General features: G+C 37.2%; 1 protein-coding gene across 1 annotated transcript; it reads right to left on the bottom strand.

Annotated features, from left to right (window-relative positions):
• Positions 1-39,217: 39,217 nt before the first annotated feature.
• TRPA1 (transient receptor potential cation channel subfamily A member 1) lies at positions 39,218-70,718 on the bottom strand. The gene is made up of 27 exons (XM_068186872.1): positions 70,528-70,718; positions 67,925-68,087; positions 66,671-66,846; positions 64,836-64,943; positions 64,309-64,417; positions 63,826-63,971; positions 62,500-62,636; positions 60,202-60,250; positions 57,089-57,188; positions 56,051-56,151; positions 54,610-54,779; positions 54,357-54,521; positions 53,595-53,709; positions 52,045-52,211; positions 51,112-51,205; positions 50,440-50,499; positions 49,409-49,507; positions 48,551-48,621; positions 47,958-48,105; positions 47,285-47,374; positions 46,887-47,056; positions 44,666-44,795; positions 44,350-44,532; positions 43,375-43,443; positions 42,647-42,757; positions 42,089-42,186; positions 39,218-40,331 (listed from the first exon to the last, which is right to left on the bottom strand). The coding sequence occupies exons 1-27, from the start codon at positions 70,645-70,647 to the stop codon at positions 40,100-40,102; spliced, it is 3,381 nt and encodes a 1,126-aa protein (XP_068042973.1). The 5' UTR covers positions 70,648-70,718; the 3' UTR covers positions 39,218-40,099.
• Positions 70,719-72,089: the final 1,371 nt, after the last annotated feature.

Raw genomic sequence — 72,089 nt, 5'->3', positions numbered from 1 at the left:
TATATACACTCAAACACATTTTAATGCATATATATATATATATATATATATATGTATATGTGTGTGTGTGTGTGTGTATATATATATATATTTAAGTTACAATTCCATCAATTTATTTGAAGTTAAAATAAGTTTTAGCATTGCTGAAACTGGAATTGACTTTCTTTCACTCTGACGAAAAACCCCAAAAAAATACATTTACTCCAGATACAGCAATATTTGCATAACCATTCATATGATTTTATCTTACAGCTCTTTCATTAATTTCTAGTCAAATATTCTATCTACAGAAGCACAAAATATATAAGGAGACAAATGAAAATGAAGTAAAAGCAGTTTTTATTAAAAAAAATTATCCTGAATTTAATTTCAAAATTCTGAACCTTGAAATTTTGAAATGATCTTACAAATGCTCAGAATACTTTCATCCGTCCTAAAGTTAAAGCTAAAGGTTAAAAAAACTCCAAACCCACCTCTGATGTAAATCAGTGCCTGAACTTACTTACCCAGCTGCTAGCCACTTTGTCATCCTTCAGTGAAACATTTTCAATATTCTTCTTGCAATAGGTAATCTAATTAAGATGTATAACATAGCAGCCAGTACCATATCATTACTCTGTGTAAATATATATCCTCATTTCCAGGGGTGCTGAGATCTCATCATCCTTCTAATAGGATCATTTTTTATATTAAATTATATTAGTTTTGTATTATCTCCCATCTCATTGCTCAAGTGCCACATTCCCTGACACAGCAGCGTGCGTGCAGTTTGCTGCTGTTCTCCCTGGAGTATCATTGTGAACTAAACCTGACATTATTCTTTGAACAGGATACACTTATCGGTATGAATTTTTAATTGGTAGTATAAGAAGAACTGATTTAATTTAACTAAGGTTTTGGTTATCTGTTTGAGGATTCTTCAATGCCAAAATAAAATCCCTGTTTCCAGAAATCCTTAACTTTGTACTTTGCCTCTATTTAACAAGTCAAATTTCATCAACCAGCTCTGTACAGCAGACAGTAAATTAGCAAGGGTAAATCTGGTTCAGATGACTCATTGTTGGGATTTTCATCCAAAGTTGTTATGAGAAAGACAAAATCATCAGCTGCAATGTAGTCAAAGCTGAAGATTTAAACAATAAATTTTGGGAACGAGCCTGGAAGTAAAGACAAGCATTCTTGGGAAAAGCAAATTTTTCCAGAAATGCCCAGATGAATGTAGAGAGCCTACAAAATGCAGGCTTATATCTTAGTGCCTGCAGTGGAAAGCAAACTGCTGATCTGCACGTGTAGGGAGGGGAAGAACACTATGTGGATACAAGCAGATTCTTGTTCCGGGTGGAAGACAACTACAAACTCACTGGGATGAACTACCTCATAAAAACAAAAAACCTTTAAAAAGTAGTTTTTTTATGTGAGTTTTCCAGTCCAGAGACCAAGATGAGAATTTATTGTGAACCCATCCATCTGGTGCAGAAATGGAGCAAGTGTGTGACAGTTCTGCTAGTGAGCAGATTATATTTTGGCTGACTGACATCATGGTAATGAGAAATTTCTGAAGATCCAATGTGTACTTATATCAACTGGCAAAAAAAAAAAAAAAACCAAACCAAAACCTTGGCAATGGAATGGATCTGTTAGGCCTTTGGATTCACCCTTCAAATTCAATGTCAAGAAAAAAAATGAGCTTGATCCTTTGCAGCTGTCTGGCAGCTGAGCTTTTGGTTGAAGCAGAACATAGTCTAGATAAGCTAGTAAAGCTTGGTATGGTCACTATTATTCCTTCTCTGGGGAAGACCAGAAAGTTATTTTGCATTATAGAGATGGTTCATAATTCTGATTTTCCCCATTTAATCTCTCTGACATATTTAAATTGAAGAACCTTATCAGCATGTGCATTTTCTACTATTTCTGTCTAAAAAATGGTATATTCTGTTTTCAAACCACCCATAATGAATACAGTCTATTATAAGAATCATGAAGGATTATCCTCACTGAATGCAAAGTGAATTTCCCTGACCTTATTCCCATTAATTTGATCTGGTGTTAGCAAAAGACCTAAATCTCACACTGGAAATGTTTCACTGTGGACATTCTCTGATATTTAATTCTCATCTGCCCAGTCCCACGCAGGTTTCATTTCTGATTTTAAGGCGTTTCCTCATTTTCAACAGCAATGATAAGCTCCAGTGATTTATTTTATCACTGGGACACCTTGTGCTAACAGACACTGAGGTGTCACTTTCCAGGTGTGAATTCTGCCATGATTATTTCACTGCCACTCACAACTGCTTTGAAAAAACATTGGCCAAGAATGAATCATAGAAACAGAGTCATAGAACTGTGACACCTACCAGCTTTGAGGCAGCCCTTATAAATCTCCCTACCCCAATGGCACTAAGCAACTGTGCAATGACAAGATGAGCCCCATATTGAATAAGTTCTAGTTCATTGCACCATGAAAATAAGCTCTGTCTCTGTGCCAAAGTATAGACAGTGAAATTATTATGTGAATTAGAAGAAATAAATGCAATCTTTTTTTTGTGTTTAATCTTTTCACTGTATGTCAAGGAGATTTTTCTCAACATAATTTAACATGGTGCGAGTGGTTTGCCTTAAGTCAGCAAGAGTAGACCATGGGAAATATTCTGTATTTTGGTATCAGGGAAATATTTCAATGATTCAGAGCTAGGCTACAAGAGCAGGAAGTAAGTTCCCATTTTTAGCCCCGGCTTGATCATTTCACTCAGGGGAAATTGGATAACAAACGCATGGCCAGATCCTGATCTCAGTTCCAGAAATGTACCTGGATAGCTCCAGTCCTGTGGAGGTGACCTGTTGGGACTCTGCTGAGGCATTTATACAGATTTACACAATTCTCCACCACAGTGATTAAAATTGAAATCTGTCCCATAATTAAGCAAATATGGATCCTCTCAGCAGCCAAAAGCTACATGACACTGAAACATAAGGATACAAAAATATGACATTTTTCTTATTACATGAATGAAAATTCATTCTCATAATCTCCTCTGCTGGAATATTTATTTTCCACCTTTCTTTATTGCCAGCAAATCTAAAATAATTGTACATAAAATTAACCGAAAAGAATAAAATAGTGTCAAAGAATAGCAACCACTGGTTTTAGCGAGAAAATCACACCATACATAAACATATGGAATAGACTGATAATTTGACAGAGTAAAGCTGTCTACACTGATGCATAAGTAATTTAATACATATATTTGTGGCTATCAAAAGCAATTTTAATGATACACTAAAAAATAACTTGGTTGAAAGAAACAGAGGAATCCAAACTCTCAGAAGAAGCAATTATATGAAAATTTGTATTTTAAGTGCTTAATAAGCCATTTTTAACTCTCAAGGAATCCCATTGCACTCCTCTGACTCATAAACACTCAGCAAACACAGGATATGATACAGAGCTTTATCTCACCAAGTGGCTTCCAGTATGTGTCTGGAATTTTTTTTTCATTTTCAATCATTATGTGGGTTTTTAATAGTGAGCAACCTAAGTTCTAAATGAACACAAAAGCTATGTTTTACTGCAATGAACAATTAGGAATTCCAAACAATTTGGCTCATCAATCAAAACTTTCTCATTAAAAAAAAAAAAAAAAGGCCCACATCTAGCTGAGCAGTCTTTTCACCTGGGGCTCATTAGTGCTGCAATTATTTCTCTCTCCTGTTTCTAACTAATGCACTGCTGGGAGTCCAGACCAGGTGCTCCTTTCAGTTCTGTCTGCTCCCAGCAACTCTATCTGAGAACTCCATGTCTACCCACACCAGGCTAATGTAACCTTTGGCTCTGCCCTGTTAAATTAGAGCACCCTCCAACTCCAAGCTAGCAAATGGAATCATTAACAAGTAGCAAGTTAGCAATACTTGGGTGACTCAGATACATTTTGAGAGGGCATATGCTTTGTTTTGTTTTGTTGAAACTGGTCACATCCACAGGTTTGTGGATTTTTAAAGGGCATGTTAGAAAAGTTAATAATTATTTATTTTTTTTCTTTCAGTGGTAGACTGGTTTTATTTAAACAAACAAACAAAATGCCATTTATGTGATTTAGAAATGAAAGTTGACCAATTCCCATCCTTTATTCCATGAACATGAATCTGGAGTAGTGCTATTTGACTGAAATTACAAATAACCCTATGGGTTTTAAAATAATTAACTAAACATGTCAGGTAATAGAGGACTGTTGTTGTAACCATCAGGGAATCTGATGCCCTGAATCTGAGAACTTTGCTTGATTTATTCTTTTACATATATAATTTCAAATAGCATGGGATCATTAAAAAATGCAATTCTAGTTTTTTAGTCCATTACCTTTTGACTTTTGATCTCTGAATGACAATCAAATAAGAAATGATGTTTATTGAGGCTTCCTGGTTCTGCCTTCACTCACAGTAGAAATAATCTGAGGGACCATTAAAAGCAGGGAATGGTTATTTTAGAAGAGACTCCCAGACCATTTACAGACTGTAAGCTCCAGTAGGCAGTATTTCTTAAAGTTTCCACTAATGTATTCTGTCATAAAGTGACATTGTTGTTAAAACTGTGCTGTACATCATCACAAGTGCAAGGTTCTCACCAGTGCATGAAGATGCTCCAAACTGATTAGAACTTAGAGAAAGAAAGTTCATGGGTAATTTTTCCTTGGGACCTGCACAAATAGTTGGGCAGTCTACTAGTGTGTGAGCCATAGCATCTACTTTAAGATCTTAAATGGGCAGGAGATTAGATAAGGAGAGAAAAACCTGTCAAAGACTAACATAGGCTGATCCCATTTCTTACCTTCTCATTGGTTCTGCTGCTTTCCATGTTCATGTTTAAAATATCTGCATATAAATTGCATGGAATAACAGGATGCTTTGAACAGAATTTACTGGGGAATATGTTATTAGGACAAGATTCTCTTCTACCTATTATTTTCTGAACTACAATGTGGGCAATAATTTACATCTCTATTCTTGTTGTCATTTGGGATTGCATGAAAAAATTCACAGCAGAACCTCCTTATTTAGCAATTAAGAATCAGGATCATAGTAAAAATACAGCAATCTTTCAGTTTGCAACCAATTAGGAATAAACGAACTTTGTTTCACTGCTGTTTTTTTTCCTCTAATATTATTTTTAAATAAATTAAATAAAAGTCCAGTGACCTCTGATAAAATATTTTATTAAAAAATGTTAAATTTTTACCTAGAAAAACATAAATAGTGTTTAATTTGAGATTATCAATTAGTTTATAGAAAGAAAGAGATGTGCTTTCATCATCATAGACAGTCAAACTTCTACTATTTTCAGTAGAAAGTTCAGATTTTTGGCTTGGTAACCATGCTTGGCAGCCCTCTATACTTCCACGTCTTCTGTGTTGGATCTACCTGATAAGAGATATTGCTCTTATCATAACTGCTGAAATATGAAATCCAGAAGATTATCATGGATCCCTAAGAAGCAAAGAAAGAATGCTTAAGGAATCTCTAGTTTTATGTTGGATTTTGGGTGCCTATAGAAGAAAGTATAAAAAACGTATGCAGATATATTTCTATGATCCAATCCCAGCACAGAATCTGGTAGAGGTAATGTAAGACATGCAGACAGTAATCTATAAATGAAAAGTGATCACAGCATATTAGGCTTAATAGTAAAAATGGCCATGAGTTGCCTGAGTGTAGATTTGAATCTCCAGCTGTGTATTTAAATTGGGCAGAAAATCTCCCTTCAGGATATGTATCAAATCAAAATCACCTGAGCACCAAAATGCTTTCAATTTAGGGCAGTTCAAATTCAGATCTGAATTCCAGCTTTATGGACAGAGCTCCTCATTTGAAGTTTTGTTTCCCTTAGCTTTTGTGGATTTCAGTTGAATCACATGCTTCCTGTTCTTTCACAAAAACAAACATATTTAATGGATTTCTTTACCCTGCTAATCTGACTAGGACTAAGTGCACAAGAAACACTTCTAAAAGGATTGCTCTAGAATTAATTGTTAATTTCATCATGGTGCTGCTCAGTTTGTCTTCGTGTATCAGGCCTCAGTCATAACATCTACCACTTGTTATGCAAAGATCCTGCAAGATTTATGGAACCCAGCATGTGTTTTATTTAGGGGCAAAATCTCAGCAGGGACAGATTCCATGCCTGTGTGTGACCCTCTGTTAAATTGCCTGCTTGCTGCCTCACAATAAATGACGCATGTGCAACTCCAAACATTTCTATGCTTTTACAAATTATTTGCAGCATTCATATGCAGGCAAATGAGACCCCTGGGTACACTTTAAGAATTGATGTTTGTAAATTTTCAAAATTTCATCTTAGGTAACTATCATAAAAGACACACCAAAATTTATATTGAAGATTTTCTTAATGAAATGTGGATGAATGAACAAACTAAAAAGCTGCTGAGAAAAGCTGATGGTGTTTGGTGCATTAGAAATTACAACTGTAAATCCTTAGCATTTTTCACCAGACATTTTCCTGTGCAGCAGGACTGAAAATGGACATTAATATTCAGAAAGATACTAAAAGCTAGTAGACTTGAACTCCTGCCACACCAAGGTTATTAAAGTTTAATATGTAAGGAAAGTACTGAGAAGGACCTAAATTACCTGGCTGTGCATGGCTAGAGACTTAATTCTGTGCTGAGCAGAGTTAGCTTTCCCTTTCAATCAGTAGGACTAATTGACCAAGTAAAGTGATCCCCAAGATGGATCTGGTACCTGCAGACAACAAAAAGTCAAACACAGGGAGATTAGAGGCCCCTGGAATCTGTGAAAGAAGCTGAGTAGCTGTTACATTTTTCGCTTGGTCAGAGCTTGGTGCTGATAACACCGAGGTCGCTGGTCCCCATACAGGACATTCACTTAAGAGGGTGATGACTCAATGATCCTTGTGGATCCCATCCAGCCTAGAATGTTCTGTGATTCTGTGTAATCCTGTGATCTTTGCAGAGAAATTCAGAACAATACAAAGCAGGTGAATTTGATTGCCTTTTGATATGGAATGTCAACACACAAGAGCCCTCCACTGAAAGTACTGCTGACAGTGGGTATAATTGGTCCTGAATGAAGAATGTAAGTGGTGAGGTAGGAAAGGCCCCTTTGCTGTGTATTCGGTGCTGCACAGGAACAGGAGGCTGGGCTGAATCTCTTGAGTCTGCCCAACTTGGAGACTATCCCAGCTGCTCCTGCTCTGGCATGATGAAGACAGCATCAAGCAGAGAGTGCGTCTGCCATCCCTCCTGCAAAGGCCCACTGGACAGACAGGTAAGATTTGCAGTGGTAGCCAGTTGCAAGCATGTTCATGCAACCCACAGTGATGGCTGTGGATGACCCAGCATGGCCCAAAAGATTCCATAACATCAGAAGGTGCAAGACTAAATTGAGATGGTGAATTAATCAAGCCAGGCATGAGAAATGTCAATCTTTATTCAGTTACACTACTAGAAAATAGAAATAACTCAATTTACAGCAATCCAAGTGAAAGAGGAAGCAGTCCCCAGATAACAGAAGAAGATAATGTGAAAAGTGAAGTAATCCTGATATGTGTCAAGCAGCCCCATGCTTACACATAGTTACTGAAGCAATAGCTCCCAGTTATCATAAAACATCAACCCAGGGCAGAGGAAACAATGCTGCTGCATTCTTGCCAGCAGTTCTGGGGAAGCTGTGCAAAACCTCTGCTGGTTTTATTCACTCCCCACACAGGCGTGGCTTGGAGAAGTGAAAGAATGCTGTAAGAAAGGGAATACTAACCAGAAACTAAGCTGGGCTTGGCAGATGTGAGGGAAGCGCGGCACTGGCAAGATAAATAAGGTGCTTTCGGGAAGAAGACATTCAAAGTTTTTGTCCAGGAAATCATGACACCCAAAGGAGGGAACAAATAATTTGAAAGAAAGTAAAAGAGTAATAATCTTGCCTCCTTAGTGCTCCCAATATGTTGTGTGCTCTCTCTGATCTTTGATAGTAGAAAATGGGGGCAGCCCACTTTAAGAGTACTATAGGGACTTTTTATATAAAGAGAAATGCCTCACATGCTATAGATGCAACCAAAAGTATGTGCAATAGCCTATGAATTGATGCATAAATAATTCTGTTCATTTGGGCTGAGCTCATCCTGTCACTATAAACTGAATTAAACCCTGTAAGGCACTAAAGCAGCAGAGTAGGGGAATGACTTTCTTCTGGAGTAAATTTCTGCAGCAATTTCTGTGAAATGGGGCAAAGGTTTTAGGATTATGATTTCTGTCCTTAAAAGCACATGTGCAAGCAGGTAAAATCTGATTGAAATGAAATATTGGATGTAAGCTTTGGTTAGACTAAACTGGCTTTCAGGAATCTTATTTGCATTCATAGAATTGTAGAATCATTTAGATTAGGAAATACCTTTAGATCATGGAGTCTATCCACATGTAAGGAATATTTTGAGATATTGATAAAGTTGCTGTTTTCTCATGAAGGGCTTATCTTGGACATCTCTGTTGTCCTCCTGATTCCCAAAACAAAGTCTGTAAATAAGCCATAGGACAGGGAGTGTTGGTTGATTGATGCTATAGGGGACTAAATTTTAAAAGGATGTATACAGGGTTCCTAAAACCAATGTTCATGGAGGTAAATAGGACCCCACTTGAATTAAATTGCTGCTTGGCATGGGTGAGTTGGCCCAGTTTGGTCTGGGTCAGTAAGAACATGGTAATTGTGACAAAAGGTAGGGTTGGGGAGGCTGCTCACCCTCTCCAAGGGGCAGGAAGTGAGAGCCTGAGACACACAGTTGCTGTAGCTGTCAGGTAGGATCTCACAAGATCAGTTTCCTGCTGCTGCAAGGGATACTTCTGGAAGCTTATTCCTCCCAATCATCATCTCCCTGGCTGGCATGGGACTGCCAGGGTCATCCTGTCAGTATGGCAATATATCCAGGAGTGCTGTTGACTACACTGTCTCATTGGACCCAGCCGTGCACAGATACTTTGTTTTCAAGCTGTCTCCACATTGCAATGTTGAGAAGTGGTCGGTGGATTTTGTATAAATTCCAATTTATCTCTATCAATAATCATGTATATTCATTTTTGACTCAGAGTTCCTGCTATTGATGTATTAGGCAGAGGAAGAAATGGGAAAGCAGGCTTCCCTAAGATGGTAAAAGTCAACATTTTAAACGAGATCTTTATTTGTCTTTACATACCAAATCCATCAAGTTTACAAAACTGCTGCTATGTTTTATAGAGTCTCAGAATATAAATCTCTTAAAAATACAGTATTTTTAAAGATCTGAAGAAAGACAGGACTGGAGGTCTTAGCTCAGTTAATTTCTATGATTTGTTTTACCTTCTAAATTGTTTAAATATTTGACATTCACAAACATTAAAATCTGTTAAAATTTGACTAAGCAAAAAAAAAAATTGATCTTGATAAGTTATAGCTGCATCAGTTTAAGGATTTACACTGGTGTAACAAATCAATAGACCTGGGAAATCAAACCAAAATTCCTCTATGATACAGGAAGTTTAGAAGTTTACCTGCTTTTTATCAGAATCAGTTCAAAATTTAATTTTTGCTATAATCATGGTTACTGTAATACTTTAAAGAGTCTAAAACACCAAAATAACAAAAATATGAGATAAAACCAAGTTGTTGAAGAGATTTTTAAAAATTATTTGTAAATTCTTCGATATTTAGATTTGTAAGTTAATATAAATAAGCACTGTTCTTCCCTTTACTTTTTAAAGCATATAGTTTATCTTTCAGTGAAGTAAGGTAAACATTTCTCTGTTTTTAGCTGAGTAGTGATTTTTCATTTGAAAAGACTTAATTCATCCTTACCAGTTATTAGCAGCATCTTTAAATGGAGTTCTGCTAATTAATCAAATACTTCTTGTGAGCTCAGACAAGCCAGCCCCAACTGACCTTGAAAGTATATGAAAGCACACAAGTAGAAACAAGAATTTCTTGGCCAAAGAAAACATCTTTATTCCTTTAATAGGCATGGAGGAAAAGACTGCTTAGTGCAAAGAACTCCATACGGCTGAGCTCTTTAGCAGTTTTAGGTGGAGCAAATGAGTCCACAAAAAAGAAGCATTTTAAATAGCATTCAGGCTCTCACTGAAGTTAGTGGTAAAGATTTGTTCTATTTCTGAAAACAAGAGTACTGCAGAAGTCCTCACTGTCTGAAGAGAAGAGTGAGGGTGCCCCAGCCAGGCTGTTGGCAAGAGTCACCATTCCCTTTCTGACACATCAGACCAGACACTGCCTACCTGTGGAAAAATGGGCAAGATCAGGATAAAAACTATCTCTGCCTGGCCCAGGTTTCACACACCCTGGGTAACTTTTCTTATGAGACCATCTATCCCTTTTCAATTTTCTGTCAGTGTTTCCTTAAGGAGACAGCACACACATTCTTTACTCAAAACTACCTATAGCCAAGACTGAACTTTTAATTTTCAAACCACTGCAAGTCATTCCAGTACAAAAACAATTTATGAAGAAAGGCATTCAGTTTAAAAAAACATTTTTTTTCCTTAAGGAAAGGTATGAGCCACTTCCTTTAAAACCCGAGAAAACTTGCATTTTCCAAATATATGATAAATATCTGATTTGTCTAGGTATTTTTTATTATTCACTGTCTTTTTGAAAGAAGTTGATAGTGACTCCAGACATATTGAAGGAACTGTTCTGTAGGTCCATGCTCCTCATATTTTCTCCACTCTCACTGTATCAACATCTAAAAACAATAAACAAGACTCTAATGGATGAGAAGAATAGATTTCTGAACATTATGTTTTCCTTTCTTTTTTTAAGCCTCCTTTTTATACAGTAATTGGCTGACTAGCCTTGAAAGCGCTGCCTGCTTAAAAATTATTTACTGTTATGCAAACAGCCATGTGGCTTCCTTAGACTTAATTTAGAAAATTTATCCCCAAAGAATCCAAGACCCTAAATTTAAGGATAAAATGAGGCTGTTTGTGTCTCTGAGGAATCTGCTCAGCAGATATGGCAGCAACTGTGCACTAAAATGCCTGCAGTGTCACAAGTTCATTTTCATGTCAGACTTCATCTGGAACTGCAACACAGCAGCAAGCTGTTGTCCAGCAGTAGTCCAGTGTATTGTTATACTCAGGTTAAGGCAGTAGTATGCTCCCTGTGAAAATGTAGGTAAAAATACTTCTAGTTTAGTTGTGACACAAATCCTCATTAAATAATTTATTTGAATACCTCTGAGTGTTTTAAACCAAGCTCTTCAGTGGCAGTGTTTCTTCTCACAAAGCCCTTCTCAGATGCTGCACTGTCAGTAGCATTAATCTCCCATTGCCAACTCACCAACAAATAAAATTATTTTGCTGTGATTTTTAGCTCTCTTTTCTTTTCCACTCCTGATGTGGTTTAAAGCCTGCAGTCACAACTCTGATAGCTTGAAGGCATTTGATCCTACAGTATTTATCTGTTTTTTTCTTTGTTACCCAAAGGAAAAATAAGTGCTGTGCCTCAGAACAGTGAGGTCTGTAACATACTGATGCCTTTGGAGATCTCTGACAGACATTAGTCTTTGGTGAAAAACTGGAAAGCTGCATCACTAACTTGGGAAGACAGTTTTGAAAGGTGCCTGTTTTTGCAGGTGCACATCTAATAGTTTGTCACAAAAACTGTACTAAGACATGATTGCTTCTGATGAAATGATGATTCAATGTTATTTTAGTTAACAAAGTATCTTTTACAATATTGAAAAACTCATCTTCTGAAACACAGGAAGTTGCACCTGAACATAGGGAAGAAATTTGCTGTAAGGGTAACTGTGTACTGGAACAGGTAGCCCAGAGAGGTTGAGGAGCTTCCTTCTCTGGAGATATTCATAATCTGCCTGGACACAAACCTGAGTAACCCACTCTAGGGAACACTGCTTGAGCAGGGAGGTTGGACTAGATGACCTCCAGTGGTCCTTTCCAATCTTACGCATCCTGTAGTCCTGTGATTTTGTCTTTCATTCTCCTCATTCTCATCAGCCTGAAGTACCCTAGTAGGGCAAATCTAGGAATATGGACTTTGCTCACTTTAAAAAATACAGTTTTTTTAAAAGAACAACAGAGAATTTCTTGTTTCTCAGAAAATGCAGATTTCTTTAGGTAGGAGTAGGACATAAGTCTGCTGACACAAAGCTTCTCTACAGCACTGTGTATGCTTGTCTTAAAGATTGCTGGGAAATAAGTATGCCCTATTTTATTAGGGTTAGGTCTTAAAAATATACTCAATAAATTCCTGATACACCTTTAATCCTTTTTGACATGCAAGAGTGTATCTAATATGTGCATTGTAACTTAATGTTGTAAGCAAGTAATATTCCCTTCTAGCAATAATTTGTAGGCAGTAGGGAAGGAGTTTACACCATTACTCTTTGATCTGAATATAAAGCTGCAAAGATGCTAGACAGAAACTTGAAGTCTCTCAGAACTACATCTAATACGTTGCTCTGTCACAGGAATAGACTAAAAGCCTCATTTTGGCTTAACTTCTGGCAGCCAGTGGGTTCCTGTTGCATGTTTAAGTTCCTCAACACTATACAGGTTAAATCCCAGGAGAATCAAACTCCAAGTCACCCTATGGGAGATTGGCAGATGCTGTGGCAACCTCTTTTAAGCTGATTCATGGAATAATAAAAAACATCAACCCCACAAAGCTGTTATAAGCATAAAGGATGCATTAAAATGTAAACCCTTGACCTACTCAATGTAGGAGAGCAATTCTCTGATATTAAGTTATGTGATCAATATCCTATTAAAAGAACTGAGGTGATTTACACAGAATTGAGCAAAAGATCCCTAGAAGTGTTATTTGTTTCCAAAAAAAGCAGGGAATGGTAGAGAACCAAAACTCTCACCCTTACTTACACTAAATATGACAAGTGCTACAATTCCTGTCATTTTGAGACAGAACTTGAGCAAAGAATTTCAGTTAATAGAGGAAGACATCTTCTTGAAGGTCTTTTTTAAAATTGTGCAGCTACTTATAGGAAAGCCTATGAATAAATCTTCAGGCTTAGAAATGCCATGAGAAAATGAGATCAGAGCTTGAAAAGCAGCCTTCATCAAAAACATATCAATAGGAAGCTCATCTTTTAAGAATGAAATAAGACTTGAGTCAAGAATAGAAAAAAATTCTCATTTTTAAAGGGAAAGTATAATCTGAGTATTAGACTTCAGATTTGTAGCTGAAATAGATTGATATTATCTTTCCTGGAATCATTAGAACTATGTCACCTGAAAGCTCAAAACTTGGTATAGCAAAAAATGGTGTAGCAAGAAAACCAGCATGGCAAAAAGCCTGTTTGTTTGCATGCATACTTAAAATTCTCAATATTAGCCCATTAGTAGGAATCAACAGCTATTCTAAGAAAATATAGTTTTGCTGTCAGATACACAACTCAATGTTAATTAGCCAAACAGACACTAGGAGGCTTTTCTTTTATAAAAAGTATTGTAATTGCTTTCACATATGGCAAATACAATTATGTATATCACCAGTAGGGTGGATTATATATGCAATCCATGAACAATGACTTATATTTCAATAGATAGCAGCTGTGTTTCTGTAAGGAATGTTACAGGAACTTGTGGCTAAAGCTAAAAAAAAAAAAAAGGCAGTCAGGTAAAGGGGAAATGAAAGTTCCTGATCCTGAGAAAAGAAAGAGCTAGACTTAAATTAGCTGCTCAGCTTGCTGTACCCAGCCCTATTCAAATATGCAAGAATGATTGATTTAGAGGGTATGCAAAACTTGTCTCTCTCAGAAGGGGTACAGTTACTATTGAAACATGTGTGCCTTGTTTTAAACAATCTCCATGACAGAAAGGCACAAAATGCTCATTTGGACTAAAATTATTTCACAGATTATGGAATTTACTGTGTCTTATTTATAAAAGTGGCTACCATCACAGATGTGAACTGTACAAATGGACAGAACAGATTGATTACTCCATAGATAAACTCATTTCACACATAATTAAGAAAAATTAACATTTGAAATATGGGAATAAGTACATAATCAATTCAGTTTCAATAATAATAATGAAGTTGTTCTAGATGCATGAGAAGTGCAATTAAAAATGTGTCCCAAGTAAAAAAAAAGTTTGTTATGAACACTTTATTTTCTCTTCTACTTTTTGTTTTCCTTTTACTATTAACAGATCACCTTACATTAGCCATATACTATTGCTGCCCTAAAGAATATCAGCAACTGAAGTTCAAGACAGTCTGTGAACACAGTAAGAGAATACTATGGTAGTCTCTGTCTTCACAAATGCATGAAAAGCATAATAAAGTGGTTTGAGACATAAATGCCAGCAACAAGAGACAGTCAGTCTTGCATACATTATGTATCTCTTTTGGAGCATGATTTAAGATTTAAACCAAATTAGAAATAAAGTCAGATTCTGTTAAAATATTTTACCTAATTGAAAATTAAATTTTAAATTTAAAATACCAACTCCATTGAAGTCAAGGATGTTTAGTTATCATCTTTCAACTTCTGTGCCTTAAGATTTTCTATAACAGCCGCTCTATAAAATTTTACTGAAATATAATGAGCATTTACATGGCAGTAGTGCCAGCAGAAGTCAGAACCTTTCTGTACTTTACCTGCTATGAAAGACCATCCAGCCTTGGAAATCCATAATTTCCATCTATTATCATCTGCCTAGGCAGAGGAGACAGAGGTCATTGTAGGAACAGAAGCAGCAGAGGGATTTGCCAAAGCAAATGATACAATACAGCCAAATATCCTCTATCACTTTTTGCTGCTACGGCTGTTGTGCTGTTTTGTCTGTCCTGTATTTGACTTTGTACACAAAACATAGTCTTCAAGCACCTCCCGGAAGAAGAGCTAATATGCTTCGGAATTTTTCTTGCACACTTTATTTTCTCTGGGATGTTCTAGGGAACTAGTTTTATCTGTAGTTGATGGCTTGAAAGAGAAGACAAAACAAAAAAAAACCAAAATCCCCCAAATTTAATATCTTCCAAAGGCTCCCACAGGCTGTACTTATAGTTGAATTCACATTACTTGGTTTGTCTGCCAGACAACATTTGTATTTTTTGTTGTTTGAAAATTCTATGAGCAGTGAAAGTAATTTCCTTTCCTTACAAGTGATATTTATAAAAAGATTGTTTGCTTAGGCTCCAAGATACTAGAACCCTCTTAAACCCCCACCCACAAACCAGAGTGAGGAGGTCTGATCATACATCTGAAGGGTGGAACTTCTGCCACCAAATGGAGGGGAGCAGTGGGGGCCTCCAGCGTGCTGCTTTCTAAGTTCTATCCAGCCTCTTCAAACACTGCATCAGACCCTCGACCAGAAAAAAAAAATTAACTGCTCTTTTGCATACGATTTATTCCACTAAAACAAAAAAAAATATTATTGCTGAACCATTGTCAGAAGTCCTTTTTGCTCCAGCTTGTTCCTGTTACTGTCTTTCCCCCTCACCTTGCTCTGAGAGGTACATTATCTTCAAATATATTATGGGATAAGTGTCACTCAACAACCAGTCTTAGGCACTTAGCAATCCGCTCTTCTGAATTGCAATCAATCATGTCACCATTTCAGCTCAGACTGAGAAGAAGGTCTCAGGGAGGTGAGCTGCTGCCCTCACATCTTGTTCTGCCTGCAGCCCATCAGCTCCATTGGCTCGGGCCCTCAGCCAGCTCCACAAAATCATGTTTGCCCAAGATTGTGTTCCCCTCTCCCACCAGCCATTACCTGCACGGGCATCACCTTTCAGACCCAGAATCTGGTTTGGGTGAGCCTCATAATAGCTTTGGATATGTAACCTTACCTTGTCCCACAGAGGGAAATAATTGTCCAGGATAAGAGAAAAAATCTCACAAGTATGATACACTTCTGTTAGTCTGCCCAACACAAGGAGAGAAACCCAGTAAGTCCTGGACAGTGAAGCGATCATGTTAATACTTTCCCCCGCAGCCCTCTGGAGTTACAAGGCTAGCCCAGATTTGAGAGAGCTTTGGGGGAAAATATTACAGGGTTAAGGCAAAAGATTCCAAAAGAGGCTTTTACCCCTGATGTGGTCCAAGACGTTTATTCCATAGGAGGGAGAGGGAAAGAGGGGGAAAGAGAGAAAGAGAGCGGGCAAGAACACGGGAAAGAGCGCGAACAATGGAGGAGCAGAGCATTATCTAGACTCCTGTCCAGGAAAAGATAATTGACTCCCAGCCAAATGGGCCCAGAAAGGAAGGAAGGGTTAAACTAACATGGTTACAGCTACAGGGGTTCTCTGGGGGGGGGGAACCATTCCCCAGAGCAATGCAACACCATCAGTGTGGAATTGTACTGGTGGTGTAGGGTACTGGGATTGCTTTGAAGCATAGCCTTGCCCTGTGGCTGCTGAGAAGTCCCCTAAGCTCTACCCATCTCTCATGTGGAAGAGATCTTTAATTCTCCTAGCAAGATCACTGTTTTTAACACACTGGTAGTGACTGCTAAAAAATACAGTCATGATTAAAAATTTAATGTGAGAAGTCACCCAGTATAAATGTTCCTGAAGGATAAATATCTTGTGAGAGTAAGTATAAATACCATAAAACCTTGACTCATGCACAAGGAGGAGACTCACAGGGAAGGAGGAGGCTTCTCAATATTCACGTGCATAGGACAAGGCTAGGGAAAAAATATTGACAAGATCACAGCTAACTCTCAGTTGTGTAACCCCATGGGCCAACCCCATGTTTCTCTACTTTTTAATGTGTAGTACAAGGTCTTTGTCTCAAAGCATTTTGGAACATCACCTGAAAGCTGTAAATTTTAAGCAGTTTATCTGATGCTAAAACCAGACCAAAATTCCATCTCGCTCATTGTCTTTGTGGTTGTGAAAGTTAAAACCTTCTTCAGGACAATGGAAGGAAGAATATGTAAATTATCTGTGTATAATTAGTTCTGTAAGCATAGATCCGACCAGTTCCTCATCACAAGCAAAGTGATTTTCTTTGAAGAAAGTGATGGCAGAAATTTTCATATGGGAAATTGTACTACACTATCCTCAAAAATTTTTGTTACAGTGTTTGCCTACGATTTGCTGGACTGTTGTGAATCCTAAACTGCATTTTATGTTTGTCTTATGGGAAAAAAAAAGCGCCTTGACTAAATCATTTGCTGTGTGTGGTCTGAAGCTGGTTATCACGAGTCAATCAGTCACACTTTCATACACCTCCTCTGTAAGTCTCTGGGGCATGCAGAGAGTTATTTTTATACAAAACAACTATATTTCCCTTTACCTCCAATAAACACAAACTGTGTCTCATATTTTCATCACAGGCATAGGCAAACCACGATTCCCTGCAGCCCTGTGCAAATCATACATTGTGTGTGATGGAAACTCTGTAATTTACTGGCATTTGTGAAACCAAGATGTATATCCCCGTACCTTATTTTCTCCCTTTTTCAGTTAAGACATTTGCTCAAACATTAAAATTGTTGTCAACTGTATGGTGAGTAATGCCTATGAAGTTTAGCTCTTCTGCAGGGGGAAGTATTTTTGGGGTGATAACTATCTGAAGGAAACAACATGTAAAGGATTCACAAAATCCCAGAAAGTATCTTCATGCAAACCTGCAGATATTCTCCAGACTCTCTTAAAAATGACTAAGGAGGTGCTGCCTTCACTGAGTTTGTAGAGCACTTTCAACTTTAGTCTCTGTCTCTAGCACAAGGTGAAAAGTCCTGTGATGTTTGCTACTACCCACGTCTAATTTGAACCATTTAGCAAGGCTCCAGTTCATTGTTTCAAAATCATACATCTTAAAACTGCGCAGCTGTTCACCTCTTATTGCCAGCTAGATAACAGCTATAAAATGCAAGCCATAAGACAAATATTTCTGCAGATTTGCTAGGTTATAGCTATCCAAAAATATTCCCTCTGCTGCCCAATATGCAAACACCCTTTCTACTGTTAGGTTTTATGGCTGCCAAGGATGGAAGCTGCAAAGAATGTGATACTATTGTGCTATACCATAAACTGCTATTTCACTAGATTCCGCAATTTCTTTGGGGAAATCTAGCACCAAGAAAATGAAAATATGTGGAAACCCCCCTTAGATACAGTCAAATACATTATCATAAATATGTTTTACAAATAGTGCTCCAAGTACTGAGACCACCCTAACTAATGACCATGTATAGAAACCTGGGGTTTGCCTGCACAATACTGCTTCTCCAGTTCTAACAGTTATGCATTAATATGGTGTGAAAAACCTATATATAGAATGCCTTTGTTAAAATCAGATTATACTGATTCTATATGAAGTGCTTTAATGAAAAATGCTTAATGGCTGAAATACTATAAGACTGCAGTTAGAGTGCAGGTGCAAAAATGATATTCTACACTCCCTGGAGAGCAAACTTGTACATACTGTGAAATATCAATTAAAGTTTATAGTTGCCTGTACTGGTTAAATGTCTTTTTCATGGGAAATTTTCATCTTCTCTTATGAAGCACTCACTCGGGTCAAAATGTGTACTGAATTATGTGGGCATTTTGAGTTATTAAGGAATAGATTTGCTTTACAAGCAAGCTGTAAGCATTCTTTGCAGTTTTTATGAGGTCATCTACATGACTTTTAAATGGTGCTCTTGGCCAACCTCGATTCTCAGATCAGTTCATTAATTCACACAGCTGTCTTTAAAAACTACAAGAATAATATATACTGGAGCCTGGAAGAAAGAGGTGGATTTCAAGGCTGTATTTCAATCAAGGGGCCTGTTGACATCATAAACTATGAGGGGACAGCCTAAGCTGTTTTGTGAACAGCAGCAAGCTCACGATTGAAATACAGCCTGTTTAATTAATTAATTTAGAATATGTGGAGAAAGGATGCAAAATTCACTTTCATGTGAGCACACCTCCCAGAAAGTGTCAGCTGGGACTTGTGCAATGTTCAGCACTGGCAGAGGTTGTCCCGGATAAAATCTTCTATTCTGTGGTATATGCTATGGTAGTCAGCCTGCTCACACGTTTCTGGATCTGAATGGGAAAGACCTGGATTTAATTCTGATTCTGCCTCACTTCTTGGGTGGTTTTGGACAGGTGTCTGACTTCTCTGTGTTTCTGTTTCACACTTTTAAATGCTGGGATAGTACATATTTTTTCATTTCTTACCTATCCTTTTTCTATGTTGTTAAAAGTTTGTGCCATAGTCAGTCTGCCAAACAATGTTTGTATCATAGCTAATGCAAACTCTTGAGATCTCAAGATGCTATTGAAGAGCAAATAAAATCTTAAGTACATTAATACAGGAAGAACTTGTTAGGGAGAATGTTTAAAAGCATGCAACACAGGCTGTAAAATTTGTATCAAAACTTTCTAAAAACAGTATGTGCTCCCTGATTTTAATATGCCTCTCCATACTCTGGTAGAGAGCAAAGGTCAAAATCTAAGAAATACTTGAAACTAAGCAGGTATATAGTAGAAAATGGATTCATTCAGAATGTGATGACTAAGGCAGTGAGGATCCACACCAATATTTTATCTCTTCCTCATCACTGCAAATAAAAACTGGCATTAAGAGTAAGTACAGAACTAGAAATTGAGATACATTTATACTTAGCTTTATTTATTTTTTCCAGATATTTGAATTAAGCCAAATAAAGTAGTTTAGAGGCATATTTGAGCTGATTCTCCTGCAGCCAATTAATGGATAATATTTTCTGAATTCACTAAGTACTGAATGTATTTATAATGAAAGCAGTCATCATGCAGTGTGCATTCCAGTTTTAAGCCCTTTCCTTTCTTTGACTTTAGGATGAAGCTATACTGAGAGTATTTGCAACTCACATTTTACAGCCTGTGTGGGCAAGGTTGATGATCTGAGACACCCTTCAGCTTAGAAAACCTGCTGTAACCTCTGCTCCATCTGCCAGCCTCAGCAGGATGCTCAAGGCCAGAACGTGCCCACTGTCACTGCTGCAGAATCAGAGATCTCCAAAGGTCTACTCAGGAAAAAGAGTAACATCAGCACCAACAGGACCTTGCAATGATGCTGGCATATCCATTTGCTAAGTCAATACTTGGATTTCAGTCCTTAGAGTTCTCTTTGGAGTTTCAGATCAGGTTACCAGGGTTCCATGGAAGGAAGTAGAAAAGCACTGGCAGTGACACACTTATCACCACTTTACCTGTAAATGTGGGACACACAGATTATTTGCCTTCCATTTGCTCTCTGCCTGGCAGCAGAGACTGAAGCAGGAAGAGATGACAGAACAGTTTTCTTGAGGAGTTGTGCCATGGCTGACACTGTTCCCTGTCTGATTGACAATTCCCTGTCATTGTACTCAGCCTGGCCCAGGATAAAACATGGGGGCAGGAGACCAAGTTACCCATCCTGCAGTGGGAATGAAATTTTCCATGCCGCATGGTGAGAATCATAATGAGGGATGCCCTCAGCAGCCTGCTGGTGCATCACAAAGGTGCAATAAGAGTCCCTATCAGAGGCACTGCCATCCAAGCAGCAGGTGTGGGACACCAGAAAATAAATACTGGCTACTAATCAAATGTACAGACTTTGAGGAAAGAAATGGAATAGGGCCCTTCATTTAAAACATGGTGCAGTTAAATACCAGTGGAGGAGGAACATGAGGGATGGTGGACAAAGAGAAGCAGAGTTCCTATCCTAAGCCTCCAGGGCATGACTTTATTAACTAGCCTGAGGAGAAACACTGTAAGAAGATAGCTGAGTCTCTATTACCACATCCTGTAAGGAAGTCACTGTGCACATTAAATGTATAGAGAGCCCATAAATGACATTGTAACAGTGGAAATCACTTAAGATCAGATATAAGCTGCTTTTTAACTTAGAGCAAGGAGGAATAGCATAAACCATCAGCATTGGCTAAAGAAAGGTCTGAAAAAAAATCAGGATGTGTGCTCTGAGGAGTCTGGATACTATTCTAACCCCATTTTTGTCAGAGGTCAAGGACTGAAAAGAACAGAGCTTTGGGGTCCCACTAGCCACACCAGTGCAGGACCTTGGGAAGGGTGATGGTTTCCTGCAGTGGGCATTTTTCTCTCCTGCTGCCTGTGTGAAATCCAGAACAGTGTACTTTGAGTACCAGCTACCTATTGATAATATATTATTTGAAGAATGCCCCCTCCCCTGAAGAAGCACGCTAACGGCTGTCATTGGGTTTTGGCCTGGTTTTGCATTTTAACCTCTTTATTAGTTAATTTTGTGTTTTCTGACCCCCTTCTGTGAGACAATGCTACTCAGCACCACTAGTAATATGCAATATATGGGCAGCCAGTCCTACACTTTGTTTCCAGCATAACCTCTCAAATATCTCATTCACAGTATCTGTAGTTCACCAGTGAAAAACATTATGGTTTCTCAAAATCCTGTTTGCCAGTTAGGAGAAAAGAGGCAAGTCTTCTATACACCTCATGCAGGAAACAAGTTGTGGATCTTCCATTCCTGGAAGTGGCCAAGGCCAGGCTGTGTGGGGCTTTGAGCAACCTGGTTTAATGAAATGTGACCATGCCCATGGAAGGAAGGTTGGAATTGATGATCATCAAGGTCTCTTCCAACCCAACCCATTCAATGATTCACAAATAAAAATTTGCAAAAGCCTCTCAAGTACTTATTTAGAGTTTACACATCTACTTTTGAATACTGATGTTTTAAATTGCGTCTCTCATCCTCACGTCTACACAGGAACTTGTGACAAGTATATTTGTGTCTAGAATGCCCTTAAAATATCTTCAGAAGTGTCTGGAAAGAGCTGTAGGCTTTAGCTATGTCTCTGGAAATCTCATTATAGTCCCTGACTCATTCAGGGCAAGCAGGCAGGACTTCCACCATCATGGAGAGTGTGATGAAAGCTGGATGGTACATAGATGATGAAATTCCACACATTGCAAAACCTATGCCTGTCAGGACAAATGGTTTCCTCTTCCAGGACAAATCCCTTTTTCATTTTAAGCTAGAATCTCTGCCATTGAATGTACTGAAAATAAAAATAAAAAGCTAAACCCTGGATATAGGGCTTCCTTAGTCCTTGACAGTGCTGGCATTTTGTGGAAAAGTAATCAAACAGGTCATAAAATACTTTGTGCAGAAGTAAGCCATTTGTAATTGTGAAACAGGAAAGGCTGTGACACCACATGGACATCCCCAGGCACCATTGGAAAAACTAACCCTTGCTTCTTGTGTTTCTCTAAATTTTCTGTTAGGAAAGCACCCACTGCAGGAAAAAAGCCACATGGATGCAATATCGTTCACTCTTCAAGTCTCTACAACCACTGCTTCTTCTTGTTGCAGGAACCAGGTAACACTGGCTACTGTTGGTGGTACAGTTAGGCTCTCTTTGAGGTCTTTGCTATGTTTGGCAGGTAGATGCCATCAAAAGGAAAGAATAAAAGGGCTGCCCAGTATTGCTCAGCTTGTCTGTTAGTTCAGCTTTACTGTTCCCATTTCACTATACCTTTATTGTATAACTCTGACATACAACGTTCAGTCATTTGGCCTCATAGCTGACTTCCTGGACAGAAAACACACCTTTCCAAAGTCACATTCTTCTGTGGATTATTTTAGTTATCTCAAAATCTTTCCTTGTAAGACCCCTGCACCTTCAAGCTTGCTACATATAACAGTTGAGAAGACAGCACTATTTCCAGTATTACTTTTTTTTTAGCACTGCTGGCTTGCAGGAACATTTGAAAGTATTAAAATCACCTGCTTCAGATTTCTGCCAGTTCTCTTCCAAACTCAGACTGCTTCAGTTATTCCATTTTTCTCACTTATGTACTTTTTTTCTAACACTGTGTAAAAAAGACATGACATGGGAGTTTTGGCAAGGATGCTCAGGGCTTTTCCTCCTTGGGTCATTTCCAGGACGTAGTCACGTGATTTTAAAAGATTTGCCCCTGCTTCAGGCATGAATTGGCCACAGCAACAGCTGTGCTCCACAGATGCTTTTGCACCTCTCTCCTCCATAACGGGATTTTAGGTGATGGAGCAAAGCAGACGGTTCCTAATTGTCCTAACTGCTCCTACATGGTTTCCTCTTCTACTACTGCCTAGAAGTGAGCAGGAAAAGCAAATGGAAAACACTTCTTTTTTGTTTGCAACAGTTGTTCTAGTCTGCAGCTGTGTTTAATTAATTACTTGGGTAAGTGAGATGGATAGAAGAGCTTTTCAAAGCTGTTGAGAAGAGAGCTGTCTGCAGCTAATTATACTGTTATAATAATCCCATGGCATTCCTCAGACTTTTCATCCACTGATTGAATAACAGTTTAGCAAAATATCCAAGGATCACTTATAGTTTTTAATAAACAGCTGGGAAGAGTGGTAAAGCAAAATAGAATTCAGCCAGGAACAACTAAAAGATTTTCAGCTTGCTCACAGACAAATCATAAAAGATCAGATACCAGGAAAATACAAGCAGGATTTTCAAAATGTTTCCCCTCCTTTGCCCAAAATATTTATTTAAGTTTGCTTTTTTCATTCTTTAGCTAGTTGACATGATTCATTTTAACAAAAACACTTAATACTTATCAGAACCACTTGTGAAAGTTCCTTGTAACTGCCAAAAGGGAAAACCAACCAGAATATCATGTAACATTTTTGCTCATTTTGGGAAGAAAAATATACATGTGAAAACTGAAGTAGTAATGCCACAGAGCCAAAAGAATGATTTTTCAATGACTTTATAGCATGGGTCTTTTTTTTCCAGAACATACTTTTTGTCAAGCATCCTAGCTTACACCTGAGAAATTATATTGGGGGAGGCAAAAGAGAAACATTAAGTAGCTGGTGAATTGGGAGACCCATAATAACAAAATGACAAGTTGTTTTGTTCTTCCATAAAATGCTATAAGACAGGTTTCTTCTTCTTTGCATGTGTAACTCCACATTGCAAATTGCTCATGCAAGAGACACAACGCATGAATCATACTTTGAAAAGTAAAGAATAAAAATGGAAAAGATCTTCCAATCTGTGGCCACAGAAGTAGTTTTATTTCAATATGGTTATTTCTGCATAAGCCATGGTGAACTGTCAGTGCATAGAGCATTTCTCAATGCTGCTACCTGTTATAAACACACAATATCCCAAGAGGCATAGCTCTCCAAAAAACACATGTGAAAACAAAGTGCACATATGCAACGTTAGTAAAATCAGTGCCAGCCAATGTCTAATGATACCCATCAGAGCCACTTCTATGAAGGTTTTCTGTTTGCTAAGCTTCCATTCAGGCAAAAAACCATGATGGGAGATGACACTTAACATACCTATATCTCAGTTTAAACAACATGATTTTTGATTTTGTTGCATACAAAAACATGTTAACTCAGAATGTTCTCTTGAGCATGGCAGGTTTAAACATTAATGGAAGTGTTAATTCAGCTTTCATGTCGACAGTCCAGGTAATATTGCAATTGCAGCAGCCTTTCTCAAAAGAGACACATATGTGCAGAGCTCAGTATGCAGCAGCTACTACTTTGACAATGTGCCAGTAGCAGACTCTGTAGGTAGACAGTGGAAAAATATTTCACTTTTGTGGAATATGCCAGAGTATGGGCAGGCAGAAAGGAGACATCAGTGTCATGCACAGACAGCCAGTGCAGACACAGCCTGGAGATTTCATTCCACTGCCAACTATAGAAAATTTTCTGCAATGGTTCAGAGCTCTATGTACTGAGCAAAGACAACATTTTTCCAAGCTAAATTTATGCCTGACACTTTCATTTAGAACATGTCATTAATAATCTCACCAAAAGGAAGTATCCAAACCCCGAGCATCCACAAAAATATCCTTAAAGCAGTTGTTGCAATGCAACAGCTTTTAAATCCTGCTGGTGATTTTCTGATGTATTGATAAACCCCATTAAGGGGGGACTGAGCTTGACAGTACTGTTTCTCCTGTCTGCTCCTCACCTTTCCCTCAAAGGAATAGGGCAGTGTTTTGTTATGGTTTTTCTTTGTGGGGAGCAGGGGTGTTCTCAGTGAGGACAATCAACACTTGAAGCCTTAGAGATGTAGCTCCACCTCACCAGAATCATGTGTGCTTATCATGTGGGCCTCTGGTGTCCTCTGAAGGTGACTTACTGTCTCCTGAAGGGTCCTAATGGAGGTAACCTCTGCCTGGACAGACATGGCCTTTCAGAGCTGCTGGCATCTCTTGATCTCTTAGAGATGATGCAAAAGGGAATGGAGTATGGGGGGAAATACTAAATGTGCATCAGGTGATGTCCTGTTTTTTTCTCTGATATTTTTTCTGTAATTATATTTTGTTGTTTCATAACATGACCACATAGACCTCTCAAATGAGAAGACACCTGCAAGGTCAGCACCTAGAATTAAGTACTTGTCATGGAAACAGAAGCCTGGATCCTAGATGGGACTGGATCTCAGTCCTCTGTGGAGATGTGACCAATTCTGTTTAGCTTGGTCAGGAAGAGAGCTTGTCTCCAGCCGAGCAAAATGGCATTAATAACTCAATTGTAACAATAAAGCTTAGGCTTTGTGCCATCTCTTTGACTTCGTCCCTACAGAGTTTTCAGTGGCCTCTATGCAGTTCTCAGCTAGAGTAGCTATGTTTAGCAAACACAGGCATGCACATAACAAAAACTTTATTTATTAATTCTTGTTGGCAATATTTGGTTTTTTGAGTGTGTTTTTCATTTAGGGGTTCAATTAGTCCTACTGAACACTTGAAATATCAGTTTCCAATTTAAAGGGGATTAAATAGTGGTCTTTTAAGTTCTACTGGCTTCCATGGTCTTCTGAATAGGAAATAGAAAATGTCACCACAATCAAGTGCAGAGGGTATGATCACATCATGACTGTGAGAAGCATGGCACTCAGCCCCATCTGAGGCAAAAAATGTGTAATTTCCATTTGATATTTCCAATGCTAGTTACAGCTGAAGTCAACCGACCACATTTTCTACTGCATGTTACATGACCTGGACTTGCCAGTGCCAGTGGGAATAAAGTAAATGAATTCAAAGGATCCCTAGATGATATCAGATAGGCTATCTCACATGGGATTTGCACACTGAGAACCTTTCACAGTGCTCTGGACAGCAACAAACTCTTGCACTAGTGCTGCAATAGATCAGCTACAAGAATAACCCATCCCCCCCTGCACCCAAAAATCTCAAAAGTGATGGAACAATAAGAGATGACAAAAATAAAAAAAAAAGGAGAACGGAAAGAGGAAGGAGAGTATGGCAGACTAGCATGTTTCTATAGTCACAGATGTATAGAGTCTGGTGACCTCATAAAGATGTAGAATATGAGTGTACGGCATTTTCTGCCACTTCTCTAGGGAATTTCCTATTTCAGTGGCATATCTCAATCCTGGAGATACTTCTCCCTGGAAAACTTTGTGCCAATCGTTCCTTGCCTCAGATTCACAGTGGTAAATGAACAAGATATGGGGGAATCAGAAGGTAATACATGGTCTCCCTCCCACCTGGTTTTGAGATAGCTACTTCAAAAGATAAAACCGCAAAGTGACCACTGAAATGGACAAGGCAGCAAATATAAAGGCAGAAAATGTATTTCCCTAACAGCTCCACCGCTGCTAATTGTATGTGACATTTATAAATGAGCTGTATATAATACAGAAAGGCTTTGTTGATTTGATATGTAGCAGGGGGATTTTGTTTTTTTTTTCTATCTCTCCAACATAGTTTATAGATCACTTGGCTTTTCATTACTGATTGCACAGCACTCCTGGTGCACCAATGAGTGCTTACACAGTAGGTTGGTATTCAGGCAACGTTTGTAGCATAATTTAGCTTTCTTTTGGCAAAAATATTGGATGAAAGCCATTATAGGATTCAGCAGCATGTGACCAGTGAGCCAGCCACAGCTCAGGGGCTGCCAGCTTATGGTCCCTGTCCTGTGTCATATATCCACCACATGGAGGCTCTGCTATGTCACGGTGCTAATACCCTCTACAATAGGACTATGTTATTTTGATATGTGTGGTGTTATTTAAACCCCACTCTGCTTGTTTCAGAGAAGATCATTTGTAGAGGAATCAAAACTTGTGACAACTATAGGGTAGAATTTGTATTAATCCCAGGTTATTGAAGTTACTTTCAAAGGCAGTCACCCTGTGCATCATATCTTATGAAGATCAAGAGAGCACACTTTATTCTAATAAAATTTTCTTTGGAAATGAAGCTTAGCTTCCAATGGGACTTCATACATTTTACACTTTTCAGAACCTGAATCTTAGATTTTTTGAGCTGGAACTGAAAAACATATAAAAACACTACATTGCTATTAGGTAATTTTCTCTTTAGTTTTGGCCAAAAGTACACTGCTTTTTGAAATGCATTCCCAAAATCTTTGTCCCATATATTTTTAAATCACTCTTGTGTTGGAAATTCTGACATTCTTCTTTAGACAATATTCCCAAATCTAATCAACCAATTAACATTTTTTTCCTCCTATTTGAATGAAATTGCTGCCCTTAAATATTTTCATTGAAATTCCACTTCGGTTAAAGATTTATATATATTATAATAATAATGTTAAAAAACCCCCCTAATAATGATTGTTATATGCATGTTTGTTGCAGTAGTAGTGTCGTCTGTTCAAAAAGATCTGATCCATATGCCAGATATATCCTGATGGACAGTGGAACCCTTGCAGCATGGATGCTGTAAAAGAGATTGGCATCTTGTCAAAGCCAGAGTGCTTGAGGGTGAAATAAGGCACAAGCAAGAGGTCCACTAACCCAGTGAAATGTGTTTGATTGGCTGTGCAAGATCTCTTTATCTTCTAACTCCTTCTAGATTCTCCTCCCCTGCAAGGTCAGGCTCTCGGAGGAGCAATTTATAAACTCACAGCTAATATTCTGGTTGCAGTTCCAGAACTGACACAAAATTAAATCAGTCTTGAGTGCAGTAGGATACAAAAATTGCCTTCCCAGTCTACTGAGCCCTTCAAGACTTCCAATAAATCTCCCAGCGGCAGCATTCCAGCGCTGGTTGCCTATCTTCCTTGCCTTACAAAAAGACCTTGAAATGGAAAGAGAAGGGTTTTCTTTGAAGTCATATTTCATAGCACAAAAAGACATGCACAGAAGCAGCTGACTTAAATGGTTTCCCCCTCTCGTTCAAAGTATTTTCTGAAAAGTCTTAAATGGAACTTTTTAGTTAATCCCCAGAACTATTAATTGCAGAGGCCACAACACATATCAAAGCAGGAGCTGATATCAACAAAGGCTCCTTTTAGAAAAAAGATGAGGGCAAAACACTTAAAAAAATATGCAGGCTGGAAGAAACATTGTTAGGCTTCATCTAATTGCATTCCTCCCCTGAAAATTATAGCAATCCTCCCTAAAAATATTAAACTTGGACAAGTATATTCACTTCATCTTAGAACTGGCACTGAGTGCAAATGAAATATATCCCTCTGTAATTATTAAATTGAGCAAGCCATCATTATCTCTAGTAAGATTCCCTGGGCTTCAGTAAGAGATGTGCTGAGTTTTAGAGCAACCCTTTGACTTATTCTTGTGGAGAAGCAGGAATGGGTCTTGAGACTGGCTCTGGTCCCCCCCAGAGCCCATTTTGCTGGTGTGGGACCTGGCATGGGCTCCCTGCACTATCACGTTGGCTTGTTCCTCTTTCCCAAGAGCTCGTGGTGCTGGAGGACTGGCAGGGCCACCTGAAGGCATGGTCCCTGAACAGAGGGGCCCAGGAGATGCCTCCACACTATTACCTGAGGATGATGCCACTCAGGGGAGGAACAGCTCCCAGCAGGGAGAGGGTGACTGCCCTGACATAGGTGACCACAGGCATTCAGAAAGTTTTCAGAGCCTTCATGAAGGTCACCCTATCCTTTCATAAAGAGCTGCTGTGGTTTCTTTAATGTCAGTCTTTCTGTTGCTTGAACCAGATAAAATACTGTGCAGTGGACATGGACAACAGCCCTGGCACCTCTCAAATTTTGGTCCTGATGCTGATGCAGGCTTTAGCCAGGGACCCACTTCTATTTTAGGTGTAGAGCCCTCTGAACCTGTCTGTGTGCAAGTGGGCTCCAGGAGGAACTCCCACGTGAGTGACCCGTGAGGACTTCATTTTGTTTAAGGCTGCTTAAAGTGTTATTGGAAAATTCTGTAAGGCAGCTCAAGTGAGTGAAAATGATTTGCTTAGGATGAATGTAACCACCAGTGCATTACTTCACATAATCTAAACAGAGTTTCAGGCACACTTCATCTATCATTCCCTGAAAGAGGGAGGCTGAGTTAATGCTCTCTGACAAATATTATGTTTCTCAGGCAGCCCTGGTGCTGTCTTCAACGTTTCCTGACCCACTTTGATTAGATATATAAACAGCACGACTAAAACACAGGTTGAATTTTGCTGTTGGAAATGCAAGATAAGGATACCATGAAGGCTCATCAACACCCCAGCCCTCTCTGTAAGAGACACCCAGCACTCATGAGATTGGAGATTCCTTCTCAGTGCTGTAAGATGAGTCACTTGGCTAATAACTATGATTTATAATAGCATTTTAATTACACCCTGGGCTCTCTGATGCAGACAGAAGAGGGCAGGGTGTCACACCTCAGGACAGTCCTTCAGGGCAGGGAGAGGGGGGAGAGCAGGGCTGAAGTCCAGCGGTGAGTGAGCATTGCTCAGAGGGCTGCTGGAGAGGCCCAGGAGGAAAGAAGGAAAGGATGCCAGGCAGAGCCACTGGTGGCTCCTGGCAGCTGGTTTGCTAATGCTGACACTCTCCTCTGAATCTAATATGAATGTCAGGGACAGGACTTGGAGGTGGTAATGAAGAGGGAAAACTCCAGCTCTTCCATGTCGCTTTTGCTACAAAAAATGTGTCTAGCAAACCTCTGGGTGCTACAGCTCTGTAGTGAGTGTTTGAGTAGGTTAATTTTGCCTTAAAAGCACCCAAAGCCTCAAATGTATTCATTCATTAGCTCTAAGTGGACCCATAGCCACATCTCTGGGCATGTATACAAAGAGTAATCAGGAGAAAATTAGGACATTTCTTTCCAAACATGCAAACCTCCCACATCCATCAAACTGCAATTCCCCTTAAGTCAGTCCTCACTGCTCACTTTCCCAGAAAGAAGCATTACAGAGCAACTTGGAAGTCAGCAAAAAATGTACAAGGCACACATCCTCACTATATTGCTAATCCAAAGGGCTCAGAGGTTAACTGAGAGCTGGCAGGAACAACAAAAGAGTTTTCTCTCTCTGCTTTGCCTGATACAATCACGCTGAAACATTGGCTGGAGCAGCAAAGTCTTAAGACAGCACTCCAGAGAGCTGGCCTTGTGCCCTATCTTTGGATCTTCACTCATTTTTTTGGGGAGGGGAGTACAAACTGAGCAATGTCACCTTCCTCAGGCTGTACAGAGAGGCATCTTTCAGGCTGCTAAATTGTCACTTGTTATAGCCATGTACAATCTATGTATCCTGACTGACTGAAACCCAGATGTAATTCTTCATTTTGCACAAGAAGTAAGAGTCTAATCCTGCTGTCTTGTCTGTCAGATATCCAATTTACATTTCTTCTACTGAATATTGAGATGGGAAGAAGTGCATCCCAGGGTTAGTGGTATTGTTTTATGTGGGTTATAATAAGGGGGTCTTTTATTGCATTTAGTGAAATCTTTATTTAAAGAGACCAAAGATTTTTTTAATGGGAAAAAGGAAAAAAATAACAAACACAAATTCTGTCATGGCTAGGAAATAAAAAATGGCTATGGTTGTCAGCCACAGAAACAGAGAAATAATTAAATTGTTTTTAACTGCTCCCAGAGGTTGCCACACCAAACTGGTGTGTGGGGGGGATCTGTCTACAGACAGCTTACATTTGGCCAGGTTATGCACAGCCCCAGCAGGCAAATCTGTGATCAGGATAAATTTACAAAAGAGAGGACAATTTATGAAGGGAAGGTTTCTACAGTTAGCAAGGACTCCAGCGTGCAATGGGCTGATGCAGCAGGGGTGGCAAGAGGCCTGACAGCCCTGCTGCACCTGCACAAAGGGTGAATTGGATTCCATGAGCCTGCTTTAACCTTCTGTGGGTGAACATTATTGTCTGAAGTTCCCTGTGAGCAGAGCGAGGCTCTGTGATGGGTGTCACTGCTCTGTGCAGGGCCAAGGGAAACTTTGGACAACTGGAGCCTTGTTCAGGGTCAGAATAGCAGAGAAAGAAATCAAGGCATATCTTAGTCTGCAATGACAACTGAATTAATTTAGAAATTATGGAGAACAGGCTAGTGTTTTCTATTTTTCTATCCTTCTCCACTGGGACTTGCTTTCCTTTAATTAATCCATTTTATTGACTATGCTTCAGTTTTGCTCATCTTCAGGTTGCTGCCTACATTGAGCCCCCTCTGGAAGTTGATTTCAAGCTCTCTGAAATAAAAATGGAACTTTGTTTTCAGTGATCTGTGGGACTTACTCCATGGTCATTATTATGCTGCCACTTCTGTGCAGCTATTGGTTAGCCTAACAGCAAAATATGAATGGGGGAATGAAGAATCACAGGTGGGTTTGAGGCAGCTACACCATCCCTCCACTTCCACAGTTGCAAGCTGTGTTACAAATGCTGGCAAGTTGTGGCATTACAGAAAGGGTATCCACAAGGCTCTGCAACCCTGAAAGCCTCTCAGAAAACTTCATATGGCCTCACTTTGGGAAAGACCACACACATTGCAGTACTTGTAACACCTGCCACACATGTCTCACCAGTCACTGCCTTGCCTTGCCTTGCCTTGATGGTTTTGGTATAGAAGGTGATCTTGAAAAATATCTTCTTATTTTTATAACATTACCACAGTAATACATATAAACATTCAGAGGCTGCATTGCAGGAAGAGTGCAGGCCACTGAACCAGTGAAAGCCAAATGGCAGAAGCTCAGTTTCTACAGAATATTAGAAGATTCTAATTGCTTGGCGTGGCCACTGGGGCCACCAGAGCTCTGGGAGGTTATTTTTGTCCTGGAATACATAACTCGTGCTGCAGCACCTGTTGTTTGGTTTTCCTGGCTGCTGGTTGTTAAGTGCACCCACAAATGGAGATGGGAAGTCTGGGGGGTGCCTGGTGATTGTGTTTCACATCCCTATGATTTCTTGCTTGCACTGGCTGACCTGATTCTGCTGATAGAAGCCAAGAGGCAAGAGCTGTGCTAGCATGGAGGTAGTGGCAGTGAACAGCAACTTGATGCATTTTGAGCAGCAAGGGACCACATACTCTAGTTATGCTTTGACAGAAGTACAGGTTTGCTACTTCATATTAGAATGGTCTTGGTCTGGGATTGTGTAGCACAGGGCAAAATGTCAGTGGTAGTTCTCCTCTGGATGTATTCAGACATCCTACACATGCTCTGAAATCTGGCATAATTTGCTGGAAGTTTTGCATGAACTTCTCCAGTTTTCTAAAGTTCTAAATTTCTAAGTTTCCAGTTTTCTAAATTTCTAAAGTTTTTCAGGCTGGGAATGCCATACCTTAACTAAGGTGCAAGTACCAGTGTGTGTCCTCTGGCAGGAACCAGGATTGCAACCTGCAATCAGGAGGACCTTCAAGCATTTCCTAAAATCCTAGGCAGTGTGAAGGGTAAATGTGGCAGTAAAGTAGGGAAGAGTCACTGCAAAAACCACCTCTTGCAAATAAAAAAATGGGGTATCTGAAGTAAACTACCCGAAGGCTCTCAGTTCCGTTTGAGTAAAGCAGCAGACCAGCTGCATATTGCACTCTGATGGCTTGCAGGTAAACAGATGGACCTGGAAGGCATGGAACAGGGCTCAGAGCAGGTTGCCTGTGCTGGGTGAGGGCTCAAGTCCCATCACACTGGTGTGATATTCAGGCTGCATCTGGGTTACTCTGTCCAGCTCTGGGCTCCCCAGTACAAGAATGACAAGGAACTACCAGAGCAGGTTTAGCAGAGAGTTACAAAGATGATTAGAGGTCTGGAACATCTCTCATGAGACAGGCTGAGGGAGCTGATCCAGTTTAGCCTGGAGAAAGAAGACTGAGAGGGGATCTTACCAATGCATGCAAGTGTTTATCTTAATGGCCAGACTCTTCTCTGGTGCCCAGGGCCAGGACAAGGGGCAACAGGCCCAAACTAAAATCTAGGAAGTTCTATCTCAGTATGAGGAAAACCTTTGTTCTTCTGAGAGTGACAGAGCACTGGAACAGGCTATCAAGAGGTTGTGGGGTCTCCTTCTCTGGAGATACTCAAAAGCTGTCTGGATGAGATTGCGTGCAACCTGCTCCAGGTGAACCTATTTTAGCAGGGAGGGTTGGGCTGGGTGATCTCCAGAGGCACCTTCCTACACCAGCCATTCTGTGATTCTGTGATGTTAATTCTTCTTTTCTTCAGCCTCTGTTATTAGAGGTTTTAACTTTTCTTAAAGTCTAGGAAGAAAAAAGTCCTAGATAGGCATTATTGCTTTGTTTCAAAATTCAACAGTAAGCTCTTTACCGATTATTCAGTCTTTATTTAAAGGCTATTTTATAAGTTAGAATTTTAGACCTAAAAGAGCAGTCTTTTACATCAGAAAATATGCATGCTGGAACTAGGATTCCATTGTTTCACTCTAGAGTCATTAATGCATGTTTTATGAGTTCCCCAGAAATAATTGGCACATTGTTGTGTTTATTCAGATAAGTGGACGATGCTTTTTAATCTCTTCTGGAAAACTGAAAAACCTCCCTTGTGACTCACAGCCCTTGTGGACTCTTGGCTCCATCCTTAATTCCCCCAGCATGCCTTGCCTTTTTTTTTCACCAGTGAAAATTAAGAAGCTTTAATAGCACTGGTAACTTTGCTGTCCCAAACCCAGAGGTCCCAGGTGACCTCTGAGCCAGGGTCAACACATGTCTACACATTTTCTCCCCTCCTTTAAGATCTGCCATAATTGCCTCAGACCCCTGGTTAGGTCAGATATGCTTTTTATTTGCAGTTCCTCCTCCTCCTCATCTGACACTCACTATTCCACACTGTTTTTTCTTAGCCTCTCTGTTCATATCTATACATTTCACAATTAAGGAAACAGCTATTTTTATACTGCATTTTCATTTGCTCATGCTTTCTGGAGAAAGTGAGATTGTGCACCTCAGAGTGTGCCTCAGCTGTGCCATGTCCAGGAAGAGGGACTCAGATGTGGCATCCTCTGTGCCACCTGTGTCTGACCTCTTTGTGTGACAACATCTACCACACAACTGATCTCAGGCATAGGAGACATCACAGATCCATCTCAGCTGCTGTGAAGCAACAATTAGGATAATCTCCCAGGTCATGGGAGACTTCCCAGCTTCAGGCCACAGCGGATGTTGTGTCTTGGAGACACCAGAGGTGGATTTCAGCAGCCACCTTCACTTTCTAAGCTCCTTTTACAGTGTTTAGAAATGCATAATTCTGCCTTACATTCCTTTGAAAAGTTTATGCAGGACACACTTTCTTTCACTTCTCCAAATGTTTCTTGTGGTTGTACCATCCTCACTTTTGCCCCTCTGTACTTCCAAAATACCCCACTTTTCTGGTGGGTGGGCAGGTAAATGTGCACGCTCCTGATTGTCGTTGTCTGCCTCTGGTTCATCTGACATAATTGTAGTGTGTATTTTTTTTATCCCCAGTACTCATTTGCTTATGTTACGAAATATCAGAGAAATTTTCAAAGCAAAATATCATTTATTTGAGTCAGATGAAGGAACGAAGAGAATAGCAAAATCTTTTGGCTAGTTTTACATATTTATGAAGAAACATGAAATAACAGAGGAGTTCCTTTTATATACTCGAAAAGTTTTACTGTAAATAACAAGGGAATAAAATCTAATGAAATTAAATCAGTCCAGCTCCATTAATGATAAAAGTTTTTTGGGTTAAGGTTAAAGGCTGAAATGATGTAGACTCCCTAACTTTTCCTTTGTGTGTGAAACTTGTCCACAAAAAATTTCACAAGGCTATCAGCCAGATTTCTTGAGGGAGAAATAATCAGGGCCCAAACTTAGACCAGATACAGATTTGAAACACTAATCGTATATCTCCTCAAAACTAAATGAGGTAAGCACATTCAGAGCACCCTACAGACTCACTAGAGCCATCTGAGATTCAAGCTGTCACCTTTCCTTTTGCTGCATATTGACACCACCATAACTAAAATCCAACTAGGGAAGACATCTCTCTCGGGTGGTCTTTGGAGTGCCAGACTCCAGCCTGTTCCACGCAGCTCAGGGGAGAAGTGTGCCTCTGCCCATGGGCTGCTCTACCTGGGGTGGGAGTCATTGCCAGTGGCAGCATCAAACCGTGATTGCTTTCAGCCATTTAACACAATTGCAATTATCTGACAAACTAGGCAGATATGCCAAGAAAAGTTAAAATCTGAATCCGCAGGAAGTGAGTCAGCTGAGGCAATGAGAAATCACTCTGAGGTGCATTATGGCTACCTCTCATAGCATCACTTCCATGCTGCCTTGTTGAATCATTCCCATGGACATTGCCAGCTCCAGGGATTATCAACAGGACTGAGTTGAGAAGCACACTTTCTGCTTTTAAAAGTTTAAACGTTCTTAACTCTCCCTATCCTTGATCCCAGGTGGCTGAATGCAGCTGAATTTGACATTGCTTGAGCAGCACTGTTGCACTCAGATGGGCCAGTGGTACCTTGGGGCTTTCTGTCTTTTTTAATGTGATATACTAATCTCAATATTAGTCTGAGCTCCTTTCCCTTTATTTTGTTACTCCAAATTACTAGTCTGTTTGATCCTTCTGTTTTTCACAGTCCTATTCCCCTGCTGCTTGTCAATTTTTAGATAGCAGTCACCTCTCTGGATAAATAAATACTAACAGTACTAACAATTTGTGAAATGAATAGCTTTAAACTTTGCTCTGCTTTTTAAGCTGTGATTCCCAATTATGAAGCAACATAAAATGCATCACTTTTTATCACTGTCATTACTTCCTGTCTTGCGTTTTAAACCAAATCTTACCACTGCCGAGATTTTCCCCTGCCTGAGTGTCCTGTTCTGCTGGATAGAGTTAATCTCTACAACACTGATGCTTTCGAGCATCTGAAGCATCTCTCCTGATCACTATGAAATTGTCTTGGTGCATTTCTATAAGGATACAAATATCTTTACCTAAGAGGTTCAGATGTGCCTGAGTGGCCTGTTCATGGACCAGCCTGTGCCCTGGCTCACATGAATCTCTCTTTCAGTGCCTGTGTCAGTATGGATTTACATCTTGGTTGGTGCCAAGGTGTAAATCCATACTGACACAGGCACTGCAAGATGGTGCTTGTAAATAAAAAAGTATCTTTTTACTGCTCAGAAAATGCTGCCTTTAAAGCAGTGTCATTCTTTGTATTTTCTCAAACATTTAAAAGAGAAAGCTCAAAAAACTCTCCTGCTGACTGTCACTCCAGGGTGAGGTTTGCTGCACTCCTATAATTTGTTCATTACACAGGCCTAATTCCTGCCCACAGTGTCAGACAGTTAATGTAAAGACAGCTTACAACTGATGTGTACCATGTTGTAGCCTAAGTGATTCCTTACACCTACAGGGCAGGGTAAAAGGCCATTAACTGAAGGGAAAATTTGTCTCAGGCTTCTTCTCTTGTGTCCTCCTCTACAGATTAAGGATATTTTATCATCTTTTCTTTCTCTTTTTACATGCTCTGCTTATGGGCATTTGATCTTACAAAACAAAAAATCTAACCAGTGAGAAGGACCACCACTTTGTTCATATAGATTCCTCTTGTTTCTTAGAATGTATAGCCCTCAAGGGCTTGGAATAATTCCTGGCTGATTTTGGGGAGTGGGGATGTTCTCCCCTACCAATCCTCTATAACACAATTTTTCATACAAAATTTTGTTGTGAAATGTTTCACAAAGACACATTTTCAGTGTGTTGCAGACAACAAAATGGCTTTATGCAACATAACAAGGAGAATGCAAGACTATTTCTTTGAAGAAAAAATGTGAGTCAAAAAATGCTGGAGACTTACTTACAGAGTGGCTTTGTCTTTGTTCCAGCAGCATATGCTGGAGAACACCAATATGCACATTAGATAGCTTGAAGGAAGTTATTTCCTGTATATTGAAAAGAGTCTCACTCTAATCCACTTCAAATCTGGGCACTTCAGATTTTCTGCTAAGGATGTATTTTATTGCTCTAGCTAATTTTAATTTACATGGGCAAAGTATTTTGCTAGTCCATTCTTATCAGCAAGAGTCTGATGCTAGAAAGGCAGGCAACTGCATCTTTGGTTCCAGCAAAGGATTGACATCGTGTTTCAGACTACCAACTCACATAGAAATGTAATTTCTTGTCCCAAATTGTGACCCTATGTGTCACACAGTTGAGGCACAAATCAGTCTTCCCAACAGGAGCCTATGGGAATGATCTGGTTTTTGTGGGAGGAGAGGTTACCATTGCCTGGACCATACTGCCATTCATCTTGAGGAGAAAACAGTGACAGCACTGATGAGCAGCAGGAAATGAAATGGAATATTTACCCTCACTATCAGGGATATTTGATATACAGTCCTGAAAGAGACAAACGGTGACTATGTGTGCCTACAGAACTGCCAGTACCCCAAATGAAAAGGGGTTACTTCCATACAGACTGAGGGGAAGTGGGTGAGTATTGGATACAGATACACACCCACCACAGTTTGCAGATTCTATATTCACACCCAGAGGATACATTTCCATTGAAAATCAGTTCCTAACTGTGAATTCAAAAATTCACATTGTGACACTTTTGGTTAACATATGTTTAGAGGTACCTAACATGTAACACATCGAGACAGGTGAAGGTTGCTCTCTTCTCCCATGTAGCAAGAAAATGGACAAGAGGAATTGGCTCAAGCCGAACTAGAGCAGGTTTACACTGGATATTAGGAAAAATTCCTTCACTGAAAGGTTGGTCAAGCATTGGAACAGGCTGCCCAGGAAAATGAAATCACTGTCTGTGGAAGAGTTAAGAAAACACGCAGATATGGTGCTTAGAGACATGGTTGAGTGGTGGACCTGGCAGTGTAAAGTTAATGGTTGTACTCAATAGTCTTTTACTTTATTTTACTTAGAGGTCTTTTCCAACCATAATGATTCTAACAGGATTGCTTCTAGAGATTGCTCAAATGGCCCAGTATCTTCAGCTCAGTCCACACAAAATTTTAATCATTATTCATATTCCAGTTGTTCCTGTACTTTTCCTTAAACTCCACATCTCTTGTACTTAGGCTCTATCAGATAGTTCTACCACATGACAAATAATATTAGTGTGATGATTTCCATAGAAAGCTAAGTTGTTAATTCAATGTTGTAATATTTGCTAATTATAAAATAACTTCTTTCTTTCTTTCTATATAAAATTGGAAAGGAAAACTTTTCTCAAATTGTGAACACTCAGGAAAGCTGAGAGGCAGCTGTATGTAAAGGTCTCAGAGTTCTGTTTGAAGAGGCTTGAAAGGCTTAGACTTTAAAACTATGAGTGCTGACTGCTTTTGTTCCTGCTGTAACCATACTACTGTTCTTCACTCAAAACAGTGCATTTAGGGCCCATTTACTTACCCCAAAATGCTATCACTCACTGCCATCTAGTGTTAATGGCACAGACTGCCAGGAATTTAAAATTACTATTATCACATTTTTCAAGTTTGGCTCTATCCTGAGAACCTGGCCATTCTTTCTACTGATAGAGGGAGCTGCAGATGTACAGCAGCGCAGAAAACCTGAACAGGAACAGATCTGACTTTAGGGGCCACAACAATTTCAGAGACTATAGTTATATTTTTACTTTTTCTGCTCTGACTCTGCTTACATGATTTCTTCCTGTTTCACTGCGAAACAACAGGCTTGGCTCTGGAGCAAAGGTGCTCCTCCAGCAGCCTCCTCTTTTCTCTGCTTTACCTGGCAAGGATTTAAAGTCTCAAAGCTGGGATAGAGCAGTTGGGTGAGAAAGAATTTTGCCTACTGAACATCTGCGGCAATTTTAAGGCACAAGTCACATTAATTTATGGTACCTCTTCCAGTGTTTTCTGAAGACTGAACAAGTTCTGTACAGCATGAATTACCTCCTGGTGACTACCTTTTAAATAAACAGGAATCAGAATTGGTTTTTATGAGAAGAATTAATGTATAGTAAGTTCTTAAAAAAATGTCTGAATTCAAAAGCAGACCACAGAGCCTTACCACCATGCATAGTCATAATTATTTTATTAGCACTGGTTTTGAAACAAATATATTCAGGTACTTAAATACATTTTAATTAATGTTTACTAAATTTAATATATTACCATATATTACATAATGCACTGAATATTCAGTAAATGAATAATAAAACCAAAGTGCAGATTAAAGTAGCAAGATCAATTTTAGGTTATCAGGAAGGCCCAAATCACATTAGCAGTATAAGGACAGCAAGTTGTAAATGACTAATATTAAACATGTCATTCTATCATTGCTACGTGCATGCTAGTACAAATGATCCCACTGTGAACTGCTTCCACTTATCTAGATAAGAAATTACTTCTTCCCTTACATTACAACTTCATGATCCTTCATTTCCTACCTTTCAGGCCTGATCCTGCAGTCCCTACTCAGCAAAACTTCCAACGCGCTCTGTCAGATTAGTTTTGTACTTTTTCTTGAAGCTACACAAAGCCCATAGGCTCTCCCCAAACATCTGAATAATAAATGACTAGAATCTAATTTCTAAAAATTTAGAAATTCTAAAAATATTCATAACAGAAAATAATGTAATTGCATACAGACCTAAGTGTACTAGGGCCAAATCCAGGAACAGATCTAGACAGAGGCCTTGGGAACTGCCAGGACAGCGAGGTTGGCCTCTGTTGAGTTAGGCACTTTCCTGATTAGCCAGTCACTTTTAGGATCACAGTTTTGGATGTACACATCTCCAGTCTCTTTAAATACTGTTTTGAGCACCTGCATCCTGGTTTTGGATCTGGCCTTTTTTTATGAGTACATGATGTATCACATTAACATTATGCAAAGACAATAAGAGAAGTGACCCTAAAGTAGAACAAAATGATAATACAACATGATATCATAGCCAAGTCTAGAAGAAGCTATTGTTCTTTTCTGTGCTTGGGTTAGGCACATTTGTTTTAACAGCTTTTAACACTGTATCCCATTTACTATTCTTGTGCTCTAACTGCCTTTTCCTAAATTTGTGCTGAAATAAATCATTGCTGTCTTCATCCTCAGCCTCTGACACTATCTCCATTTTTTGGATAATCAGTTTAATGAGGTCATGTTGCTTTTCCAACAATGTTGATATATCTTTGAGCCTAAAAAGCAAACAAACAAATAAATACACATCAGGCTTCATCATTTGATTTCCAAGGACATTTAAATCATTAAAATTACATAAGCAAAAATTGGCAGTACTTAATAAACCCTTCTGCTAACAAAGACTATTATTTAGAATACATTTAATTCTTCAAGCAGAAGAACTTCTCCATGTTACAGGAAATAGAATTAAAGAACAAATCTGTGGTTTTTGTGAAAAGTAACTTAATATATAGTTAAGGTAGAAGCAACTTTACTCTCCAAATAAAGTTGTTGACTGCTCTATCAAAAGTTTTTCCTATTGACCTATTTCCTTGCCTGGCAAGAAGAAGGCCAGAGGTGCAATGGCAAAAAAGCAACCAATTTAGTGAAATTCGCAACTACTTTCACAGCACATGAGAAATACTGATGAGGCACTTACTGATCTTTTACAAAGTGCTATCCATAGTGCAATTGATGCAGTTAAGTAGTTAAACTAAGTTAGCATCACACATACAGAACACAGTATCTGTTATCTCTAAGGAAACAGTGAAAGAAATGGGAAATGTGGCTAGAAACTGTCTTTATAAAACTACCAAACAGGCGTTTTGAAACTCTACTTTTCTGAATGTCTAGACTCACAAAATTACAACATGAAATCTGGTGTGACTGAAAAGATTCTTTGTGAAGAGCTGTTGAGGAGCTTTAGAGGTAGTTAGGTTTTTCATTGCTTTGCTGTTTTTTTTTTTAAACAAGAAATGGTAATACATCTTAAAATATGTGAAAATCACAAGAATTAAAATGCAAAGAAAAAGAAAACCCTGCCCTAAGCCAAAATGCAAAAATATGTACACCCAGCACTGACACTAGCTTCACTTTGTGAACTTTGTTTTAAACTCTGGTAAAAACACACTGGCAACATAGTAAGAATTTTCAGTCAACATTTTCAGAGTAATAAAAATGATTTTCCATAATGATAAGGTCACCAGTTACTCTATTGCAAATAATTTTATAAAATAACAGTTTTCTTCCTTCTCTGTAGAAAAAAAATCCCAACCAAGAAATAGTCTGTTTTATGCTGTTTTGTAATATAATGATGTAGTATGCATTTGAAGAAAGCCTTGCTAAAGTCCCTGGTTTACCCATATCTGTAGGGTGTAGTCTCATCTTCAACTCCTGCTGAGACTTTAATTAAAAAAAATACTTAATCTGAATCTGTGCAGGCAGACAAAAATTTGGTAGAGTTAAAAAAAAAGAAAGTAAAAAAATGGAGGAAAACAAGTGCAGGGAAAAGTGAGACTGAGTGAGAATACATTTTTCTAGTTGTACAATCATAGTAAGCTTTTCTGAAACCATTCTTATGGATATGTTGGTATGACAAGTAAATCAAGAAAGTACAAAAATTCCTTCCAAGGCTCTGCAAAACATGCTTGGTATCAACACCAATCAATTTTTGGGGAAACAATCTGAATCTGATTTACCCAGTGGAAAGTCAGTAACAGATTGTGTATACTTGCAAACCAACTGGAATTACATTGCTTGGGAGTTCTGAATAACCCTTGAAAACATCCATTTGAAAAATTCTAAAATGAAAATCCATCTTCCCCATTATTTCAGATAACTTTAATGAGCAACAAGCTGTGCTGGTTTGGGCTGGGGACATGGAATTTTACTTTTTAGATACAGTATGGAGCTTTAAAATACTTTTTAAAATAGGAGTATGCTTGTAATATTGGTTCTACTTATTTTTATAACTGTAAAATATCACAAAAAATACCTGTATTTCTGCTTCAGAACTTCCAGTTCTAGTGTTGTATCAGGGCTCTGTGCATACGTGGTAGAGTCCTCACACCCAAAGCAATATTGGAACACGCTCTAAACAAAACATGGAACCAAACTTAAATAGATCCTGTAGTCTTACAACAGATTATATATGTGAACAGTAAGTCTTCACATAGTGTTCACATTGAAATGACTTTCTGTTATGATGTTATTTTCTTATATATATTAAAAATTTTGTTTTAAAAGAAAACTCAGTCTATCAAAAATAGCTCAAATAAAAGAAGAAAAGCCAAAAAGGAGTAATTCTACTTTTATCTGAACATCTTCTGTAGATTGTTTTAATAAAGTTACAGTTCAGTGAGTGCTCAAACACTAATTTTATCTGAATACAGCTGCACTCAAACTGATTTATTATTTTCACTGACCTTAGTCAAGGTCTAATCACAATTCCCTTGATGTCAGTTAATAACACAATGTCCTCAGCAATGTGTGTACAAAGTCAATCACATCCCTTTTTGGTAAGAATGCTTCTATGTAATATTCACCATCTTACCATAAATCCACAGTATCTCGGCCTGTTGGGATATACAGTGATTGATTCCTGGTCCACCCGACTTAAGAACCAAAATGGCAGCTTCTTCTCTAAGTTGGTATGAAGATTAACCTAAATGTGGTTTTGCATTTAGAGTCAGATATGTTGTCTTAAGATAAATACACATTATATATGAAAATAACAATCATGCCATTATATTCAATTCACTAGTACTACCCCACACTGCAAACAGTGGCATAATATTTGAACAGACCATCCCAAACACTAAAACTACATAGTCTTACCAGTATTGAGTATCTTAGCAGAATTAATTTCTCCACATAGATGTGCACTCTTTTTACTAATGAGAATTCAGTACAGCACAATGAATTTGTTATCCTTTTGATTTTTGTGTACCTTCTTTCCACTGCATAGGTTCTCTACTAAAGGAAAACTGCAATTTCTACCTTGCAGTAACTGATTTTGAGATTTTGGTTTTGGAAAAACTCAGAATTTCTTGAAATGATGGTTGAAAAATTCCTTAAAAATGCATTTGCTTGTACACTTCCTTGGCAATGACTCATATGAATGTAAATGAGATTCAGAATAAGATGCCATGTTCACCAATTTGCTTTACAGATATCCTAAGATAGCTGGGAATGTGATAACAAATCAACTAATTATCTAAATGGTGTTCTAGCAATGATATGTACTTCCAAAATTTGATGCTTTCATGGTGTGTTACTCACCTGCATTGCAATCCTTTTGAGTGCAGCATATTTTTGTACTTCAGCGATATCACCAACAGCCAAACCAATCTAGGAGAAAGAGAAATAGTTCATTATCTATTTTTTCATAATCTGTGATTTCGATTGTATTTCTCATTCACACTTAAATAAAAATATTCTAGAGTTAAATTATTTTTTTACTTGAATTTGGAAATATTTTTTGTAATTTGGAAAGTATGTATCAATAAATGTAGAGAGTGTTTTTACTGACAACACTCTGTTGGTAAGGCACTGAAGTGCTACTTTTGCCAAGAATAACATCCCTTCTTTTACATTCTTCATTACTGCTGTAATGTTAAGAAACCAGTTGACCAGTTGATTAAGTAGACTCATGACCACAATAAACAAGTTTAAAAAACATGAGGCGTTTGACTTTTATTGCTCAGGTCAAGTGAAAATGTGATTTCCGAAATAAAAATTATATTCAGTGGAACATGGCTGAAGATATATTACATATTTTCCCCCCTTTTCACCATTATCGTGTTTTCTGATTCTTAACTTTCAGATCAGGTTTGTTAGTTAGTTCTACCACTACTTCTGATTGCTGCTTTGTGTGCAGTAAAGATTTGAGTTTGGGCTTTATTTTTTAAATTTAAATTATTGTTAGGTTATGCTACAACAAGGGATTGAACAAGAATCATCCTTCCTCAGTTTTGCTTATCAGTACCTCAGAATAATACATTGCAGCTCCAATTCAAATTCCATCACAGTTATTGCCTAAAGATACTCCTGCAGTAGTGAGGTGTGGGAAAATACTCAGAGCAGTAAACTGGATGGAAAACAAGTGCAGAGAATGGGGACATTTTATTATGTTACTGAAAATACCTGTTAAGTAATGAGTGGCTGTCACTTATTGCAGTAATTCTATACACCAGAGCTCTCTATACATACTCATGTTTAACCACTTTTGTATATTAATAAATAGCTTATACTCACTAGCAAGTTCATAAGGAGGATTGGAATAAGCAAGGTAAATATAATGAGAACTGTGTAACTCAGGAATGGATATGGCAATTCACTGCTTAGTAAAGGATCAAGGAATGCATCATGGTAATTAATGTCTCCCAGCATCATTGCAAATGTCTTCATTACGGAAAGCAGAGGTGTGCTGTATGTTTGCTGCAAAAAGAAATAGCAAAGTAAAGAAAAAACCCCACTGACAGAATTTGTAAATAAAGTCTTGAGATGCTTTAGTCCAAGATAATAATCATTTTTTATAATGATAAAAACTTAACTATAGTATTGAACTAACCTGTGAACCCAAAAGGACAAAGAAACTCAGTCCGAAGGCCAGTATCAGGAAAAAGAAAACCACAGCAATCCGAATCAAAGTCCTCAAAATTTCCCAGAACATCACAACATAGATTCCATAATTCTCAAATCTAGGCAATAAGTAAACAAAAAAGGTATAGAATCGGTCATAGAATCACTTAGTTTGGAAAAGACTTCTACGATAATCAGCTCCAACTGGTAATCTAGCACTGCCAAGCCTACCCCTAAACCATTAAATATTGAAGTTAGATTCCCTTTCAGTTATTTATGTAAGGCAGTAAGTAATGTTGATTTTATTCTGTGGAAAGAGACACTGCCCCTCTGAGAGATTCTGTGATGGTAACAAACCTGTTCTACTTCCACATCCAAAAGAGTGCAAGTGATCCTACTCACAGCAACTCTAAACTGCATAATCTTATATTTTAATGCACAAGAACAACTTTCAAGATAGTGTTTTCCAACGATAACATTTATTGTCTCCATAGGTATAGGCAGTACAGTATTATATCACTGCTGCGTTCAGAACAAAAACATCAGCAAATTATCCAACTTTTTTCTGCTTCTCAAAGCAAAGCAACCAGAACAAAGGACAACTGGCACCATAATCCACCTAGCAGCCATGTGCCTGATTTAAAAGATTTCACTTTTTAAAAGATGTGAAACAAATGACATTATGTAATTTTAGTGTAATACAAAGAATGGAAAACAAACAAACAAAAAGAAACATGCAGCTCAGGAAGACAAGGAGAACAGCATAATTTTAAAACACCTGTGTTTCCAACAACAATCTGTTGTTGGCAAGCCTCTTCTATTCTTGGTAAATACAAAAGCTACATATCAGAACAGGAATTACCATAAAGCAGATTAAATTATTTTTTCTTTCAAACCTGAACTTGGGAATTCATGTCCTCTCCCAAATCCAGGGACCAAGAGAATTTTTTATGCTACTACAGTAGCAACTGTGAAAATCCCTATGTATGTCTTTCACTCTGAAACATTATGTGCAAGACTGAAAAGGTCAAGCTGGAAGTAAAGCAAGCCCAATCTTCTCCTACTTATCAGGCATTTATTAGGCAAAATTCACTTGAAGTCAATGGAATCACAGGTTGCTATGGGAAAAGACAGCCTGAAAGAGTTAGAAAAATAATGTGTAGAGTTCTACTGCAACACACTTGGAAAAAATGGGCCAGGAAGTCATTTCATACAACAGCAGAAGAAAGGTTGTGCAATCATCTGTTTACTTTTTCCTGTTTAGGTTCAACCCCCACTTTGCCCAGAGCAGACAGGACACACCTATTCTTTGGTCATCTAAGATCAGTCATGGGGAGGAGGACAAGGTTTGCAGCAGAGGCAAGACCATAAAGGTACTCTCTTTGACATTAACTCTGTTTACAAACTGTGTTCTTAAACATCCGTTCTACAGTAAAACAACCCTGAAATTAATCAGCAAATGTCGTGTTTGTCTGTTTGCAAGACTTCGTGGGGGTGATTAGTGCATATATACAATAAGAATTGGAAGAACATTTATGCAGTGTTACCACATGCTCAGACACAAATGTGTTTAATTTATTAGTCTTAAGCACTACACCCACATTATTTTTTCCTCCACCCAGCTATTCTGCAGTTCTTAACTCTTGGACACTATTGTACCAGTGACAAGATTTAAGATAATTAAGGTCAATAAACAGACAAGATGTCAACTGAAGAAATAATGTCATCAATTGTAATTTTTTTACAGGACACTATGGCATAAAATGAGACATGCCATTTAATATGGGAAATGAAAAAGGAATTTATCTTCTCCCAGGTATTACTCATAAAACCTGACTTCCTTATGCCATTCATAATTCATATCCTTCTGGGTTCTTTTAAAGTCAAAGTCTATAGAATGTAGTGAAAGATGATTTTAAAAAAGATAAAATTAAGCATTACTATGTTTAATTAACATTAAAATAAATATTGCTATTTCTGTAGTTGCTATAACATATGTTGTGATGCTCTACATGAAAAACACTGAAAATTACTTTACAGCTCATCAGAGATAAAAAAAATCTTATGGTCCTAATCTGGAAACTTGTATACTTTGAAAACAATAAAAATACAAAATGGGACTCTCAAACTTCATCAGTCACAGTTTAGGATATGTAAAATATCTGAAAATATCAAAATATTTTATTGTAAAGCCAGAAAAAAATTTTTACCGTTGAAGATAAAGCAAGAAGTTCATCCAAGACAAGTATACAGCAATTGCTCCACATTCCCACTGCAAATGAGCTGGTGTATTAATAAATAAAGAAGACACAAAAATTATGCTTGTAGTATAAATGGTCCAGTCCAGTAGATTGGAGTAATCCAACAAATATTTCAATTTCTAGGATTTAAGAGAGAAAGGTTGGTATTTACAAGTCATCCATCATTAAAACACTGAATTCAATACACTATTTAAATTATCTTATCAGTTTTAATCGTTATATATATAAATTAAAAAGTATAAATTGACATTCCATTCTAATCAGGAAAAAACCAGATTAATTCCAATATCAAAGAAATTTCCATGCAAGCACACTGTCTGATTAATGTTATTTCTCTATGTATTTACCTGCTGAATCAGCTGAAATATTTCTTTGCAGATGCCCAGTAAACTCATAATTAAAACTAAACACATACACACCCTTGTGAAGTATGAGTCCTGAAAAAAATATCAGAACACAAAAAAATTAGGAATTATTAAAGCAATGTTCATTTCATCTCTACCTATTATATATACATTATATTAACAAACAAAGTAACCCTGTTAGATTTGTCATGTACTTATTACTATCTATATTCTGTTTTACTACTATTTATTGTGAAATCCATGTTCTGATTCTCATGAATTTTTTCAAATATCAGGATATCTTTATGAACCTTTTAGATCCTTTGTGTTTATATTTTATTTCACAATTCTACTAGCTATCCTTTTTGAGTTCCTGTTTCAGTTCTATGCTTTTTCTCTCATGTGAATCTTTTTTCTTCAATATTAAACAAATTTTGTTCACTTCAGGGAAAAACTGAAGTAACCATGTACCAAATATAAATTTCTCAGAAACAAATAAAAATAAGAAATGAGAACAGAAAATTATCTGAAGCAGTTGCTGCTGAATGTTTAGAAATATGTACTTAAATTTTATTCCTTAGAGTTGCTAGATCATAAATTAATCTAGAAATTATTTAAATAATCATACCTTTTTGCTATAAAATCTGAAACATATTGTAACTACTAATAAAAGTACCTCATATTCTAATGGTCTTGCTTCATAGAGCTCTGTTCCATTCAAAGGTCTTCCTGGTTGAATGTGAGTGACCAGAAGAGTCAGGGGGATGAGACCAAGAGAATATATGCCTAAATTCATTAAATGTGCTCGAAACCCATAGGCCATCCTTGAAAGTGAGAATGTTACAGTTAAAACACTTTTTAAATTTAGAAGAGCATGCATTCAAATTTAACAGTCAATTATCTCTTCAAGATGAGGAAATAAACATTTCTTGAAATATCCCTTTGTGATGAATATGTTCATCATTTATGTGGTGTATTTTGTCCACTTATGTGGACAAAAGTGTATGTGCCACTCTGAAATACTGTTCCTTTCATTTTTAACTTGGCGACCTTATTACATATTTTTGCAATAAAGAGGAAACAAAGATAGTAGCTGTCTTTGTTGTAAATATCAAAAAATCTTTACTAAATACGAAGTTTTACTTTGTGGAAAAGACATTTGCTCAGTCAACTCTATAAATATGTACATTTTTATAAACAACTTCCAGGCAAAATAGTCTTTATCTTGACATGCAGTATTATATTTTATATCCATTAAAACAGACCAACCATTTCATAAGCAAATATTCTTTACACACAGGATGACTGAGTAGCTCCATGCGATTGTGGCGCACCATAGCCTACAAAACCCAAATAAAAAAAGGTCAAACTGAATTCACCTAGGCAAGCAAAATACTTACAAAACTGGCTAGGCCACCTTTTTTTACCTGAATGTTAGCCTAATGAAAAGCAAAATGTGTGTAAGATATTGCAAAGTTCTTTTGATTAAGCATTCTGTGCCAAACCCATCACTATATTGCCCTCTGAGCCTGCTAAGGCATTCAGCTTCTCTGCTGGGCTCTGTTAGTCTATTTCAAGCTTCAAAAATTATACAGACTATTTTCAACAATACCTGTGAGACCACACTTTTACATTAAATGAGAAAATTATTTCTTTGTTTATTATTAGACAGTATAACAACTAATTGCCAACAGGAATCCCAAAAAGTAAACATATGAACCCAGAAAGTTTGTTATATAAACATTTTCTGACAAAGAATGAGACAACAGATTGACAATAGAAAAAACTAGTAAATTTGTTTCAGGCATCATAAGTATTTTGCAATCAGCATATGAAACAAATCAGCTTGTCAGGTTTTTCAGTGCCTTACATTCCAGTGCATGGTCACTACAATGACTGGAGTGTGGTTTTCTTTGATGTACTACCTGCACGTGCAGCACAATATCTTGAGCATTCAGTTTTATTTAAATTTTATTTATTACTTAGAATTTTGGCCCATACTTAATTTTAATATACTTTTAATATACAGAGTTATGGGCTTTGGAGAAGAAATATTATGATGAAAAATTCAAATCTCTTATTTTATCTAAACCAAGACAGCAGGCAGTGATGTCAAAGTAAACTTACATTTAAAGTCGTAAGTGGTTCATAGAAAATATCTTCACCATCCTTTACTTTCCTGTTAAGTGTCAAGGGACACTGAAGATATCTGAAGTTATATTCAATCTATATAACACACATACACCAGAATTTAAATATCATGCAAATGATTATCTCAGTCTTACACGATGTTCTTGATACAAAAAAAAAATATCCTTTAGAGAAAAAAAAAGCATATTGTGTCAAGCTAGTCAGAATGAAGATGTATATTCATTGCTAGCTGAATACATGCCATCAAGATACACTTCTGAGACGGCAAGATGTTTAAATGAACAGCCATTTTGAATTTTAAAATAAAAACTGCACACTTCTTACTAAAATATTACTATTAAGAAAGGTCATTTTCATAACTGTGATTTGTTTTAATGCCAACCTTAAAGAAAAGTTTGTCTTTAAAAGTTATATGGCTTTGATAATACAATATAAAGAAAATGTGCAGTAGCAAAAAATTTGCAAGTTTTCTGTTAATGATATGGACACAATCCAATATAATCATTGATAAGGTGGTTTTCAATATGGTTTCAAAGATAACATAAGTGGAGAACATTCACGTCTCTCTAGCATTAAAAGCAATCTACTGCTTAAGATTTTGGAGAAGTATTTACGAAACAAAGAAACATGTTGAACCCTAAATTATTGATGATGATTGTACTACTTATTATAAGCATACTTTCAATATGCATAAGTAGATATTTCATGTCTTTTCTCACTGCTATTTTGAAATACCCATAACCTCTGATACCCAGCTTGATTGCAAAAATTAACACAGCATAGATACAGTTTGTGCATTGTAGAAGTTAATTGTCACACTTATGTAAGAATGAAGATTACAGAAACTGAACTTCAAACCATTTATAGTCCAAAGGACAAAATAAGATCTGTCTCCTGTGTTCTATGTATATGAGATTCATCTACAATGGTACCTTACATATATGAGCTTGAAATGTACATTAAAATATACGTGTTTTGTACTTTCCCAGACTTTTTAATCTACTTACATAGAAGTCTCGACTTGTCTTTTCCTCTGAAGACTCAATTATGCAGTTGTCCAACACCAGCTTTGCAGATGAACAGAAAAGTAAATTAAGGTGATACAGACAATGTTCAACAGAAAGAATGTGTTTAGACCAGAAGAAAATTACCATCAAATACAACAATCAGTTAACAGAAGTGATGACTTGGTCAGATTTTGTGATGTATGTTTTGAAGACATAAAATTCCAGTTTTCATGTAGGAGTTAAATATAAATGCAGTTTACAATGCTACATGCTAGTTTACAAGTATGAAGTATGAATAGCTTATGAATACATACGTACCACTTGGTATTTTAATTGAAAAACATTTCTGTTGTCTCATTTGGAAATTAGCTAAGAGAGTAAAAATATCTCAGATGATTTTGAGCCCAATTCACTTATGACTCTCATTACATTTTTATATTACTTTTATAACTTCATTGATCTCAGGAAGCTAGGAACTTTTCTAATACTGAAGAACTTAAACTAGACAAATGGAGACTATTAAATAATTATTAAATACTATTAAATAATTTTTTAAACTTATTTATATTTTGTAATAATAAGTATTGGAGAGCACAGCAAGCAGAAAAATGAATGCAGCACAACTAAGGTTATTTTGTGAAGTAATTTCTTTAATGTGTACAGAAAACTTACTTTAAAAGAATCAGGAAGATACTCAACCATTTCCAGCAAAGGACACTTATTGGCACTGGAAGAATGAGAGAAAGTCACAACAGCTTCTTCCCATCTGCAAAAAATTGTTTCAGATAATGAAAAATTAATTAATTACATCTGGTTTAAATTAACTACTTTTAGATTATTTCAGTTTTATGTAAGATATTGAAAAGTATAATGTATAATGTGCTAATTGTATGCACTATTAAATGGAAACGAAGCTGTTTGAGGAGTAGCTGAGTAATATTCTGGACACTTCTGTAAGAATGATTCATGTTAAATGCTGTTAGCAATTAAACAGAAATGTTTTGATTATGTTAGGGCCTCCTAAAAAATATGGGACTGGAATGAATTTTGGAATCTTGAGTTACAAAATTAGGCAAATAATAATAAATACAATAAAACCCTGTCAGTATTCCTGTAACTCTTACCAAAAGATGCTATCATTAGGCAATGGTGTATTGCTTTACTCCCAAGGTGGGGTTTCCCTATACCTTAACCTAAAATATTTTAAACTGCAGTTGAAATGCCACATTTTAAAATACTTGCAACATTTAAAATCATTATTTAAAATTAAATCTCTTGAATGATTTCAGCTATATTCACATTTTGATTAAAATTTTATAGGCATTAAAGCATTATGTGAAAGGTCAAAATTATTCCTGATGGGTTCTCCATGTTTTTTAGACACAGAATCCAAATACTCAACGTAATGTGAAAAACAACTTGCCATATATTTGATGTACATTACAATTATGCCATTTTTCATTTGTGCTCATTAGAACCTCTGGAATTTTAAAATAAGTACTCAGTTTTACTTATTAAACTACAGATTTTCAGAACTTAATTTCATTTAAGAAAACCAAAACAAATGGGCAAATAAATTCAAGAAGCATTTTCTCTATACTTTACCTTTTGTGCAAAATGACAGCAGACACCACGTCTTTTCTTCTATTGTGTATTGCTTCATGGAAAAAAGAAGCTACTGCTTTGTTGAACAGAATTTTTGCGCCATAGTCAAGTAGTAACCTCACTGCTTTTGCATGTCCTTCTCGTGCAGCCAAGTGCAAAGCTGTGTTCTGTGCAGACCAGCAGTACACAAGTAATTAAATAAGTACATTTCATTGCTTTCCCACACTGAAAAGCGACATGCTTTTCTCAGCTGCAAGTCTCAAATGCTTTCACTAGCAACACAAAACATTAGAATATTGTCAGAGACTCTGACAGAGATTACAGACATGTTCTTTATGTCTACAGCTATAGTAGGACAAAATCTGAAGAGAAAACTCACTACAGGTAAGAAAAGCCAATTAATTAATATCTTTTAGTTTTGTAATTAATGAACTGCAAGTCACAAAGAGGTAAAAATTAGAGTATCTATAGACACAGAACACCTGCATTTGATAATAAAGAAGAGAAGCATTCAATTATATCCAGATGTGCTCATACAAAAAAATCTGCAAGAAAATCTCAGTTTGTAAGTGGAACATTTATTTTTTCTTTGGTGTTTTCATAAAAGTAAAGGAATCAGAGGTTTAGGAATCAAATTACACTAAAACTGACTTTTGAGAGTCTTCTGAATGCATACAGATTTCTCCGATTGAAACTGAGGACTTCTCATAAATTGAAATTAAGGCTTCTCATCAATTTATAGTCATGATTTTTTTCTAATGTAGTAATTCTAAATGTTTTCAACACCAGTTCTCAGAGAAGTTAGTAACAGCTTCTGTGTTGGGAATTAAACTGTTCTTTAAAATGATTGTCCTATATTTCTGATGGGACAGGTTCATACAAGAGGCCTTCATTCCAAGAAAGGGATTCTGTCTTGACCTAGTACACACTGCATTTGTCCAAACTCCAGAGCAAGATAGGTGCTGTTTTTGTTGGACATCAGTGCGCAGTGGATTTCAAACAATATGTTAATGAGCTATAGTTGATAATACAGTCAAAAGCAAGAAATTCCAACCAAGGTGATCTTTTAATGACACAATTGCTCCTAAATAAATATGGAAATAAATACCAATAACTTCAAAACTGCTGGTTCTTGACACTACATAATGATGTTTAAAACAAAGGAACAAATGCTTATTAATTTATAACCAAATTTTTTCACATCTGTGTAAGTTCTTTCAACTTGCATTACCAATGTTTGCACTACACTGTTAAACTATTCTTGCACTGTATAGCGGGCAAGAGGGACATGTCTAATACATTCAGTGTTTCATGTTTTCTATTTGAATATTTAATCTTGTCTCCCACTTAAAATAATTGGATAAAAATTTCAGCAATCATAGAATCATCCAAGAAATCTTTTATCAGTGGTGAAATATAACAGCACTGAGTCTGCCACAGGAAATAAAATATTACACATGTAATGCACAGTGGAAAACTACTAATAGCCTAGTCCTGACATTTCAACTAGAAGTAACAGCAGACAAGAAACAAATAATGTTAACACATACCCCTTCTTCATCCACTCTGTCAGTACACTTCACATTAGTATCCAAAATTATCTGCATTGTGCGAGTGTATCCTCCAAAGGCAGCATGATGCAGGGCTGTCCAGCCTTTATAATCACTTACATGCAATGGTATAAAATTAGAAATTGTAAATAAAAAAGCTTTTGGTAAATTTAAAGTGAATGTAAATGCATGCTCCTTTGACCCAGACCTCTTTTCTTTGGTATGTCTACTGCAAAGATGTCCATACATTCTGTCAAATACTATGTGATGATCCATTCACCATTCAGAAGTAAAAGGTTCAACTCAATAACAGTACTTAGACCTCTCCCTTTTCATCTGTTTCTGAGAGCTGAGGATCTTTGACCTGAAGTCAAGACTGACAGTGCAAGGCAGAATGCCTGTGAACCACCAGTCCTAAGAAACTCTTCTCAAGCCTGTAAGTGAAGCTGAAATGATTGTAATATTTCCAAACTAATTTTTTTAAATGAAAATGTTCAATAATCTTCTCTCAGTTGGATTTAGAGTAACCTCAGCTCCCCCAGTATTAGAAGTCTTGGTTTTACAGTTAGTTATTCTCTGTTTTACAAGTATTTTGTAATCATGCTCTTATACTGTATGTTTCTATAGGCATATATTAATATAATAATAATTTAATATACTGTACTTATATTTATATTGCATTAACTTCCCAGCAGATGAACATAAAACATAGGAGCATAGGGTTTTTTTTTTGGCTTAATGAATGAAAAGTTGCACACTTACCAGAGGAAGAGAGCCCCTCTCTTCAGAAGAAACTGAACTACCTTCTCATGACCATTCTGGGCTGCCAAATGAAGGGGAGTCATTCCCTTCTTATCACCTTCATTCAAAAGTCTTGTGTCTTTCATATCTCTTATAAGTCGTTGACAAGTATTGATGCGCCCATAGCTTTGCAAGATACACACAGAAATTAATGTCAAAAAAACCAAGATGAAAACCATGGCATGGATTCCATGGCCTAGGCTGTGCTACTAACCTGGCAGCAAAGTGTAACGGCGACTTCTTGTCCCTGCTCTTAGAGTAGATGGAAACGTTGAGGCTGAGTAAATTATTTACAGAGAGGGCCACACCTTGTCTGCATGCATAATGCAACGGAGTGCATCCTTCATTATCTTCATCCACGACAAGATTTTTAATATGTTCCATCTGTTATCCCCCAAGAAGTACCCAAAAACAAAAGCACAGAATTACGTCTCTATCTCTTCTGCTCCATAGTTTCTAATAGTTTGCAACAATAGCATTAAGACTCTAAAGCAGTATCTAAAAAATAAGAAATAAACTTAAGTAAAATTTAGACCATCTTTTTTATCTGCTGATTTGTGGGTCACCATTTTTTCAAACAACTACTCTTCAAAGAACACAGGAGTTTATCATCCTGCATCCTTACCGCAACCCATCAACACCACAATAAAGGACATTCTTCTTTGCTGCCATTCCAACATAATGCTTACTGCTGGCAGCAGAAGGCTTGCACCACACATAAAGGCAGTCCTATAGTCTATATTCAGTAGCAAAACCTCTGACTGTCAAAACTCAGCAGTTCACTGTTTTACAGTGTTAATTTATTTCCCCTGTTTCTCTTTTTCATGTTCATTTCCCCATTTTCCTTGTCTAACACTATCCTACAACCATTCTTAAAGCAACTAAAAACTCCCACTGTCCAATCCACTTGTCTGAATTATTAATAATCAGAAAGTCAATGCAGAGAACTGAGGGTTATCATCACTGTTTTAAAACTGATTCACTACATCTGCCAAAATAGGGAGGTTAAATCCATTCTGAATCACAATCAAAGGTGTTCACAGATTTCAGCACATGTTGTAAGAAGAGTTATATTTGATCCATATTTAAAAGGCTATTTCTGGAGCTCTGGAGGCCCAGCAAATTTAATTTTTTCAGGCAAGCTTGGGCTCTATCAATACGAATGCTTCATTTCAACATAGCCGAATACAAATTTATGTTCGAAATATTTTTAAAAACCAAATCCAAGACTTTATTATGGTCCAGTCCACAAAAAGCTACTGCAGAATATGCTCCAAACTATTTATAAAGTTCTATATCTTGACCGTTTATGAGCATGACTCCTGGCTTTACTGCAAGCAAGCTGGGAAAATAGAAGTGAAAAGTTCTATATTTTATTGCCTACCTCTTGAGCTATTCAATCCCCCAACAGCAAAATAATTTATGGGATTATGTTATTCCTTTGCCTGGCAATAAGAAAACTGTATTATTGGCTTTGAAATGTTTTCATGAGAGATATGTGATATGTACCCCTTCAAACCATTTTTTGTGACACTGGGCTATTTAACGATTATCACAAATTTTTACAAACATACCAAAATAAAATGGTAGTTGCTTTTTTCTTTACATTTTCCTAGAAAGGGTAACAGAAAGACATAAATTGATGCTTACTGTACCTGCAGATATTTCTCATTCAGATGCTGTAGTCCTCCAGGCTGCAATACGGTCAAATGCAAGAAATTCCGACCAAGATGATCTTTTAATGACACGTTTGCTCCTAAATAAATATGGAAATAAATACCAGCAACTTCAAAACTGCTGGTTCTTGGCACTACATAATGATGTTTAAGACAAAGGAACACATGTTGGACAAATGTTTATTAATCTATAAAACTTTATGAAATAATTCTTATAAATCTATAAAATATTCTTTCAAGTCAACCTTGAAACATATAATTTTGTTTCCCCCAAAAAATCACTCCTAATGAAACCCATCTTTCAGCATTTTCTTGTGTTTATGCATTTTGTATTTCATCGCAGCACTAAGTTTTATACATTCCAAGATGCTGATCACCCACAAATCAAGAGGAAATATAAAGATGCAGATAGTCACCTCTTCTAATATTTAAAGCTGTAACCTTTTAACAGTTTCAAAACCTACTATAAAGCTTTTAAAGAAAATCAATTATATCATTAACAAGAGGAAATGCAGTAATAATCATTAAGTTGCACAAAAATACAGCAAATGAAAGAGATATAGCTCAAATATTTTCAAGGTGATTGTGATTTTATAAAACCACAGGTAAGGATTAAATGGTGGAATTAACATTTAAAGATTGATTGCTGGCATGAAACACAGCTCTGTTTAAGTAGTGTATTTATTCTGCAGTTCTGCTTACTTTGTGAGCTGCTAAGACATGCAGGGATGGAGTGCCAGTGCCACCTACACCTTGAGAAGCGTGACACATGGCAGACACATTCTTCTACAGCCTGTTCATGCTGTAGTGAAAGGGGTGAAATCATCACATAAATTCTTCCTTTATCTCAGGGGATACCAGCAGTGTGCAGCTGTTTAGCTCAGCTGCTCATGGGTTGGATGCTGAAGTAGTGAATTCAAATTGAGAGGGAAGCTTGATACAGAGTTTTAAAATGAATGAACCCTGCTCAAAGGAAGTATATAAATATATAGATAGTATGTGTATATTCCTTCTTACCTTTCGAAAGCAGTAAATTCACAATTTTCCATGATGCACAGGAAGTGGCCAGCAGAAGTGGGGATCGACCTTCTATGTCAACACTATCAATATTAGCCCCCTGAGAAAAAGAATTCCAAGTTTATGGTGAATAATGAATAAATGAAACTTTGGAATGCTGCTGCCCTTTATAAGCATAGCAGAAATACAGGCATCCTTAGTAATTCCAGTTGATCCAGATAAGTAATTTCACATTACCTAAATAAATAAATAAATAAATAAGTAAACACATTACATCTCTCCACAAAATTACTAGGTTTTCTAACCATCAGCCATAGTCCAGTCATCTATATATAAAAATTCAGATGCCAAAATAATAGTGGTGGCATATTTTTATGTATATTGAACTTACAGCTTATGATCTTTTGTTAAAGAACCTTTCCATGTATTCTCAATATAAAATTCTAACTTGAAAATACCAGGATTGACGCTATGGAAAAATGCAAAAATGGTTGCCCTTTGAATTATGTGGTCTTATCTATAAAACAATTACCAGAAAAATATATTTTTCTAAATCTCCACACTGTATGAACACAATTCAAGAAGTAATGCATCCAGAAATTAGTATAGTTCAATCTGCATAGGTCAATCCATATTAGTTTCCTATCCTTTAGCATAAGTGATTTGAACCAAGTCCATCTTGATGCCAAAGCAGCTGTATCAACAGAGGGCATATTTTATTCTGTTTTGTCTACTTTTACACTGACACATATTGCCAGGACAGTATGGTCACTATAGTCACAGTATCACTATGGTCATATCAGCAAAGTACTACTATAAGCATAAACATATTTATCAAAAAAATCCCACCAAGGGAGCAGGAAGATACACACAAATGAACCAATGAGATGCATGTATATTTTATGACAGTTTAGATATCATTTTTGCTAGATATTGAGTTGCTAGTCAAACTTGATGAGTTGAACAAAGTACACCAAAAAATCTATTTTATTTCAGATAATATCCAAAGATGATTGAAAAAAAATCAATGGCAGTTTTTCCATTAACTTGAATCATCTTTGGGTCCAGTCTTAATTTGAGAGAGATTTAATCACAATCCTGAGCAATATTTACTTTCCAGGATGGTAACACCTGTAACATAGTAATAAGAAGCACATAATAAATGTGCAATGATTACCACAGAGAACACTGAGCTTCCAGTGCAGGTTCATTACATATTTGGGAGTAATACATGCAAGACCCTTTCCCCATTTACCTTTCTACAAGGTCAGACAACATCTTAAAAATTAATTTTTTCATCAAGAAACAGACCTTTTTTATCCAAGTGTCTCATTTATTGCAATGAATACAGGGCAGCAATTTCCAGTTCCTTATGTAATATTTATTCACCTTCCCATCAGCTAACATAGTTGTTCAGCTTTCAGTAAAATGAATTTGGCAGCATTCAAAAATACTTATCACAGAAAGAAGTAACTTATATATTGCCACATATATTTACCACATTTATGATACAGCTGAATTAAGAGTTTGTAAAATAGTTTCTGAATGTCATTTAATTTTCCATTTCTGTTGCCCCAAATTCATTAACATAAATGAATGAAACAGATATTAATATAAAAACAAACATGCCAGTTTTTAAAATATCAATTAATATTTATACCTATTTAATCTTTCATTTTCCTTTTAGAGAAGACAAAATAAGCAAAAGTGGGAAAAATTAAAAAAAATGGGACGAAAAGACGTAAAATTACATTACTGCTTATTTATTTTGAACAAAATATGAATATTTAATGTGTAAAATAAATACATGCTCTTTACTAAAACTGGAAAACCTTTACGAACTGGAATTTGCCAATCCTTTCAGGCAGTAACATTGCTGAACCTGGTCTTTTTCACCCTCATGTACACCTCAGCAGAGGCAGAACTCCATGATCTTGCCAGGAGTCCAAGGAAGGAGGCAGCACAGGTTGTACATTCAACACTCCACTACTCCAGCTGACACATTTTGATCCATTCCATTCCCATGATTTTCCCAGAGCAAAATAAAACAGTCCTAAAGCATCAAAACTGACGCAGTTTATACGGAAAGCCAAAGAAACCCTCAGCAAACCTTCTATGGAAGAGGCCAAACTAGTCAAATTGCACTCAAGGAATGAAAGTTTGTTCTTAGCAAATGTAGTGTTAAAGATATCTATGATACAATGTTTTGTACACACAAGCCTCCACATGCAAAAACGTGTACCTGCATTTCTCAGAGAATAAGTTTTGTTGACAGCTGGTTTTTACAAACAAGTTTGAGTCATCAAACCTCACCATTTCATATTTGAATCAAAAGTAAGCCCAACGTCTAGTCCTAACTAAATCAAATCTCTATAACAGACTTTCTGAGAAAAGCAAAACTGTATGTAGAAGATAATTTCTTTTAGTATAATTGCCATGAAATGAAGCAAAAATCCTAAACACACATAAAACAAAAAAGAAATCTGATGATTTCTGAAAATGTCCTCAGCTGAGTGTGGCACAAAATTATTATGAGCCTTAGTTTAATTGGCACAAATGGACATTGGGAGCATAGCCTGTAGCATGCCTGATTATATTTCTTCTCTTTATTCTTCAGAATTATTCACTGAAGAAATACAACCAAACCGCACAGAATAAAAAATATGTCTAGATCATATACAAACTTTGATATATGGCTATATTATCCCATAGTAATCATATGTACATTCTTTAAATAAATTATTTATGTCTTGAAAAAAGTCAGAAGAAAGTCTATGCATGCTTAGCATTTTTTTTTTATATTTCATGTCTGAAGAGTAGGATGACCAGACCACTTCACCATATTTGGTAAAAGATGTTTATGAAACTTTTCTGAGTAAGTAAAATGGAAATAAAAATGTAAGATTTCATTCTCTGTAACTGTGGGATGATATTATGGATCAACAACTACTGTTGAACTGTAACTCTCAATTATACATTATGAGATGTATATATGTACCTATCTAATTAACCTATACCTGAGAACACATTCTACTTTATGACTTTCTCTATGCAGACCTGCAGTAATAGATAGCAATAATCTCTTTAAACATGTTGCTTGATTAAATATTTACCATTGAAATCAAATACTCCGCCAGTTCATAATGGTCAAATAGTGCTGTTCTGTGGAGAAAAATGCAAAAAATACAGTAATATTAGAAAGGACAAAGACGTTTCAAGGCAAAGATTAGCATTCTTCTCCATTTTCTATTATTTTTAAATTAATTTTAAAATAAAGAGACAGAGGTATACCCTTATTACAGAATTCATCTTAATAAACTGGTTTTATATTTTTGCATGGAGTTCTTTTCAAATTAAGTTCAGTTCAGTTATAACATTCAAAACTCACTGCAGGAAACAAAGACCTCATTGGAAGGTAAACAGGTATTTTACCACCAAGTTTTAGGAGAACCAGTAATTTCATGTGTCAGATCATTCAGTGTGCCACACAAGGTCAATACAGAATTCCATAAATTTCATAGGCAGTTTTTTCCAAGCGTGCCTGGAGCCTCAAATTCATTTCATTATTCAAAAATAATTTGGTTGTATTTTGTGCAATAATGCCAATATGAGGTTAAAATGTCTAAATGTGTATTCTGACTGTGGCAGGCAGGTCTACTTGAAAAAATACGAACAAACTAATTGGTATAAATTAGGCATTTGGAGTAGAGTCAGTAGCATTACTTAAATATACTTATAAAAAATTATGCCATTTACCAAAAAAATTTTAAAGCTGTCTATACATTTGGAATCTTCTCAGATTTTATTCTACAGTAAGGCATTGAATTATATATTACAGGAAAAAACTGGACAAAGCATGAAAGTATAGCATAGTAAATACACACAGACAAAATATTTTCATAAGTCAGACCTCTGCAAAATATTTTGACTCAATAAGCAACACAGAAGGACAGTTCCAAGGTTGGACTGTATCTCAAATGATAACAGTTGCCTTAGCATTATAAGAGGTAATAAAACATTGGGTGTACTATAGTTAGAACTGATTGCTCAAAAGACATATTTTAAAAATCAAGTCATGGTTTCAAATACATAGAGATGCCTCTATTAACTACAATAGACCTTTCCAGCCACACATTAATACTGCATGCTTCACAAATGCAAAAATAAATTCCAAGGTGACTGAAGAGAGAAAGCAAAGTTATTTTATGAAATATTTAGTTGGCAACATGACAGTAGGAATGCAAAAGCATCAAGTCCTACCTAAACTTCACTGATGCTTTGTTTCTCAACAAGATAATGTTCCTACTCCATTTTTTTTTATATTCTGAGATATTTGGGTGACTTTCTACTTTCCTGATGATTCTTGATAATATAATTTTTAGTATTTCATAGACACAGGGACTAAAATAGTGTCATCCTTTTTCCCAAGCTTTATTCAAGGACAATAATTTTCAGAGATAAGGCAGCCAGTTATCTATTAAATAGTACATGTGTCTGCACAATTTGATTTGGCATTTTGTCATCACTTTGTCTACAATCATGTTCTTCCATGGTAACATTTCCAAGTGTACCCAAACATTACCCTAATTTTGCAACTAACTCTTTTAATGTCTTCAATTATCTTTGAATCATTCCACTTTGTACTGTGTCCAATCATCTCCACTGTTTCTACCACTTATTTAATACTGTAAAACTCGTAGAATAACACTGTCAAATAATTACAGTTAAATTCAGAAAAACATATCTTTCTTGCAAAAAAATGTATAGATGGGGAAATACATTAGATGCCATAGAGTTGGGAGCTAGCATGTTTAACTAAGCACCTTTCTGCTACCAAGGATTTAGAAAATTTCTCCACAGTCTAGCGCTCTGGGTTTAAATGGAGTGTGAAAGACTAGAAGTCTTAAGGATTATGATATAGACAAATACCATCTCTGAAACTTTGAAGTCACAGAGAAGTGTACAGACAATTCCTTCTACCTGATCAGGTATATGGGTTTTTTGAAAATAAAGGAAAATATTCTTTTAAACAGTTCATATTATTTTTCACTCATTTTCTGGAGAACATCAAGTGATTATTAAAAGGCATTTCTTCCACATTGTCAGAAGATGTTAAACAATTCTATAAATTTGTTTCCCTACAACTTTACTGGAGTAAATTTTTAATGCCAACCGTTAGTGGCCATTCCTTCACATGGCTCCAGGGTAACTGGAACTGTTGTCATTTTGTATCATCACCAAGATTTTTAGCATTCTGACCAATTTTTTTTCCTCTTTCACACTGCACTATAACCATCTCCCATACCATGGAGAAGTTCCAAATTATGTGGAAGGGTGCTCCGAATGCAGGGAATAACTAAGAATATCATGGTTCACAATTTATAGCGAAATCTGGCACAGCAGCTTCCTACCTGTGAAGCAATGTTTCCTTATTCCCATCTACAGCATCAATAATGGATTCCTCCCCAGCATAGGATGATATCATTAGCTTTACAATCTCTGTTGCTCCTTGAGTGGCAGCAAAATGAAGTGCTGTGCATTTTTCATTCTATAAACGGGGAAACAAGACAAAATACAAATATTTAAACCTCAGAAACCTAACTTCCAATCTATTAAACACACTAGTGAACCAGCCCAGGACTTGTAATTCATGAATGCCTAAATTTCTGTGCAAGTAATAAAGCTCTAATCTTTAACTGTAGTAGAATTCTAAAGAGATTGACAAAACCAAAAAAGACTAAAGAGATAGTTTTAAAGGATTACTACAAAGCTTCTTATCACTCTATATGAAGTCCCTAAGATTTGAAATAATTATATTCTTAACAACCTTTTGTAGTTTAATTAAAAACCAGACAGATGCAGCACCCTTTAATACAAGAGATGAAGCAAATGAAAGCTACAGAAAACCATATCTAGGCCAATACAAATGAATAAGCAAACAAATGGACCTATATTATACAGAAAATCCATTATTTTAAAATCACATTTACCTCCTAAAATTGAATCCTCCTTAGAAGTAATTCTTAAATCAACTTTTCTGCAGGTAAAAAATAACATTGTCCAATATGCTATAAAAATATTATGAACTAGATTCATAAAATAATTAAGCAATATAAAGATGAATAGAAGCATATTTGCCAGAATGGGATTTTTATTTTGCAGGATGGGACTAACCAGCTTTGATATTTGCCTGAAGGTTTTGACTTTCTCATTTTTAGAGCTGGACCATTTTGGTGAATGCATTGGAATGGGCTTTTCCACAATGCTATAAACCTTCTCAAAATAGTTTTGCGCATCACAAAATCAGTAGCATAACTCACCTCATTTGAAAGCTGTGTGTTCAAATAATCAAACCAGTAAAAGAAGGCAAAACTATATTTTAAAACCAACACAGACCCTTACACCAGAAGTACTACACCGTGGAAGCAACAGTAGTATCACAAATATGTGTTTGCTTACAAAGCAGATACTGTAAGAGGATAGAGAAGAATGATCAGAAAGTGTCAGACTGAAGATCCCACTTCTTGGAAAGGATGACCCAATGTAATCTGTGTAAAGAAACATCACATTCTGCCTGATTTGAGGCACAGACTTGCTTTTATTTGCTGTTCCCTCTGCTTTGCATGGGAAGAGAGAATGAACAATGATTATCTGCTCATCTTTTTTTTACATCACTTAGAGATTTATAGACAGCTAGGTTTTATCAAAAATATATTTCACTCCAATCTGAGTTTTACCTGTTTTAGATCAATTTGAGCTCCAAATTCAATGCACATTTTAATCATTTCGAGGTCACCACTCTGAACTGCCAAATGAAGTGGACTGCACTTTCCATTATTGGTAAAATTGATGTGGGTTTTAGCAGAGTGACCCAATTCTTCACCTGAGAGATGAAAATAAATGGGTTTTTGTTAAAGTGAGAATGAGATAACAGAAGATATAAAGGCTTTCAAACCAAGCATGTTAAGTGTGCAATAATATTCTCCCCTCTCAAAACATGAAGCGGTCACATCTATCATTTAACAAAGGATGAACATATATTTAGGAAAGCAGCTAGTTTGCTGCTGCAATCATACAAAAGTTGTCAGCATAAATCACCCATAAGAATAACTGCAATAACTTCTTGTAAGTTCAAGCACACTTATAATTGCTTGTTTTCACAGTTATTTGAGAACTAAAGCAGCAAATTGCTACTTGCTACTTGGGAACACTGTATTTACCTTTTTTCAAAAGAATTTCCAGACATGTTTTTGCACCTGAAAATGCTGCTGCATGGATAGGCATACATCCTGTTTTGTTTGGTTTACATATTTTTCCTCCATTTTCAATCTGAAAAATAATGTCTCAATACAGCTCATTGACATACACAAAATACGAAAAATTAATATACTATTACAGATATAGTTTCCTGAGTAGCTGTCTCCTTTTTTTTAATGGAACATATGTATTATGAAGTTTTTATACAAGTATCTTTTGCATGTTATAGCCATACAATGCATGTGCTTCATTCTTTATTCTCATGACCTTCAAAATTGGTTTTTTCCCCTAAGTTGGCCAGTCAGGTAGCTATAGATATGATATACCCTGTTAAAAGATTAAAGTTTCTTAGTAACCCAAGCAGAGCCAGTTGAACACTAGGTCTATGATTAACCTTCCTGCACTGAACAAAGACCAAATCCAGGAACAGAATAACTCTGCATCAAGGTAGAGAGAATCATCCCAAAAGATGACGGATAAATATACCTACCAGGAGTGTCAGTGCTTCAGGATTGTCCTTGTAACACGCTACAATTATAGGTGTGTTCCCTGCTTCACCTTCCAAGTTAACATCTGTACTGCTATGTTGGACTAAAACCTAAATGTTTAAGAAAACATTCAGTCAATCATAAGACAAACCCAACAATAAAAGCCTATTCCATTTCTTTTGCTGTCCACAACCCATAGAACCCTTGCAACTTCCTTGTTTTGCATGCCAAAGGCCCACAATGCATTGGCAGATGAGGGGAAAAATGCAGGAGAAGGCCAAAATATGCCGGTGAAAAATGCAGATATGAACAGATATGAAGTACAGTTCTTTCCAGCGGGCAGCCAGGTAACTAAGTTAAACTCTGCACGTAGATGCAAAGTATTTTAAAGTCTGATTTAACAATTTCTCAATGATGGGAGAAAGTATTTTCTGTAGCATATTGCAGATAAAGATTTTTAACTGAAGTTTTCAACAGAAAATTCCCTGGCAAGTGTCAATCTTCAGGAATCTGCTCAATTAGAAATCTGCTCAATTGAACAGTAAAATGAGGGGAGATGGGTCTTGATGAAAACTGGGACCTTGCAGTCCTGAAATTTTTCTCCAGTCTCTGTGCTAACAACTGAACTATCAGTATGATCAATTATCTCTATGACTGCTTCCAGAACTTTTTGAGAAGCAAAGGATCTGGAAATTATAATGACCCTACTGGCTTATTTATTCCCCTAGCTCCATATTTATTTAATTGTATTCCAGTAATTTCAGTTATTTATTTTTTCTGTACTAGAGGAACTGGTACATTTAATCACTCTCAAGCAATTTGGCAATAAAAACCAAGGGAGAATCAGCTTAAATAAACAACAGAGTGGAGAAAAAATGAGAGCACAGATTTAGTCAAGAACCAAAGCACAGCAGCTGATAAAAAGCCCATTTAAAAAATGTCATTGATTTCAGATTTCATTGTTCTTAATTCATAATAAATACAGATTTTGTAAGAGATTTGAGGACACTGAAACATTTCCAAAGAACTCTATGTCTTGAATACAGATAATATGTGTTTCTCTTTCTTGCATGGATGAACTAGAAAAAGAGACTATTTTGTAGAGAAAAGGAATTGTTGCAATTTTAAGGTTTTATTCACCTAAAAAATTAAAGAAGTTTAAAAATTTTAAAATTCTAACCCTATGCTGCATATGAAGTGAAAACATTCTCACTGCACTTAGACAAATGGCTAAAAAATTATGCTGCTTAAAATCTCAAAGCTATTGCTGTTTTACAAGGTTCAACATGGATACCTTAGTAATTTAATCACAATATATTTTTGTGATTTTTATTGCAGATTTAGTTCTGCTACCATTCAATTGATTATTAGAATGTTGGTTCTAACAACTGTACTTTCTAACTAGTTTTAATCTGGTCTTTATTTTTAAAATACACTAGTTTCAAGAATGTTAATACTTCTTGGACACCCTATACAATTAAAAAAAAAGAAATAGAATATTATAATTTGAAATACACATGCCTACATGAAGTTTCCATTTTAAAAAGAACTTTTAAAGAAAGTTCCTTGTGTCTGCAAAATGAAAAAGCATTTTCTGTGAAACATAAGGACTACTATCATAGCACAAACTTCAGTATTTCTATAAATCAGTAAGTTACTTTTTACTGGCAGTGCTAAGATGACACCAACACTTCTATAGGCATCATGTTACACATCCTGCTCGCTAAAGAAAACATGAAGAGATATGGCATATATCAACAAGGCCTTGGTGCTCTGCACATGGCTGCTGTCTGAGCTACTCATCAAGTGTGTATATTTAGGAAGATTTTAGACTTACCTTCACAATTTCATTGTGCAGGGACTGAACAGCCATATGCAAAGGTGCCATCATATTGGAGTTGAGAATATTTGGATTGGCTCCTCTGCTGAGAAGCAAACGAACACTTTCAACCTGGTTTTTCTTCGTGGCCCAATGCAGTGGGGTATTTCCAGAAGAATCCATCACATTTAATACTAGGTCAAAGGAGAGAAAACAAAACAAAGCAAAAAACCCCAAAGCAAAACCTTCAAATATTCTGATTGCACTAAAACAAAAAAAAGATGTCTTCAGTGTCAGGTTTAGGTCTGTGCTACTGCATTCCTTTGGAAAGAGAAAGGAAAATGTTTCATGAGATGCAGAGCACTGTGTTAAATTGATTAAATATTGTGATGAATATACAGTATTGGTGAAAGGAATGGAAGTGGTGAAACACCTGTCTTTTTATTAACCACTATTATACATGTTTTTCCTCACCCAAGAGTTACGTGATTTCCCTCTCTCCTTGATTATTCTTTTTCCTATTTTATTTGACTTCACAGCAATTTCTTTAGAGGCTGCACAGAATAAATGAGTGCAAATAACCTAAATAAGAGGTAATAAATATGTGCTTGCAAACTGTAAAAAAATTAAAGACCATATCTACTTTGTTTCACTTCAGAACACACAGGTAAATCAGTTCACACCAGTTATAAAAATGGTCTGTTCTAAATATACATTTTGAGCTTGAAAACTGAAGATAAACTTCTACATATATCCTAAAAAATAGGACAAAAATTACAGACTAAAAATAAATATATATATATATTTCAGCCAGAATAATTTAAATTAGATTTGCCATCAATAGGGGAAAAAAACCAAGCTTTTCAGGGCCATTGTAGGTTTACTCAGTAGCATAGAGTCTATCAGTGGAGTCCGATGCAGTTCACAATGCTGATTATATAATAGACACATAACATGAATAAGGAAGACAGAAATTCAAGTCTTCTGTTCAATCATTGCAGTTTTCTTTTTCACATCTGAAGACTATATATCTGAGTGTCAACCAAAGCAAGACATACAGATTCACTGCATTAGAGAGAAAACAGTCCTACATAACAAGAGCAACCCAAACCACACCTGAGAGAGTGCAAACTGCAGCAGACACTTGGAAATATATTTGAATCTATAAATGGAGATAGCACTTATCAGTCCTATTTCAGTTGGGTAATGGACATCTTGGTTATTGAACTTTTTTATTGTGCTAAATAAAGTAGTTCATAAAATGCATGTTACCTTCACAGGAAGAATCATCTATGATCAACTGCATGAGTTCTATTTGCCCTCCTTCTGCAGCGTGATGAAGTGGGGTGGCATTTAATTCATCCACTTTTGTAAGCCCAGAACGATTCTTCTTAATGAAGCTCCGTAGCCTACAGGCACTTCCATCTGAAATAACCTGTTTCGGGTAAAAACATTCTCATTTTCTCATTCCCCTAAATGGCAGGAAGTTAACAATGCTGTAATTACCACTCAATAACTCCTGCCCAGTTGTCTGGGCACATGCAGAAGTTCACAAATCCTGATCAGATTGAGCCAACAGTGAAACTCTGATTGGTTATTGGTTTAACTGATGCAATATAAGATCCACATGACAAACAGTGCAAAATGAACAAAGCTAAAATCATCTTGAATACACTCTTCTCTCCTCTGTAGTGACATCGAGATCCTTCCCTCACCATGGAAAATCTCAAACAAGCAAATTAATCCCTTATGTTTTTATACTCTTTCTTGCAGTGGGCATGTAATATGAATTCAACAGAGAGGAAAATTAATAATCTTGATAAATTCCTTTTTTTTAGATCTTTTCACAGAGATTGATACTATGTCCTTGGCTTTCAAGTTCAGCCATTGGGCTTCTGTGATGTTCTTTGTGTCAGATAAATCAATATATTTTTTAATTTCAGCGGCCTGCTTAGAACTTCAGACTATTATCTCAGCCTGAAACAACTCAGTATCTTCCCAGTGATCCCACTAACAGCTTGGTACATTCCAGATACTATGCTTTACAACCAAAGCCCTCTATGGAAACTCTGATGTTTATTATTTTTTTTATATTCTCCAAATATTTTTGTTAAAGTTATTAAAATCCCATATTTCGATGTAAAGTGATAGAATAACATGATTACAGTAGAATGGGCAGGAATTTAAGAAACAGATACTAAAAATTAAGACAGAATAAAAAAGTAAAACAGTTCAACTACATTGGGAGGAAAAAAATGATAAAAATACTTGTCTGAAGTAATGCAAACATTCAAATGGTGTGTAAGCAAGCACAGAATAAAAAAGGGAATTCCCTAAAATCACTGCTCCCTTCACATCTGAAAAAGAAAAGGAAAACTTTGCTTTCCAGGACCCCTGAGTGGCAAAGACTCAACAATTCTGTATATTTAAGCAAATATGCCTGACAGGGCAGCCCATTCATGGGCTTGAGCACGTGTTTACCTTCATTCAGCTTAATAGCCCCACTGACCTCAGTGAGGTTACTCATGTCAATAATGTTACAAATGTGTTTAAACATTTATAAGACTGAGGCCAAATAGAGGGCTGGTATCTGCTGCAATAGTGCAATCAGAAAAAGCTAAATGAAAACATGTGATATAATTGTGGAAAAGATATTTAATATGAATCCACTGTCACAAAAATAACACTTCAATTACACACGCAGTATCTATACATTTTAAACACACCAAAAAGCTGTCTAAGAAAACCTTATTAGAGAGCCCAGTATTTTCTATTCCTTCTAATATTCTACCTTTATTATTTCTATTGATCTAGACCACATTTTTCCACTTTTAACAGTGGATTTATTTCTTAATGTAAGAAAAAATGTGGCATGATGATAATTACTATCGACAAAAGTAAGATTTATTAGCCAATACTGTGGTGTTTCACTAACAAAATAAGGAAGAAAGAAGTCAGTTAAGTGTTCTTGGTACTTGGGTTAGTAAAAAACAGCAAAGAAAGCTATTTTAAACAACAGCAGCTCCTTTGCCCTGTGCTTGGACAGCTCTGTAGTGACAGATCACCCACCCGAGTGACCAGCTGTATGATGCAGAAGAGATGCTGCTGCTAGCATAAAACAGAAAACATATGTGAATGGAAATGATCTCAGGAGGTATTTAAACCCACTACAAACTTTGTCAAATTTGTTTAGCCTGCTGTTAAAAATCTCCAAAGTTATCCAAGACTTCCATCCTGTAAGCAAACTCTTCCTTTGCTTAATTATTCTTATGCTTATAAAAGGCTTCACTAAAGTTTGGTCTAGGTCTCCCTAGCAGCAATACAAATACATGACTTCTCATCCTAATGTCTATTAAAAATGGGAAGATATTCTGTCCTTCCTGGCTGCAATATCACTTTTGTAGATTGCACCGATGGTTCTGTTTCCCTTCATAACAGTTCCAGTGCTTCTAAACTCTTTCCTATCATTTTTGCTAGGATGACCTATTCATTTCCATCGCGACCTCGGGTTCCCTCTACGAGGGGGTCTCTTTCTGTGCCCAGGGGAAATGTGAGTTCTGCCTCAGCAGCCTGCCACCCACATGCTCCTTCGCCTGCTCTCCTACCTTGCCGCTCAGCCTGGGCCACACCACATCAGCGTCCTGTCCCTTCACACCCCACGGCCAGGGCAGCTCCCAGGCTGTCTCCCATCCCGCAGCGATCCTCCCTCCCGGGTCCACTGAGCGAGCGGACAGGGTCTCCTGGAGGAATGGGTCCCCGGCACATAACCCCTGCCGAGCCCGCACAGCTCCAGAGACCCTCCGCCCCCTCGGCCACCTCACCCTCCACCTTCACCCCTCTCTCCCAGCCCGGGCCCGCCGCCCCTCCGCACGCACCTTGAAGACATCCTGCGAGGCCACGGAGGCGGCGTCCGCCTCGCACACGACGCCCTGGTAGGCGCTGGACGCGGCCGCCTTCTCCCGCGAGCGGCAGAGCCGCAGCAGAGAGCGCTTCATGCCGCCCGCCCGCCCGGCTCCGAGCAGCGCCCGCCCCGTCCGCTCCGGCGACCTGCGAGGCGACACAGCGAGTGACGGCCGGGCCCCGGCGGCGGCGGGGGAGGCGGGGAAAGCAGGGAAAGCAGGCGGGGGCGATCCCGCCGGGGCGGGTATCCCGCCGGGCGGCGGCTCCCACCGCGGGCGGGCAGCTCCGGGCGGACCCCGCGGGAGCGGAGCGCCCGTGCCCGTCAGGAGCCATCGCCTGAACTGGTGCTGCCTACCCCTGCACTGCCCCCCGCCCCAAAAAAAGCCGTTCGAGTTTTCTACTATTAGCTTCTCTGCGTAGCCAGAACATTTTCTTGCAGAATTTGTTTGACCAGACAGTTTGGGGAGGCGAGGAAAGGTGTAGGAAGAGTACAGACAGAAGGAGCATGAGGTGTTTCAAAGGGTTAATCCTAAAGAGTCAGTCTTTACGCAAATAATGTGTAACTCGGGGAACAAACACTTTACTTAACGAGAGATGAGTAGCCCTGCTAAAGATCGGGTAGTGGAAGGGGCAGAGGGTTAGGAAAAACAGTAGGAGCCACAGGAGGTGATTTTTTTGCCTGTGTTTTCATGGTTTATGGCAAGCGGCAGCTTAAGGACTGCCAAAACCAAGTGTAACACCTTATATAGCCTATTTAATAGCTGTCAACAAGCAATTCTCCATTATTTCTCTCATTCCCTTTTTATATCATTTTTATACTGTCTGTGCCACTACATCCTGTGGCACTAAGTACCATAATTTCGTTATATATTTGTGAAAAAAATGTTTTCTTTTACCACTGGCTTCACTTAGTGGTCCCTAGTGTTTTTATTTTGAAAAATGGAGTGTTCTTCCCCCTTTTTTTCATCCCCGTTAGTGCTCATTATTTCACAAAGTACTTGCTCATTGATGCACTTTGCTCATTGATGGGGCCTTGTACATGCGGTTTTCCTTCTTACAGATGCCACTGTTTATCTCTGAATGGCCACATCCTGCTACTCTGCATCTTTTCCTTGTTCCTTTAGAAATGGAGTGGGAAGACTTACATGGTCAAGGTATATTCAGGCAGCGGTATTCATTGTTTGTTTGATTTTTTTTTTCTTCATTCCTCTCTTAAATGTTCACAAATATGTTTGGAGTTTTTTAAATGACACTGAGCTAAGTTTCCATAAAAATTTTCTCCACCACAGTCCCTTTTCTATCTGGTGATAGTATCAATAAATAACATTCAGGTACACACTCATATGAAGTTAGTTAGGGTTATGTTTCTTACGGGTACTCACCTAGAATTTATCAACATTTAATTTCATCTGACATTTCATTACTGTATCACAAACATTTTGGGATCTGCCACAATCATCTGTATTTTTGGCCATTCTGAGAATTCAGTGCCTTCCAAGTCACCAGAATGTTTTTTGCACCTTTATATCATCACTAA

Source organism: Anomalospiza imberbis, chromosome 1, assembly GCF_031753505.1.
Source record: "Anomalospiza imberbis isolate Cuckoo-Finch-1a 21T00152 chromosome 1, ASM3175350v1, whole genome shotgun sequence".
Lineage (NCBI taxonomy): Eukaryota > Metazoa > Chordata > Aves > Passeriformes > Viduidae > Anomalospiza > Anomalospiza imberbis.
The sequence above is the reverse complement of the archived record's forward strand: the minus strand, read 5'-3'. Positions and strand labels throughout refer to the sequence as shown.

Bases quoted from the DNA above. Each gene is read 5' to 3' on its own strand.
- TRPA1 (XM_068186872.1), bottom strand. From the start codon at position 70,647: ATGAAGCGCTCTCTGCTGCGGCTCTGCCGCTCGCGGGAGAAGGCGGCC. The intron at 48,622-49,408 runs GTAAGTTTACTT...TGGGTTTTGTAG, and splicing joins AACCACTTACGACTTTAAAT to GCTATGGTGCGCCACAATCG. The intron at 47,057-47,284 runs GTAAATACATAG...CTTAAATCCTAG, and splicing joins TATTTCAGCTGATTCAGCAG to AAATTGAAATATTTGTTGGA.